The sequence below is a fragment of the Sminthopsis crassicaudata genome, chromosome 3 (assembly GCF_048593235.1).
Source record: "Sminthopsis crassicaudata isolate SCR6 chromosome 3, ASM4859323v1, whole genome shotgun sequence".
Lineage (NCBI taxonomy): Eukaryota > Metazoa > Chordata > Mammalia > Dasyuromorphia > Dasyuridae > Sminthopsis > Sminthopsis crassicaudata.
Window position 1 is genome coordinate 105206553 of NC_133619.1, and position 72089 is coordinate 105278641.

Here is a 72089-nt window from a genome sequence, read left to right on the forward strand (position 1 = left end):
TCATGATATTTCTTGGGGTTTCAATTTTGGGGTCTGTTTTAGGATGTGATCAGTGAATTCTTTCAATGGCTATTTTATCTTCCAATTCTAAGACAACAGGGTAGTTTTCCTTTATGATTTCCTGTTAGATAATTTCTAGGTTCTTTTTTCATTATGACTTTTAGGCAGTCCAATAATCTTTAGATAGTCTCTTCTAGATCTATATTCCAAGTCAGTTGTTTTTCCAAATAGATATTTTACATTTTCTTCCATTTTTTTTTTGTTTTGTCTTGTTTAACTGATTCCTGATATCTCATTGAATTATTCACTTCTATTTGTTCAGTTCTGATTTTTAGTGAATCTTTTTCTGCAGTTACCTTTTTTAGATCTTTTTGTAGTTGGCCAATTATACTTTTTTCTTCATTGCATTCTTTTTCCATTTCATAAATTTTGATTTTCAGTGAATTGGTATCTTTTTCATATCTCTTTTGTAGGGTATTATATGATTTTTCCATTTTTTATTTTAATGATCTCATTTCATTTCCCCATTTTTCTTCTAACTCTCATTTAATATCATTTGTGAAATATTCCCAAAAAAGCCTTGTGTAATGGGTACCATCTTATATCACTCTTTGGGGCTTCATCTGGAATTGATTTGCCTTTGGAACCTCAGGATTTGAGGACTGTTCTTCTCTCTATGCTATCTATAGTGAGAATTCTTTTTGATTTTTTTTTGCTCAATTTTTTAAGGCTTCAGGCCCACTCTTTTTTATATATAACTTTTTATTTACAAGATATATGCATCACTAATTTTTCAGGATTGACAATTGCAAAACCTTTTGTTCCAACTTTTCCCCTCCTTCCCCCCATCCCTTCCCCCAGATGGCAGGTTGACCAATACATGTTAAATATGTTAAAGTATAAGTTAAATACAATGTATGTATACATGTCCAAACAGTCATTTTGCTGTACACAAAGAGTCAGACTTTGAAATAGTGTACAATTAGCCTGTGAAGGAAATCAAAAATGCAGGCAGACAAAAATAGAGGGATTGAGAATTCTATGTAGTGGTTCATAGTAATCTCCCACAGTTCTTTCCATGGGTATAGCTGTTTCAGTTCATTACTGCTCTATTGGAACTGTTTGGTTCATCTCATTGTTGAAGGGGGCCACGTCCATCAGAATTGACTGTATTGTTGTTGAAGTATATATTGATCTTATGGTCCTGCTCATTTCACTCAGCATCAGTTTGTGTAAGACTCTCCAGACCTTTCTGAAATCATCCTGCTACAGGTCCACTCTTAATGAATGGAGAGACAGCTGCTTTAATTTGCCTTGGGGGAGTTCTGCTAATTGACTTTTGGTTTTAGATAATTGTGGCATTGTCCTGTGTTCTTCCAGGGCTCAGTGCTTTACAAATTGCCTTTTGTATCAAATGTGCCAAACCACCTGCTTGCAGCCAGGACAGAGTAGCCTAAGAGGCTCACAGAAGATTCCTAGGTGTGTGGAAACTGCAACCCCCTGATTCCCTACCCCAGTTCCTTGCTCCGGTCTCCCTATATTATGGTCTGGGCTTGGCAAACTGTCCCCCTGAACTCTGAAACAGATGTGTTCTGAAATTCTTCCATGGTATTTTCTTCTGAAAATGTATTGTACTCCAAAAATTTGTGGTTTTTTTGTTTGTTTGTTTTAACTCCAAAACCAGTTTAGATGCTTAATCTACTATTGGTTTGAGAGGTCAGAGGAGGTCACAGAAAGTAGTGTCTGCTCTCTGTCATCTTGGCTCCACCCCCTCAAATGATTTTTCTAAGATTGGATAATTTAAGTATTGCATTTCCTCTTCTGTTTATTTATAATTTTTGTAAATTTTTATGCATTTCATACAGATTCTCAGGTTTTTTTGGCACAAAATTAGGCAAAAGAACCTTTAATTATTGCTTTAACATTATCTTTTTTGATTATGCCTTCACTGTTTTCATTTTTCATACTGATAATTTTCTTCTTTAAATTAAATAAAATGGTTCATTTTATTGCTTTTCCTTAATAATACTAGTTTTTGGTTTTATTTATTAATTGTTTTTAAGTTCAATTTTATTAACCTCTTCCTTAATTTTCATATGTTTTTAGTTTTAAATGGGGATTTTTGTTAGTTGCATGTCCAAATTATTGATTTGCTCTTTCTCTTTTGCTGATGTAAATGAGAGTTTTCCATCTAACTAGGACTGTTCCATCTTTGTTATTGCATCATACAAGTCCCATATCCAATATTATTTCTGTTTCATCTTGCTACTGAGCAATTACCAAACCAGGGTCCATAGACCTCTCATTCTGTCTTCCTAAGATTGACTTATTACTGGTTATCTTACAGAGAATTCAATTTGACATATTTAAAAATAGTTGCTTGTAGGAATGTAATGGGAGGGCTCACCAAAATGTTTATATCCCTTGTCTCCATCTCTACAATAAGTATATATCTTGAATATAGGTCTTCCTAACTTTGAGATCAGTCTCTCAAGCCTGTTCTAAGGAGATAGTGATAAAATAATGAAAGTTAATTCAATTTTGCATTCCCCGAATGTTAACTGCTAAAACACATACACATTAAAATATAAGGCAGGTCCTCTGGTATTACATTTTTTTTTCTTTTTTTGCTTAAAGGTCTAGAATATTGATGGATCGTGTAGTGCTTGGATATTGTAAAAATAACAATATATCATCCTAAATTACCTGAAATTACCTGAAAGCAATTATACATAAACTGCTTTCAAAAATGCTGAAATGATCAATTATCAATTTATTAAGGACTGAATGCCAGATAATATACTGGGCCTTGAGAGAAGTCAGGACAAAAGTAAAAAATGTAACAAATTATTTAAAGTAGTTTAAATTTTAATGCAACTAATGTATATAGGTATATTCAAGAGTCATGAAAAGTAGATGTGTGTGTGTGTGTGTGTGTGTGTGTGTGTGTGTGTGTGTGTGTGTGAAGAGCTGAAAAAAACATCCAGCTGAAAGTATTATTTGCATTTAGACTTAAAGGAAGTCAGAATTGTTAGAGAGTTAAGGAAAGTGAATATTTTAGGCTTAGATGATAGCGACCACAAATTGCTATCTGATGTACTAAAAAAAAAAAAAAAAAAAAAAAATAGTAAGTGTTTTCAACTGCATTGTCGAATCAGTTCTACAAAGCTAAAGTCAAGAGCAAATCCAAGAATTATAAGAAGTGGATATAAATTTAGGTGCCATTGTGGACAGGTTACTGAGCCTGTCTGTAATCAAGAAATTTTATTATAACATCTGCCCTCATATGTTAATTGGTTGTACTATTCACTTAAATCTGGTTGCCTCAGTTTCTCATCTATAAAATGAACTGGAGAAGGAAGTGGTAAACCAATTCAGTATCTTTTTTTTCCCCACCTATACTTCCATGCCATCACCCAAAGAGAAACCCAAATAGGGACACAAAAAAAATTGAATGATTGAAAATTACTGATGAACTTAAAAACTAATCCTCACTAAATCTAGTTCCTCATCTTTAAAAAAGAGGAAACAATCATATTATATGATTTTTATAGTGCCTTCTAAATCTAAATCTTTGATCTTCTTATCATACTTAAACTGATCGAATACATAAAACTATAGTCTCCACCACATTTTTAATCTCTTAGATGGTTGAGGAAAAAGTGAGAGGCTTATTGTTGATATTGCTTGTCTTCTAAACAAAGAAAGAAAAAAAAACACAGCTTCTATGTTATTCTAAACACTTAGTCATAATAATTGTTATCTTTCATTTCATTTATTTTATAGGAGCATACATGAACTATTTAGTTAATTAGAGTCCTAAAGCAAAAAGGCATGATTAGAAATAAGTTTAAAAATTATGAAGCAATAAAACACATTCATTGAAAAACAAAATACACTAAAATTTTGGCACTTTCATTATATGTGACATAATTTTGATAATGATTAATATCTAATCTTTAGTTTTGCCATGGGGAATAAAATGCCTTTTAAAATACATTGATTTGAAAGGGAATATTCAGTTAAAAATTTAATAAAGTGAGATTCAATAAGAATAAGTTCATGTAGAAGTAATTCCATGTTTTCATTTTTTGCATTTAACAGATGCATCCACAGGCTCTGACTGAAAGTCTCAGAATGCTGTTTTGACATTAAAGAGCAACAGATTTATCTGTGAGGTGTTAATTTGTTTCCACAATTGCTTCTTTGTTGTTTGCCTAAAAACACAAAGATTGTCTGTGTCTAAACTTGTGAAATGACTTTAACAAGTTTTTTTTTTTCTTATATTTGTTAAGAGATTGACTTTTTGTTGTTATTAACATTAATGCATATTATTACTGACCCAGATTGCAGTGTAATTCATTTTTACATAGAGCAGTAAACTTTTGAAATATGGCGATTAGATCTAAAAGAAAACAGTAATGTCAATATCTGCCTGTATTATTCTAACAGCAGGAAGGGCATAATAAAATAGCAGGTGTCCCCAAATGTCTCACCCATCTTGAATTCCATGATGGTAACACAATAACTTATTGCCAATTAGTGGGGAACTTTATGCAAATGATATGTTTTCTTCATGCAACATTAAATTAAAAAAAAAGAAAGTTTGACATATTTTTTTTACTTTACAGCTCTATATTTATTTCCCAGTGGATTTCCTTTCTTGGAAAGCAATGCTTTTATAAAATAGAAAAATTATATTTTAGCAAAACAAAATGAATTTTCAAAAAAGTCAGAAATCACAGCCAAGATTACTCATTCTTCATCCCAAATTTTATGAAAATTGGGAAGTATTTTATCATATCTTCTTTTTGAGGCCATTCTTCTTTGGAATAATTTCACATAATTTCACATCATTCAATTGCAATTCATTAGTTATTGTTATTTTTTTGCTTTTGAATTATACTTATGTGATAATTGTGTATGTTGCTTCTGCTGATTTTACTTTTTATCAGTTCATGTATATCTTTATATATCTCCTTAATCAATGACTTAGAACACTCTTTTATGTGATCTTAATAATGATTTATCTTTAAAAATCTTTATTATGAATAATAGTCATTATTATTATTATCATTATATAGAAACTGAATTGATATCAAGTTTTAATCCTAGATTGTAAAATGTATCTGAACTATGAGAGGAGACTGCAAAAGGGGTGTGTAATTTCATGAGAAGTGCAAAATGACTTCTACTTAATGTTTCACTTAAAGAATCAGGTTGTACTAACTAATATACATATATACAGAAATATTTTGCTTTAATATACTAAAAACCTGAATTCATTTGTAGTCTCATGATTAGAAAGTGGATTCTGACATTGTAAAAAAGATCTACAGTGTTTATATCTTTAAAATGTAGATTGCTGTGTGATTTAATAGAGATAACAAAGCAAAATTGTATAAACATATTTATTAATAATAATAATTATAATAAAAGATTGGTTGTTTCTAACAGCAAACATGTTCCTGATTTGTGTATATACTGGGGTACATTTTTTACAGCATCTTACAATCCAAGAATTTTAGATAATTAATTCAGAGACAGAAAAATGGGTGTAGAGGATATAGAAAAAGCAACAGGATCATACTTTAGATATGAGAATTTTACATGACTCTGGATTTAAAACTGAAAGGAGTCAATTCAAGGCACATAGCCTAACATTTTATTTGACAGATGAGAAAATTGAGCACTAAAGAAATGAAATGAATAGACCATGTTTTAAAAGATAGCAAGATGGGAAGCTAATATTCAAAATCAAATCCTCTATTTCCAAATCTATCAATCTTTTGATTTCAATGTTTCAAAATGAATGTTTGCTATAATGACAAAGAAGCCTGTTGATTTCATTTTTAGACCATTGTTGTGAATTGAAGAATTCTATGAAAACCATCCTATGGTTTTCAGCAACCTATGCTCAGTGTGGAATAAAACCACTGCAAATATTGGTTTCTGATAAAACCCCCTTTGGATAGTAAATATATATTCCAGGTGTTCAGGAAATAAGATTTTCCTTCTTTAAAGGTATTTGTTTATTCCCAGGATCTGTTAGATTTTGTTTTGTTTTGTTTTGTTTTGTTTTGTTTTTTAACAGCCATTATTTTGAACCTATCAAGATAAATCTAAGATAGACCTACATGAAAACAATTACAAGACATTTTTTCATACAAATAAAATTAGATCTAAACAATTAGGAAAATATTAGTTGTATGGGATTGCCTGTCATCAAGGGGAGGGAGTAGAAGGAAGGAGGGGATAATGTGGAAAAATGAAGACAAGGGATAATGTTATAAAAAAATTACTCATGCATATATACTGTCAAAAATTTATAAATAAAATTTTAAAAAAGGAAAATATCAGTTGCTCATGGGCAGATCAAGACAAAATAATAAAAAATAAAAAATCTACCTAAATTAATTTACTTATTCAGTACTATATCAAACTGACAAAAATATTTGATAGAAAAAAGTAACAACAAATTCATCTGAATAAACAAAGGTCAAAAATGTCGACATTTAATGAAAAAATACAAAAGAAGGTTACCTAGCAATAGCATATCTCATACTATATTATAAAGCAGTAATCATCAAAACTACCTAGTATTAGGTAAAAAACGGAGTGGTGGGTTAGTGAAATAAGGTCCATAAGAAACAGTAATAAATGAGTCTAATAATCTAGTGTTTGATAAATTCAAAGATTCCAGTTTTTGGAATTAAAAAAAAAAAAAAAACATGACTTGGAAGACTATTAGAAAATAGGGCACAAAGTAAGTGTACATATCTCATACTTAATACCAAAATAAGATCAAAATATGCACATGATTTAGACATAAAAAGTGACAGCATAAACAAAATAAAAGGGGAAGCAATAATCTGTCAGATCTATGAAGGGAAAAATTCATGATGAAATATGAAATGGAAAATATGACAAAAATGTAAAAAATATAATTTAAATAATCTAAATTTATTTTTTTACAAACAAAAACAATGAAGCCAAGATTAGAAGGAAAGAGGAAAGCTAGAAAATGTCATTATAGAAAATTTCTCTAATAAAAGCTTCATTTCTAAAACATAGAAAACTGAGTCAAAATTACAACAGTGCAAGTGATTCTACAATATATAAATAACAAAAGATAAGATAGGAAGTTTTCAAATGAAATCAAAACTATGGACCTATAAAGAAGTGCTCTAACTCACTTTTAATTGGAGAAATAAAATTTCTGAAATCATTCAGCTGGTCATTTCTTACAGAACAATAATATTCCATAACATTCATATACCATCATTTACTCAGCCATTCTCCAATTGATGGACAACCACTCAGTTTCCAGTTTCTTGCCACTATGAAAAGGTCTGCCACAAACATTTTTGCACATACAGATCTCTTTCTCTTCATTAATATCTCTTTGGGATATAAGCCCAGTAGTAACACTGCTGGATCAAAGGATATGCAGAGTTTGATAACTTTTTGATTATAGTTCCAAATTGCTCTCCAGAATGAATGGATCCATTCACACCTCCACCAAAAATGTCTTAGTGTCTCAGTTTTCCCACAACTCCTCCAACATTCTTCAATATCTTTCCCTGTCATCTTAGCCAATGTGTAGTGCATTTCAGAGTTGTCTTAATTAGCATTTCTCTGATCAATAATGATTTGGAACACCTTTTCTATATGAGTAGAAATAGTTTTGATTTAGTCATCTGAAAATTGTTCATATCCTTTTACCATTTATCAATTGGAGAATGGCTTTATTTCTTATAAAATAGAGTCAAATTTTAATATGTTTTAGAAATGAGGCCTTTATCAGAACTTTCCACTGTAAAAATGTTTTCCCAGTTTCCTGCTTCCCTTCTAATCTTGTATGCATTAGTTTTGTTTGTACAAAAGCTTTTTAACTTGATATAATCAAAATTTTATATTTTGTGATCAATAATAACTATTTTTCTTTGGTAACAAATTCTTTCCTCCTTCACAAATCTGAGAAGTAGATTATCCTATATACTTCTAATTTATTTATAACTCATTCTTTATGCCTAAATCATGAAGCCATGGTGTACAGTAAGTGTGGGTCTATACATAGTTTTTTCCATACTAATTTTTAATTTTCCCATCAGTTTTTGTCAAATAGTGAATTCTTATCCCCAATGTTGGGATGTTTGGGTTTGTCAAAAATTAGATTGCTATAGTTATTAATTATTTTGTCCTGTGAACTTAACCTATTCCACTGATCAACTAGTCCATTTCTTAGCCAATATTGAATGCTTTTGGTGACTGCTGCTATATAATATAGTTTTAGATCAGGTACAGCTATGCTAATCTTTATTTGATTTTTTTTCATGAGTTCCCCTGAAATTATTGACCTTTTGTTCTTCCAGATGAATTTTATTGTTATTTTTTCTATGTCATTAAAATAGTTTCTTGGGAGCCTCATTGGTATAGCACTAAATAAATAGATTAGTTTAGTTAGTATTGCATCTTCATTATATTCACTTGGCCTATTCAAGAGCACTTAGTATTTTTCCAGTTGTTTAGATCTGACTTTATTTGTGCAGAAACTGTTTTATAGTTTTACTCATATTGTTCCTGACTTTCCTTTGGCAGAGAGATTCTCAAATATTTTATACAATTGATAGTTATTATACATGGGATTTCTCTTTGTATGTCTTGCTGCTGCATTTTGTTAGTGATGTATAAAAATGCTGAGGATTTATGTGGATTTACTTTGTATCCTGCAAATTTGCTATAAAGTTGATTTTTATTAGAATCTCTGGGGTTCTCTAAGTATACCATCATATCACCTGCAAAGAGTGATATTTTGTTTTCCTCATTACCTAATCTAATTCCTTTAATCACTTTTTCATCTCTTATTGCCAAAGCTGGCCTTTCTAATACAATATTGAGTAGTAATAGTGATAGTGGGCAACCTTATTTCACTCCTGATCTTATTGGGAATGGTTCCAATTTATCCCCATTACATATGATGCTTACTGACAGTTTTAAATAGATGCTACTAACTATTTTAGGAAAAATCCATTTATTTCTAATACTCTCTAATATTTTGAGTAGGAATGGGTGTTGGATTTTATCAAATTCTTTTTCTGAATCTATTGAGATAATCATATGGTTTTTATTATTTTTGTTATTGATATAGTCAATTGGGTTAATAGTTTTCCTAATATTGAACCAGCCCTGCATTCTTGGTAAAAAAAATCTATGGTTATGGTGTATTATCCTGGGGATGATTTTCTGTAATCTTTTTGCTAATATTTTATTTAAGATTTTTGCCTCAATGTTCATTAGGGAGATTGGTCTATAATTTTCTTTCTCTGTTTTCTTCTTACCTGTTTAAATATCAGTACCATGTCTCCGTCATAAAAGGAATTGGGAAGGACTCCTTCAATCCCTATTACTTCAACTAGTTTATATAGCATTAGAATTAATTGCTTTTTAAATGTTTGGTAGAATTTACATGTAAATCCATCTGGTCTTGGGGATTTTTTCTCAGGGAGATGATTAATAGCTTGTTCTTTTTCTTTTTCTAAAATGAGACTGTTTAACCAGTTTACTTTTTTCTCTGTTAATCTGGGCAAGCTATATTGTTGAAGATATTCTTCCATTTCATTTAATTTATTGAATTTATTGATATACAATTGGGCAAAGTAACTCCTAATTATTGCTCTAATATCCTCTTCATCAGTGGTGAATTCTCCCTTTTCATGTTGAGACTAACAATTTGATTTTCCTCATTCCTTTTTTTAATCAAATTTACTAAGGGTTTATCTATTGTGTGTGTGTGTGTGTGTGTGTGTGTGTGTGTGTTTTTCATAGAAGCAACTCAGTTTTATTTATTAGTAGCTTTTTTTTTTACTTTCAATTTTATTCATCTCTTCTATTATTTTTAGAATTTCAAATTTGTGTTACATTGAAGGTTTTTAATTTACTCTTTGTCTAGCTTTTTTTAGTTGCAAGCCTAATTCATTGATTTTCTCTTTCTCTATTTTATGCAAGTAAGCCTCTAGAGATATAAAATTTCCCCTTATTGCCACTTTGCCTGGATCCCACACATTTTGGTATGACATCTGATTTTTGTCATTCTCTTGGGTGAAATTATTAATTATGTCTATGATTTGTTTCACCAAATCATTCTTTAAGATGAGATTAGTGTCCAATTACTTTTTGGTCTATTTTCCCCTGGCTTTTTATTGAATGTAATTTTGATTGCATTGTGGTCTAAAAAGGATGCATTTACTATTTCTGTCTTTCTGTATTTTAATTTAAGCTCTTTATGTCCTAATATATGCTCAATTTTTTAAATAGATTCCATGAACTGCCAAAAAAAAATGTACTTCGTTCTGTCTTCATTTAGTTTTCTCCAAACATCTATCATACCTAACTTTTCTAGTATTCTATTTACTTATTTCACTTTTTTCTTATTTATTTTGTGTAATATTCTCTCTAAAATATAATGTTCTCTATTGAGGTTTTCTTGTGGTCTCTGCAGGGAATCTTCATTTCAGTTCAGTAATCACCACAAGAGCACAGCCAAGTTAAAGTACAAATCCTTTATTGTCTCCTTCAAAGTCTTATCTCCTTTACTTTGGGGCTTGGCTAGTTTTCTGGGAGCCTTCCAAAGCTAGGTTTCAGTGTAGAAGTGAAGGAGGAGAGCCTGCCACCAAGGTGGAGGGACACAAAGTGAATCAATCTAAGTTCAAGGGCTTGTTCTTCAGCCTCCAGTGACCACAAAGGTGGACGATGGAATGAATCTATCTCAGCCTCTAAGGGCTTCTCGTGTTTTTGTCTTTTCTGGCCCTGAGAGCTTCTCTCTTATGTGCTCCACACTGAGTATACACCAACCATTATATCACTAGGAAATCATTATTTGTTGTAGATTTATATCAATGCTAAGCTAGATTTAACTATTATCTCTTCAATTCCACTTAGTATCTTGTTTCAAGTTCTGGCCCATAACATTTCCTTATAGGATGAAGTCAGTCATACTGAACCATGCTAATTAGATAACTATTGTCTATGAATTCCACTGATTTAGTACCTTGTAAGAATCCTTTGTTTCAAGTTCAGAGTTCTGGCCTGTAACAATTTTGTGGTTTGATTTATCTAGTTCTGAGAGTGCAAGGTTGAAATCCCTCACTATTATAGTTCTTGCTCTTAATTTCTCATTTAGGAATTTAGATGCTACAACACTTGGTGCACATATATTTAATATTGATATTGCTTCATTATTTATATATATATATATATATATATATATATATATATATATATATATATATATATATATATATATATATATATATATATACTTGCCTTTCCTTATCTCTTTTAATTAGACCAATTTTTGCTTTTGATTGATCTGAGATTAGGATGGCTACCGCTCCTTTTTTGATTTCACCTGAAGCTTAATCAATTCTTCTCCAGCCTTTTACCTTTACTCTGTATATATCACTCTGCTTCAAGTGTATTTCCTGTAAACAACATATTGTAGGATTCTTACTTTTGAACTAGTCTGTATTCAGCCTCTGCTTTATGGGAGAGTTTACCCCATTCACATTTATGATTATAATTATTAAATCTGTACTTCCTGCCTTCTTGTTAATCCCAGATTATGCTTTCTCTTTCCCTTCCTCCTTTCCCCCTTTATAGTATTAAATTTGTGAGCACCATTTGTGTTACTTGGCCTTCCCTCTTTAAATAGGCCTCCCTACTCTTTCTTAGAATACCTCCCCTTTTTTTAAACCTTTCTCTTACACTTTCTCTATTCCCTCCTATTTTTTGCCTACGCCTTCCCTTTTGCTTTTCCTCTTTCATTTTTCAATGAAGTGGGAGATGTTTCTCTGTAAATCGGACATGTCTAACATTTTATCTTTGAGCCAATTCTCATGAGAGTAAAAGTCACACTATGTTCATTCTTCTCTCTTTTTTCCCTCAAATATAATAGGTTTCCTTTGCCTCTTTGTGATATGTAATACCTTCACTTTTACCTTTTTTTTTTTTAAGTACAATTTCCTTTCCACCTCTAGATTATTTTTAAAATTATAACAGTAAAACCAAATTATACATGTACTCTTTATGTATACTCATAACAGAAATATAGTTACCAAAATTTCTTTTTACCTTTTTATGTTTCTTTGAGTCCTATATTTGGAGGTTAAACTTTTTTTTTTTTTTTTCCCCCTTGGTTTTTTCATCTGAAATAGATGGAATTCACCTATTTCAATGAATGTCCACCTTCTTCCCTGGAAGAAAAGAAGAAAATTCTCCCTTTTGCTGAGTAAGTTATTCTTGGCTGCATATGAAGTTCCTTAGTCTTTCAGAATATCAGATTCCAGGCCCTTTGATCCTTTAATGTGGATGCTATTATATCCTGAATAATCCTTATTGTGAGTCCTCTGTATTTGATGTCTTTTTTTTTTTTTTTCTAGCAGCTTGTAATATTTTTTCCTTGGTCTGATAGTTCTAGAATTTAGCCACAATATTTCTTAAAGTTTTGATTTTGGGGTCTCAGTAGGTTATCAATGAATTCTTTCAATATCTATTTTACCTTCTGTTTCTATAACATCTGGCCAGTTCTTTTTGATGATTTCCTGAAAAATAGTGTCTAGATTCTTTTTTTCAGGAAGTCTAATAATCCTTAGATTATCTCTCCTAGATATGTTTTCCAGATCTGTTGTTTTCCCAAGTAGGTGTTTAACAATTTTTTTCTATTTTTTTTTTTTTTTTTAATTTTTTTTGGTTTTGCTTGACATATTCTTGGTGTCTCCTTGAGTCATTAATTTCCATTTGTTCAATTCTGATTTTTAATGAATTGTGTTATTCATTTATTTATTTATGTATTTTTGTAATTGTCCAATTGAGTTTTTAAATGAGTTGTTTTGTTCTATGGAGTTTTTTTTTTTCCCCCATTTCTTCATTTTTACTTTTTAGGGAACTATTTTCTTTTTTCCAATTTACTAATTCTGTTTTTCAGATATTTGATTTTTTTTATCCACTCAGTTTTTTTAATGAGTAACGTGCCTTAGCCAGACCCTCTTGCAAAGCTTTCCTTTCCCTATTTTTCTTCTAGATCTTTTTAAAGAGACCTTTCAATTTCTTCTATGAGAGCCTTGTGTGATGGGGGCCAAGTTATATCACCATTTGGTGCTTCATGTGGAGACAAGATGCTTTTAGTCTCCTCAGGGTTTGATGTCTGCTCTCTTTCCATATAGAAGCTATCTATAGTTAGACCTGCTTTGCCTTTTTTACTCATTTTAATAACAGCAACCAAAAAAGTAGCAATTTGTTTTTGGGACAGTGTGGTGTTACCAAGTTTCCTCAACAGACAAGAGGAAGCAATAGTGAAGCAGCAGTGGGACAGCAATGGGATCAACATCTGTACTGGGATAAGCCTCTGTGCTGTGTTCAGTGATCGTGTGCTGAGATCCTGCTGAGTCCCTCCTGTTGCTGGATGAGTGTGGCCAGGTCCAGAGAGACTCTAGCATTTTGGGGTTATATTCTTTACCCTTTGCGTTTATAGCTTTGCTACTGATCTACTGGCTTACTGCCAGAGTAGAGTAGTTGACACTGTGGTAAAGTTCTCTCTGCAAATTTTCAATGGGCTGACATCACACCCTACCTCCCTCCAGTCTGCTCAGCATTAGCCATTCTCTGTGTTCTCACTGTCTACTTGCTTGATGCTACACCTGACCTATCCTCCTCTGCCCACAAGCAAAAACAGACCTTTTCTGGTGTTTGAGATTATCTTCTGTTGGTAATTGTTGTACTCTCAATATTTGTGGTTATTGACAGTCAAGCATTAATTCCAAGGCTGTTTCATAAAAAGTTGTCTGAGGGTAAAGGAGAGCTTACATAGACACATGTGTCCTCTCTGCCATCTTGGATCCACACCACAAATGTGTCCACATTTTTTAAAATAAAAATATTAACACAAATTAAGAACTTTTAAATTATAAAATGTGCAAAAATATACAAAACAGTTATAATGTCTGGGGTAGCTCTCTGGAGGGTCTCAGGATCAGTCAGAGTCAGGATGCATCAAAGTCCTTGGTTTTTAGGAGGGGAAGTGAAAAAGGCAGGCAAGCTGACACATGGCTGGCCAAAGATGAATCCTGGTCTCTGGAGTCTGGAGCCTGAAGTCTCTCCCCCCCTGCTGCTGCTGCAGAGTGACTCTGACCTCTCACCCTCACCACCACACATTCAGCAAGCACCAATGGTGAGGAGAGCCATCACATCATCACCTCATCTAAATTTATGTATGTAGAATTATTATCTCACATCGAATAAGTAATTTGCCTTAAGTGCTCTGCTGTCTCAGATTCAAGTACATCTTTTCAGAGTTTCAGCCTTTTACAAACAATGTCTTAATTTGTGGAGTAAAAAATCCCCAAAATACTACAGAATTATTGTAGGATGTATTTTAATCCATAAGCTTAACTAAGAAGCAAAAATAAGAAAAGCAATTAGAAGAAGATAGCTGCATGGTGGCTGAAGAAGAAAGAAAAAAGGGAAGAAATAGAATAAGGGAAGGAGCATGAGAACTAAGAACTGAGAGAAGATGCTGAGGACGAAATTCAAAAGGCAGAGCCAAGACTTATGTCAAGAAAATTAAAGAACCATGTAAGGTCATTTAGTGCTGAGTGAGTAGGAGAAAGGTGATAATGAGATATTTAATGCCTTTCCTTTAACTAGCAGCAGATGGAATCAGCCTGAAGCAGTGAAAATAGCCTAGGGCAACCAAGAAGTGGGCAAAGGACAGCAAGGCATGGTTGGAGAAATATCTCATCATATTTAAGTTAGTAATAGGGTTAAAAAATACTGTTGTTTTTTTTTTAACTTTCCTAAACACTTGCATTTTTAAACACTTACACTTCTTTAAAAATTCATCATGTATTTATTTGTACATATTTATAATTAATGTATACATGCATATATATATAGTTTTTTTTTTTTTACCATGATTCATTTGGTTTTATCTGTTTACAATACTCTGATGAAGTAAAATTCTGAGAGATGCTTTTCTAGGTAATTAATAATCATTTTATTATTTTGGCTAGTAAATAATTAATACATATATATCCAGGTTTGAAATTTTTGTATAATTTATATCTCATGGCAAAAAATATCTAGAATATATATGTGTGTGTGTGTGTGTGTGTGTGTGTGTGTGTGTGTGTGTGTGTGTGTGTGTTCTCCTGGAGGAGACTTTATTAATAGATAGCTTTTATTTTCCTGATGATTCCATTTTTCGATGGGTATTTCAGAATTTAATTCTTTTCAAGATGAGCTTTTTATTTTTGTTCATTTCTATCTGTATTATATAGAATGCATACAATTAATGTCCAAATAAAATTGTGATAATAAAATTTTCTTTGTCAAATATAACTGCATTAACTTTGAACTAACCAAAATAAATGTTCATGAAAAATTACCAAATGAGAACAGAAACATATATTTCAGTTACACATACAAATCAGATAGATAGATAGATGAAAGATATCTACATTTATAGAAAAAATAAGAGGGTTAAGGATTAGTGAAAAGGAAATACAGAAGATTATATGGATTAAAATGGAAGGGAATAAAGTGTGTAGAGTAATAGGAATAGAATGAACAGGAAGATTTCTATATCTATATCTCTCTATATATATGTATATATTTGAAACATTGTAAAAGCATTCTAAAATCAGATAGAAACAAGAGGCCAGGGGGAAAATGTGGGAGGGGAGGATAAAGGATGTATCCCTGGAGGTAGGTAGGTTAAGTCATAGGAGGACAAAGTTTTGGGCATAAATAAAGTAGAAGAGATGGGAAGAATATATATGTATATGTGTATATGTATATGCATTAATATATGTGTGTGTGTGTGTGTGTGTGTGTGCATACTGTTCCTTCTTTAACTCATTTTTGATGGGATCACTCCCACCATGTAGGTTCTATTACTACATTTATTACCGCTAATTCTGTAAAAATTTTTCCTTTTATACTTCATTTGTATAATTACTCCTTTTTATCGTTCCCTGCACAGGTTGTTGTTTCAGAGATGCCCCATCATACTCAGCTCAGCCCAAGCTTTCTTTTAAACTATTCAAATAATGACAATCATAAGAGTGCTGCTTATATTTTCAAATAAAGTAAGAATTTTGATCTTATTGAATCCCTTTTAATAGTCTTTAATGTTTATCCTGTATTTCTCTTAGATGTCATATTTCCAATTTTGTCTTAAGGTTTTAAGGGTTTTGTCACAAAATTCTGAAAGTTTCATTTTGTTAAATATCCATTTATTTTCCATTAAAGATTATACTTAAATTAACCATGTAAGTTACCCTGGGTTTAAAACCTCAGCTTTTTTGCAATATGGAATATATTATTTCAACCTTATAAATATCTCAACATAGTACTTGTTAGTTCTTTATAATCTTTATTTTTTTTTCTCCAGTGAGTTTAAATTTTATTTGTTTATTTGTTTTCTTGTTATATTTGATATTTTCTTCTTACCTGGGGAGTTTTGAAATTTGACTATAATATTCCTTTGTTTTCTTTTTTTTTAATTTTTTATTATATATATATTTTTATAATATTATCCCTTGTATTCATTTTTCCAAATTATCCCCCCCTCCCTCTATACCTTCCCCCCGATGACAGGCAATCCCGTACATTTTACATGTGTTACAATATAGTCTAGGTACAATACATGTGTGTGAATATCATTTTCTTGTTGCACAATAAACATTAGAATCCGAAGGTACATGCAACCTGGGCAGACAGGTATTAGTGCTAACAATTTACATTCACTTCCCAGTGTTTCTTCTCTGGGTGTAGCTACCTCTGTCCATCATTGATCAACTGGAAGTGAGTTGGATCTTCTTTATGTTGAAGATTTCCACTTCCATCAGAATACATCCTCATACAGTATTGTTGTTGAAGTGTACAGTGATCTTCTGGTTCTGCTCATTTCACTCAGCATCAGTTGATTTAAGTCTCTCCAAGCCTCTCTGTATTCCTCCTACTGGTCATTTCTTACAGAGCAATAATATTCCATAACCTTCATATACCACAATTTACCCAACCATTCTCCAAATGATGGACATCCATTCATCTTCCAGTTTCTAGCTACAACAAAAAGAGCTGCCACAAACATTTTGGCACATATATGTCTCTTTCCGCTCTTTAGTATTTCTTTGGGATATAATCCCAGTAGTAGCACTGCTGGGTCAAAGGGTATGCACAGTTTGATAACTTTTTGGGCATAATTCCAGATTGCTCTCCAGAATGGCTGGATTCTTTCGCAACTCCACCAGCAATGTATTAGTGTCCCAGTTTCCCCACATCCCCTCCAACATTCATCATTATTTGTTCCTGTCATCTTAGCCAATCTGACAGGTGTGTAGTGGTATCTCAGAGTGGTCTTAATTTGCATTTCTCTGATCAGTAGTGATTTGGAACACTCTTTCATGTGAGTGGATATAGTTTCAATTTCTTCCTCTGAGAATTGTCTGTTCATATCCTTTGACCATTTATCAATTGGAGAATGGTTTGGTTTCTTATAAATTAGGGTCAGTTCTCTATATATTTTGGAAATGAGACCTTTGTCGGAACCTTTGTTTTTAAAAATATTTTCCCAATTTGTTACTTCCCTTCTAATCTTGTTTGCATTAGTATTATTTGTACAGAAACTTTTTTAGTTTGATGTAATCAAAATCTTCTATTTTGTGATCAATAATGATCTCTAGTTCTCCTCTGGTCATAAATTCCTTCCTCCTCCACAAGTCTGAGAGGTAGATTATCCTCTATTCCTCTAATCTATTTATTATCTCCCTCTTTATGCCTAAATCATGGACCCATTTTGCTCTTATCTTGGTATATGGTGTTAAGTGTGGATCCATATCTAATTTCTGCCATACTAATTTCCAGTTTTCCCAACAGTTTTTTTCCGAATAATGAATTTTTATCCCTAATGTTGGTATCTTTGGGTTTGTCAAAGATTAGGTTGCTGTATCCTTTTTTGTCCTTTGTATCTAATCTGTTCCACTGATCTACCGGTCTATTTCTTAGCCAATACCAAATGGTTTTGGTGACTGCTGCTATATAATATAGCTTTAGATCAGGTACACTTAGACCACCTTCCTCTGAGTTTTTTTTCATTAGATCCGTTGCAATTCTCGACCTTTTATTCTTCCATATGAATTTTGTTGTTATTTTTTCTAGGTCATTGAAGTAGTTTCTTGGGAGTCTGATTGGTATAGCACTAAATAAATAGATTAGTTTGGGGAGTATTGTCATCTTTATTATATTCGCTCGGCCTATCCAAGAGCACTGAATGTCTTTCCAATTATTTAAATCTGATTTTATTTTTGTGGCAAGTGTTTTGTAATTTTTCTCGTATAATTCCTGACTTTTCTTTGGTAGATGGATTCCCAAATACTTTATACTCTCAACATTTGTTTGGAATGGAATTTCTCTTTGTATCTCTTGCTGTTGCATTTTGTTAGTGATATATAAAAATGCCGAGGATTTATGTGGATTTATTTTGTATCCTGCCACTTTGCTGAAATTTTGAATTATTTCTAGTAGCTTTTTAGCAGAGTCTTTGGGGTTCTCTAAGTATACCATCATGTCATCTGCAAAAAGTGACAGTTTAATTTCCTCATTTCCTACTCTAATTCCTTGAATCTCTTTCTCGGCTCTTATTGCCGAGGCTAGCGTTTCTAGTACTATATTGAATAGTAATGGTGATAGTGGGCAACCTTGTTTCACTCCTGATCTTACTGGGAAAGGTTGCAGTTTATTTCTATTGCATATTATGCTTACTGAAGGTCTTAAATATATGCTCCTGATTATTCTAAGGAATAGTCCATTTATTCCTATACTCTCAAGAGTTTTTATTAGGAATGGATGTTGGATTTTGTCAAATGCTTTTTCTGCATCTATTGAGATGATCATATGATTCTTATTAATTTGATTATTAATATGGTCAATTATATTAATAGTTATCCTAATATTAAACCAGCCCTGCATTCCTGGAATAAATCCTACTTGATCATAGTGTATTATCCTGGAGATGATTTTCTGAAGTCTTTTTGCTAATATCTTATTTAAGATTTTAGCATCAATATTCATTAAGGAGATTGGTCTATAATTTTCTTTCTCAGTTTTCAATCTACCTGGTTTAGGTATCAGTACCATGTCTGTGTCATAAAAGGAGTTTGGTAGGACTCCTTCATCCCCTATTTTTTCAAATAATTTATATAACATTGGGACTAATTGTTCTTTAAATGTTTGGTAGAATTCACATGTGAATCCATCTGGCCCTGGGGATTTTTTCCTGGGGAGTTGATTAATAGCTTGTTCTATTTCTTTTTCTGAAATGGGACTATTTAAGCAATTTATCTCCTCCTCTGTTAATCTAGGGAGCCTATATTTTTGGAGGAAGTCATCCATTTCACTTAAATTATCAAATTTATTGGCATAAAGTTGGGCAAAGTAACTCCTTATTATTTCTCTAATTTCCTCTTCATTGGTGGAAAGATCCCCCTTTTCATTTGTAAGACTATCAATTTGATTTTCCTCTTTCTTTTTTTTTGATCAAATTTACCAAAGGTTTATCTATTTTATTGGCTTTTTCATGAAACCAACTCTTGGTTTTATTTATTAATTCAATAGTTTTTTTTACTTTCAATATTATTGATTTCTCCTTTTAATTTTTGTATTTCAAGTTTAATTTTTGGTTGGGGGTTTATAATTTGGTCTTTTTCTAGCCTTTTGAGTTGTAAGCCCAATTTGTTAATCTTCTCTTTCTTTATTTTCTTCAGATAAGCCTCTAAAGATATAAAATTTCCCCTTATTACTGCTTTAGCTGCATCCCAAAGATTTTGATATGATGTCTCATCATTGTCATTATCTTGGGTGAAATTGTTAATTGTTTCTATAATTTGCTCTTTCACCCAGTCATTCTTTAAGATGAGATTATTCAGTTTCCAATTACTTTTTGGTCTATTTACCCCTAACTTTTTTACTGAATGTAGCTTTTATTGCATTGTGATCTGAGAAGAAGGCATTTATTATTTCTGCCTTCCTACATTTAATTTTGAGATCTTTATGTCCTAATATATGGTCTATTTTTGTATAGGATCCCTGAACTGCTGAGAAGAAAGTATATTCCTTTCTATTGCCATTCAGTTTTCTCCAAAGGTCTATCATACCTAGTTTTTCTAATGTTCTATTTACTTTTTTAATTTCTTTCTTGTTTGTTTTGTGGTTTGATTTGTCTAAATCTGAGAGTGCAAGGTTGAGATCTCCCACTATTATAGTTTTACTGTCTATTTCTTCTTGCAGTTCTCTTAACTTTTCCTTTAGAAAGTTAGATGCTATACCACTTGGTGCATATATGTTTAGTATTGATATGGCTTCATTATTTATGCTACCTTTTAGCAGGATATAGTTGCCTTCCTTATCTTTTTTGACGAGTTCTACTTCTGCTTTTGCTTGATCTGAGATAAGGATAGCTACCCCTGCTTTTTTGGCTTTACCTGAAGCGTAATAGGCTCTGTTCCAACCTTTTACCTTTACTCTGTATGTATCTCCCTGCTTTAAGTGTGTTTCCTGTAGACAACATATTGTAGGGTTCTGCTTTTTGATCCAATCTGCTATCCGTCTCCGTTTGATGGGATCGTTCATCCCATTTACATTTACAGTTAAAATTACTAATTCTGTATTTCCTGCCATCATATTATTCCACAGATTATGCTTTTTCCCTTGACCCCCCTGATCCCCCTCCCCTATATTTAATTTACAGACCCCCCCTTGTGACGCGCAACCCTCCCTCTTTTTTTTTTTTTAGGATCCCTCCCCCTCCCTCCAAGTCCCTTCACTTATTCTCCTTTTCCTTTTACCTTTTCCTCTCCCCCCTTTTAATGAGGTGAGAGAAAATTCTCTGAAAAACAAATATGTTAATTATTTACTCTTTGAGCCTCTCCTGATGAGAGTAAGATTCACACAATGATTCTCCCCCTCACTAAGTTCCTTCAGATATGGTGTATTTTCTATGCCTCTTCCTGGTATGTAGTTTCCCTCTTTTTATCATTCTTTCCCCTTTTTCTGAACCGACCTCCTTCCCTTTACTACACCCCCCTTTTTTTCTTTTATATCAGTAAAATCAAATTATCCTTGAGTACTTTTTATATACCCACAACAGAGTTACAGTTCTCAAGGTTTCTGTGTACCTTTTTCTGTTTCTCTTCAGTCTTGTGGATGTAGATCAAATTTTTTGTTTAAGTCTGGTTTTTTTCTTAGAAACATATAGAATTCCTCTGTTTCATTGAATGACCATCTTCTTCCATGGAAAAAGATGCTAAACGTAGCTGGGTAGTTCATTCGTGGTTGCAGTCCTTGATCTTTTGCCCTACGGAATATCAGGTTCCAGGCCCTTCTATCTTTTAATGTGGAGGCAGCCAGATCTTGGGTGACCCTTATTGTGGCACCTTGGTATTTAAATTGTTTTTTTCTAGCTGCTTGCAGGATTTTCTCCTTTGTGTGGTAATTCTGCAGCTTAGCCACTATATTCCGTGGTGTTCTTTTTTTAGGGTCTATTTCAGAAGGAGTTCGATGAATTCTTTCCACATCTACTTTCCCTTCTGTTTCTATTATCTCTGGACAGTTCTCTTTGATAATTTCCTGTAAAATAGAATCTAGGCTCTTTTTTTGGTCATAGTTTTCTGGAAGTCCAATAATCCACAGATTATCTCTCCTAGATCTATTTTCCAGGTCTATAGATTTTCCCAGTAAGTATTTGACGTTGTTCTCCAGCTTCTCATTTTTTTTGTTTTGTTTGACTGATTCTTGGGTTTTCTGTGAATCATTCATTTCTATTTGTTCCATCCTGACTTTTAAGGAGTTATTTTTTTCTTTCACAGTTTTTAGTTCTTTTTGTAAATGCCCAATTTCGTTTTTAAATGAATTATTTTGCTCTATTGAATTTTTTTCCATTTCCCTAATTTTTTTTTTGAGAATTATTTTCTTTTTCCAATTCAGAAATCCTACTTTCCTGTGTTTTTTTAACCTTTTCTAATTCACTAATTTTGTTTCCCTGTATCTCCTGTGAATTCTTTATTTTTTCCAACTCCAATTTCAGGACGTTGTTATTTTCTATCATAGCTTCCCTTTCCTTTCCCCATTTTTCTTCTATCTCCCTCAATTTTTTAAGAGCTTCTTCTAGGAGAGAGTTATGTGATAGGGGGCAGGAATCGTTCCCCTTTAGGTTGTTATCTGCTGTCTCTCTGCAGTTAACTTCCTCGGGGTTAGATATCCGCTCTTTCTCTGTGTAGAAGGAATCTATAGTTTTTTTGGCTTTTTTGCTCATACTTAAAAAAATCTTTTGGGGTCTGTCCCTGGGGTAGGAAATTATTTATTTACTTCTTTACTAGCTTCCTCCCAGACTGGATGGATGCAGCGGCCCCTGCTCCTGAGCTAAGATAGAGCTCTGGGAGAGAGTTCCCCACCCCCTCCCTGGAAGCGCCCCAGAGGTGACCAGCACTGCTGTGCCGAGGGCGCTGTGTTTTAGAGGCTTCCCTGAGATTTGAGACTGAACAGTGAAGGCAGCACAAAGCCTAGTCTATGTGTCCGGGTGGGGAGTGGGTGTCTGCAGCAGGTGACATGAAAAGCCCCTGTGCTCAAACTGGAAGTGTCTGACAGAAACCGCGGTCCCTAGTTCAAAGGTTCTGCTTCTCTGGGACTTCCTGGAACTGAGTTCCACTCCCTCCAGCTAAACCAGGCAGTGTGTGTTGCCCTGGGCCGTATCCACCCACTTGTCAATCTCTTAACTATTCTCAGGTGCTAGCTGAGGCCTCGCCCCCTGGTGCCTAGATCTGCTGAGTCACCTCCAGGATGGGGGGGGGGGGGAATCTAATCTGAATTTTAAAATATTTTGGCTTTCTCTTCTGAACTGCTAAATAATTAGCAGAGAAGAGCTAACGGCCTGTGCCAGATTCCTTTACCTCAGTGGCTTCTCTGATCCCAGAGCCCTTCCCAGCTCAATGGGCGCAGTGTGCCACTACCCCACCGTCTGTGCTGGTCTCTCTTCTTCCTCCCCTGAGAACTGACCTTCTCTGTTGAAACTCCAGATTCTCTTCAGCTGGTAAGTCGTGCTTCCAGTCCTTGTGGTATCTACCAGTCCTGGGCTAATTCTGAGACTTAATTTATCTAATTGGTTGCGAGGGAGTGAGGACGTTCACTGAGTCGTGTGTTTCTTCTCCGCCATCTTGGCTCTGCCCCCCCTTTGTTTTCTTGTTCTAGAAATTCAGGGCAACTTTTCTTGGTAATTTCTTGTAATTTCATATCAAGATTATTTTATTTTTTCATATTTTTAGTCAGATCATTCTTGTATTATTTCTTTTTTGATCTGTCAGCTAGGTAGATTATTTTTCTCATAAGATGTTTCACTTTGTTTTCTATTTTATCATTATTTTGATTTTGTTTTACTATTTCTTGGTGTGTTAGAATATCATTAGCTTCCTCTTTACCAATTCTAGTTTTCAAGGAATTATTTTCTTCCTTAAGTTTTTCATTCTCTATTTCAAACTTGTTGACCTTCTTTTCATGAGATTTTTCTGGAATTACTCTTATTTTTTGTAATTTTTCCTCACTCTCATATTTTTTTCTAAATTTTTTTCTAAGTTTTTCCAAGAATTTTTTTGTTGTTGTTGTTGTTGTTGTTGTTGTTGTTGTTTTTGTTTGTTTGTTTGTTTGATTTTTCCTGCTGGGGCAATTTGTCATTTCTAACTAAAAAAGGAGTGGCTTTTTTTAACTTCCTTATCTTCCTTTGAATATGATCCCAAGACCTTCTCTATTCCAAAATAACTAATCTATAATTTGATTTATTCTCCTTCACTTATTCATTTTTTATTTTTTAAGAAACTGCTAGTGTAACCAAGTATAGTCCTAAGATATGAGGAATAATGCCACAATTTTTAAAGTTATTTTTATTTTTATTTTCTGAGGTCTGTTTCAGGACACAAACTTGACCTCTGTTCTGAGTCACAGGTAGGTTCCTCAGATACACTATCCCACATAGTATATAGCTTCCTTTGGTCACTTTGATGGTTATAAGCTTCAGTTGTCTTCTCTAGCCTGGAATTGAAACCTGGGACTCTGTTCTCCTAAAAGTATCCTCAATCCACAATGTACCTCACCCTTGCTAGTCTACTCACTGAATGTATGCTGCTGACCCTTCAACTCTGGAGGTTTGGCCATTTCTGTGTTCTTCTCAAAATGTCAAAATGTCTTAGAACAACATTTTTACTCCAAGTTCAATCTTTTTTTTTTTTTTTGAAGGATATTTGTAGAGCCAAAAGCTTTCTGACCTGTTCTACCATCTTCTTAATATTTTCTTTGTATTTCATTCTAATGCATATGATTTGCCTTATTATAATAATATAAAAATGATATATTCCATGGGTGGATCTAAGATGGTGGTGTGAAGCCAGGAAGCTGCTCAAACTATCTCAGTTTCCTGTGAAAATCACATGAAACCAAGCCTCTGAATGGAGTCTGATGGAATAAAATTACTCTCCAGTTCACATAGATTGAAAAAACTTCAAGAAAGGTCAGAGTCACTGGGATGAAAAATATTTTCAGCCCAACTAAGACAGACTCTGGAAAAGTGAGTGAGGAGGTCTTAACCCCAGAAAATCATAACTGAGACCCTCAGTCCTGACTCAGTAGAGAAGGAGATCAATGGGGCAACCTCCAGTCCCAGCTTAGAAGACAAATTCTTGGAAACCAGACTTTTTTTTTTTTTTTTTTTTCCCTGAAAATAGCAGGAAAAGCTACTTACTGCAAACAGTGTTATAAGACAAGGCTCAGAGCTACACAAGGAACCTGGGACTTTCTCTTTACCTCAGGAGCAGAGCTCACCAAAAAAGAAAGGAAAAAAAGAGGAGATACCAAAAGAAAAAGAAAGAGAACTATGCTCAAAAAGTTGTCAAACTATGCATACCCATTGATCCAGCAGTGTTTCTACTGGGGTTATATAGCAAAGAGATCTTAAAAGAGGAAAAGGGAGCCACATGTCCAAAAATGTTTATGATAGCCCTTTTTATAGTGGCCAGAAACTGGAAACTGAGTGGATGCCCATCAATTGGAGAATGGCCGAATAAATTATTGTATATGAATGTTATGGAATATTTTTGTTCGATAAGAAAAAACCACCAGGATAATTTTAGAGAGGCTTGGAGAGACTTATGTGATTTGATGCTAAGTGAAGTGAGCAGAACCAGGAGATCATTATAGACCTCAGCACAATACCATATGATGATCAATTCTGATGGGCGTGGCTCACTTCAACAATGAGATAATTTAAACCACTTTCCATTTGTTTAGTAATGAATAGAGCTATCATCTACACCAAGAGAGAGCACTATGGGAACTGAGTGTGGACCCACAATATGGCATTCTCGATCTCTCTGTTGCTTACATTTTGTTTTTTTCAGTTTTTTTTTCTTGATGTGATTTTTCTTGTGCAGCAAAATAATTGTAAATATGTATACATATATTGGAGTTAACATATATTTTAACATTTTTACATGTATTGGACTACTTGCCAGCTAGGGGAGGGGGTGGGGGAAGGAGGGGAAAATTTGAACAAAAGGTTTTGCAAGGATCAATGTTGAAAAATTACCCATGCATATGTTTTGTAAATAAAATAAAAAGCTTTAGTTAAAAAGAGAGGGAGAGAGAGGGAAAGAGAGAGAGAGAGAGAGAGAGAGAGAGAGAGAGAGAGAGAGAGAGAGAGAGAGAGAGAGAGAGAGAGAGATGCTTCTGGAAGTGCTCATAAAAGATTTTTAAAAACAAAAATGAGAGGTAGAAGAAAATATTCTTGAAAAATTGGGGGATATACTCCATGAAAGAATCACCTTTAGAAAGAGATAGTAAAAGGAAAACTCCAAGGAACATTTTTTTCAAAATTTCAGAACTAGAATTGTAAGAAAAAATTACTGCAAGCTGCCAGACAAAACAATTCATATATAAAGGACCAACACTAAGGATTGTTCAAGATGTGGTAGCTTCTACAGTAAAGGACTGGAGTGTCTGGAATATCATATTCTGTTAGACAAAGGACCTAGGTTTACAACAAAGTAAAACTGAGAAACATCTTTCAGGAGAGTAGATGGATCTTCAATGAAATAAGAGGCATTTAATCATTTCTATTGAAAACATGAGAACTAAATTGAAAATATAATCTACAAAAACAGGACTCAAAAGAGACATAGAAAGGTCAAGAGGGTAAAAGACATATTATTTGAATGTTAAACTAAATATATTTGTAACTCTTGAGAACTGTATCTGATACTGAGGTAGACAGAAGGGAGCATTACATGGCTGAAGAAAGTGGTGGTGAATGGACTCTGATTTAATGATGTCAAAGAAAATAATCTTAAGGATGGAAAAAGGTCTTTATTGGAAGAAGAGGAAGGAGGAAGGTATAATAGGACAAATTAGATCACACAACAAGGCACAAAAGATCTGTTATTACAGAGGGAAACAAGAGTGGGGGATGAGCATTGTCTTAAGTTTACTCTCATCAATTTTGGTTCTAAGAGCAAATAACTTAATCATTCAGTTGGGTATAAAATTTATCTAACCCTATAAAAAAGCAGGAAGATAAAGTTAAGAAAAGGGGAAGGGCTCTATAGAAGGGAGGACAGAAACACTAGGAAATAAAGTAAGAGATGGGGGGATGGGTAATAGAAGGTTAGGTAGTAGATATGATGAGTCAAAAAAGATACTACTAAGAGCAGCATGGAAAGACAGGACAATTGGAGAAAATAGGATGGTTGGAAATACAGAGCTGGTAAACAAATCTATGAATGTTAAAGAGATGGACTATCCTATGAAACAGAAGTGAATAGCAGAGTGAATTAAAAAACAGAATTCTACAATATATTGTTTACAAGAAACACATTTGACACAGAGAGACATATACAGAGAAAGGGTAAAAGGCTGGAGCAAAATTTGTTATGCTTCAGCTAAAATAAAAGCATGAGTAACAATTCTGATCTGAGATAAAGCAAAATTTAAAGAAAGATCTAATTAAAAGAGATAAGGAAGGGAATTACATCTTGATAAAGAGTACCGCAAATAATGAAAGAGTAATAATATTAATATATATGTACCAAGTGGTAGAGCATACAAATGCCTAGAAAATTGAGAAAATCCAGATGTAGGGCAGAACCAAGATAGTTGAGAGGACATACAGTTTCTTCTGACCTCTTCCTACAAACCTTGAACTAAGTACCAAATCCAGCCTCTGAATTAGTTCTGAACTAGTAGAACCCACAAATATTGGGAGTTTAACAAATTACCAGCAGAAGATAATTTCAAAGATCTCCAGAAAAGGTCTGTTTCAATCAGGCATAGAGGGAAGTAGACCAAGTGCAAGCAGGCCAAGCACAGACCTGGGGTGGTGCAGGCTTGGGGCACCAGAGAATATAGGGGGATGAATCTACAGAAGTATTGGATACTTTGCCCTGGTTGCAAGTCAGTAGATCAGCAGAGAAGTTATAAAACATCCAACACAAACACAAAAGATTAATAGTGAACCCAAAACACCAGAATTTCATGAGACCTAGCCATGCCCACTCAGCAACAGAATTCAGTCGGCATAGCCATTGCTGCTTGTAGAAGAAGCTTGAACAATCTCCCTTGGCCTGAAAGCAAAGCTCAATTTAAAAAAAAAGCGTAAAAAAGCAAAAGAATTCTGTCTAATATGTAGTTGTTATGGTGAAAGAGAAAAACAGATTTCAAAAACTGAGGAGACTAAAAGCATATTGTCTTCAGATAAAGTCCTAAAAGGTGATATAAATTGGTCCCAATCACACAAGACTCTCTTAAAAGAAATTTAAAATGGTCTTTAAAAAGAGCTATAAGAAAAATGGGAAAAGGAAATTATAATTTTGCAAGGAGGTTTGGAAAAACCAAACAGAAATTATCTGGAGAAAATTAATTACAAAATAGACTTATTGAAATGTAAAGAGCATATAACTCCTTATAAACAGATTTAACAAAATAGAAAAAGAAAACAACTACCTGAAAAACAGAATTTGTGAAATGGGAAAAAAATAACTACTTAACAAAAAGAATTTGTGAAGTAGAAGAAAAATCCATAGAACAAAAATACTTGTTTTAATATAATTTTATTCAATAATTCAATAAATACTCAAAATGCAATAAAAATGGAACTTTAAAAATTCAATTCAGAAAATATAAAAAGAAGTAAAAAAAAAGTAAAAGAAGAAAATATTTCACTAAAAACTAGAACTGAACAAAAATGAAAATGAATAATCCAATGAGATATCAGTAATCAGTAAAGCAAAACCAAAAACTTGAAAAGAAAAAAAAAAAAAAAAATAGAAGAAAACATAAAATACCTACTTGAGAAAACAACCGAACTGGAAAATATATCTAGGAGAGACAATCTAAGGGTAATTGAACTCCCTGAAATTCATGATGAAAAAAGAACCTAGACACTATTTTTTATGAAATCATAAAAGAGAACAGTTTGGATATCATAGAATCAGAAAGTAAAATGACTACATCTCCTGATAAAAACCCCAAAATTAAAACCCCAAGGAATATCATGGCTGTTTCAGAACTATCAGACCAAGGAAAAATATTACAAGCAACCAGAAAGAAACAAGAGCACAATAAGGATTACTCAGGACTTAGCAGCTTCCATTTATTTTTTTATAAATTTTTATAATTATAACATTTTCTTTGACAGTATATATGCATAGGCAATTTTTTTTTTACAACATTATCCCTTTTACTCCCTTCTGTTCCGAGTTTTTCCCTCCTTCCCTCCACCACCTCCCCTAGATGGCAGGCATTCCCATACATATTAAATATCTTATAGTATATCCTAGGTACAATATATATGTGAAGAACCGAATTTTGTTGTTGTTGTTGCAAAAGAAGGATTGTATTCACAAGGTAAAAATAATCTGGGAAGAGAAACAAAACAAAACAAAACAAAAACATAGCAATGCTCACAGTTTACACTCATTTCCCAGTGTTCCTTTTCTGGATGTAGCTGATTCTGTCCATCATTGATCAATTGGAATTGGATTAGCTCTTCCCTATGTTGAAGATATCCACTTCCATCAGAACACATCCTCATACAGTATCATTGTTGAAGTGCATAATGATTCCCTAGTTCTACTCGTTTCACTCGGCATCAGTTGATATAAGTCTCTCCAAGCCTCTCTGTATTCCTCCAGTTGGTCATTTCTTACAGAACAATAATATCCCATAACATTCATATACCATAATTTACCCAACCATTCTCCAATTGATGGACATCCATTCATTTTCCAGTTTCTAGCCACTATGAAAAGGGCTGCCACAAACATTTTGGCACATACAGGTCCCTTTCCCTTCTTTAGTATTTCCTTGGGGTATAAGCCCAGTAGTAGCACTGCTGGGTCAAATGGTATGCACATTTTGAAACTTTTTGGGCATAATTCCAGATTGCTCTACAGAATGGTTGGATTCTTTCACAACTCCACCAACAATGCATCAGTGTCCCAGTTTCCTCACAGTCCCTCCGACATTCATCATTATTTGTTCCTGTCATCTTAGCCAATCTAACAGGTGTGTAGTGGTATCTCAGAGTTGTCTTAATTTGCATTTCTCTGATCAATATTGATTGGAACACTCTTTCATATGAGTGGAAATAGTTTTACTTTCATCATTTGAAAATTATCTGTTCATATCTTTTGACCATTTAACAATTGGAGAATGGCTTGGTTTCTTATAAATTAAAGTCAATTCTCTATATATTTTGGAGATGAGGCCTTTATCAGAACCTTTAACTGTAAAAATGTTTTCCCAATTTGTTACTTCCCTTCTAATCTTGCTTGCATGAGTTTTGTTTGTGCAGAAACTTTTTAATTTGGTGTAATCAACATTTTCTATTTTGTGATCAACAATGGTCTCTAGTTCTCCCTTGGACACAAACTCCTTCCTCCTCCACAGATCTGAGAGGTAAACCATCCCATGTTCTTCAGATTTATTGATGATTTCGTTCTTTATGCTTAATCTTGGACCCATTTTGATCTTATCTTAGTATGTGGTATTAAATGTGGGTCCATGCTTAGTTTCTGCCATAGGAATTTCCAGTTTTCCCAGCAGTTTTTCTCAAATAATGAATTCTTATCCGAAAATTTGGGATCTTTGGGTTTATCAAATGCTAGATTGCTATTTTTATTCACTATCTTGCCCTGTGAACCTAACCTATGCCACTGATCAACTAGTCTATTTCTTAGCCAATACTGCTACTTTATAATATAGTTCTAGATCAGGTACAGCAAGACCACCTTCATTTAAATTTTTTTTTTATTACTTCTCTTTAAATTCTTGACCTTTTGTTGTGCCATATGAATTCTGTTGTTATTTTTTTCTAGGTCATTAAAATAGTTTCTTGGGAGTCTGATTGGTATGGCACTAAATAAAAAGATTAGTTTAGGGAGTATTGTCATTTAATTATATTTGCTCGGCCTATGCAAGTGCACTGAATATCTTTCCAATTATTTAAATCTGACTTTATTTTTGTGGCAAGTGTTTTGTAATTTTGCTCATGTAATTCCTGACTCTCCTTTGGTAGATATATTCCCAAATATTTTATACTATCGACCGTTATTTTGAATGGGATTTCTCTTTGTATCTCTTGCTGTTGGATTTTGTTGGTAAAGTATAAAAATGCTGAGGATATATGTGGATTTATTTTGTATCCTGCAACTTTGCTAAAATTCTGAATTATTTCTAATAGCTTTTTAAGCAGAGTCTTTGGGGTTCTCTAAGTATACCATCATGTCATCTGCAAAGAGTGATAATTTGATTTCCTCATTTCCTACTCTAATTCCTTGAATCTCTTTCTCAGCTCTTATTGCCAAGGCTAGAGTTTCTAGTACTACATTGAATAGTAATGGTGATAGTGGGCAACCTTGTTTCACTCCTGATCTTATAGGGAAAGGTTCTAGTTTATTGCCATTACAAATGATGTTTACTGAAGGTTTTAAATATATGCTTATTATTATTTTAAGAAATAGTCCATTTATTCCTATACTCTCAAGCGTTTTTAGTAGGAATGGATGTTGGATTTCATCAAATGCTTTTTCTGCATCTATTGAGATGATAATATGAATTTTATTAATTTGCTTATTAATATGGTCAATTATACTAATAGTTTTCCTAACATTAAACCAGCCCTACATTCCTGGTATAAATACCACTTGGTCATAGTGTATTATCCTGGGGATAATTTTCTGAAGTCTTTTTGCAAATATCTTATTTAAAATTTTAGCATCAGTATTCATTAAGGAAATTGGTCTATAGTTTTATTTCTCAGTTTTCTATCTACCTGGTTTAGGTATCAGTACCATGTCTGTGTCATAAAAGGAATTTGGTAGGTCTCCTTCAATCCCTATTTTTTCAAATAGTTTATATAGCATTGGAGTTAGTTGTTCTTTAAATGTTTGGTAGAATCCACATGTAAATCCACCTGGTCCTGGGGATTCATTCTTAGGAAGTTGATTAATGGCTTGTTTTATTTCTTTTTCTGAAATGGGACTATTTAGACTACTTCTTCCTCTGTTAATTTGGGCAAGGTATATTTTTGAAGGTATTCTTCCATTTCATTTAAGTTATCTAATTTATTGGCATAAAGTTGAGCAAAATAGCTCCAAACTATTGTTCTAATTTCCTCTTGATTAGTGGTGAGTTCTCCCTTTTCATTTTCAAGAGTAACAATTTGCTTTTTCTTTCCTTTTTTTTTAGGAAAACTAGGGGGGCGGAGCCAAGATGGCGGAGAAGATTCAAGCGACTGTGTAAACTCCTTTCTTCCCTCACAATCAACTAAATTTGATCAGCCTCAGAAATAGCATTGGACTGATAGAATCCACAAGGACAAGGACTGGAAGCAAGACTTACCAGATGAAGAGAATCTGGAGTTTCAACAGGAAAGGTCAGCTCCCAGGGGAGGAAGAAGAGAGGCCAGCACAGATGGTGGGGTAGTGGCGCACTGCCACTACTGCCACTAGGAACATGGATTAATAGCTTCATTTATATTGTATGTGCCCTGGTTGCTGATCTCTACAAATATGCACTACTGTAAGGAAAGTCCAGTAATCTTAACATGCTCATTGTTTGCTTTTGGTGGAAGTTCTAAGGAATATGATGATCATAAGTCCTATTTAAATAAAATGATTTTCCTCTAATCAGCTCCATACCGCTTATGAACACATAAACTTTAAGATAATTACCTTCCTTAAGGCTATGTTATATACATAAAATGTTTTTATGAAAACAAAACAAAAGAAAAACAACTATAGAGATATTTTTGAAAATCTTTTTTTTTTAATTTTCCAAAGACATTTTAAAAATGAGAATTTTGATGAGGTTATTAGAAAATAATTTGATTAAAAATTATCACTCTTTGCAGATAATATGATGGTATACTTAGAGAACCCCAGAAATTCTACTAAAAAGCTATTAGAAATAATCCACAACTTTAGCAAAGTTGCAGAATACAAAATAAATCCATATAATTCTTCAGCATTTTCATACATCACTAACAAAATACAACAGAGATACAAAGAGAAATTCCATTTAAAAAAAATCAAATGAGAGTGTCCAAGCTGTACCTGATCTAAAATATATATTATAAAGCAGTGGTCACCAAAATCATTTGGTATTGGTTAAGAAATAGATTAGTTAATCAGTGGAATAGGTTAGGTTCACAGGAAAAAATAGTCAATAATTATAGCAATCTAGTTTTAGACAAATCCAAAGATGTATCTTTTGGGATAAGAATATACTATGCAGAAAGATGGAGAAAAAGCATTTGATAAAATCCAACATCCATTCCTATTAAAAACACTTGAGAGTATAGGAATAAATGGACTTTTCCTTAAGATAATCAGTAGCATCTATTTAAAACCATCAATAAGCATCATATGTAATGGAGAAAGATTGCAACCATTCCCATTAAGATCATGGGTGAAACAAGGTTGTCCACTATCACCATTACTATTCAATATTGTATTAGAAATGCTAGCTTTGGCAATGATAGTGGAGAAAAAGTAGGTAGAGTAGGTAATGAGGAAACCAAATTATTACTCTTTGTGGATGATATGATGGTATATATAGAGAACCCCAAAGATTCAACTAAAAAGCTATTAGAAATAATCCATATATTTAGCAAAGTTGCAGGATACAAAATAAATCCACATAAATCATCAGCATTCTTATATGTCACTAACAAAGTCCAACAGTTAGAGTCACAGAGAGAAATTCCATTTAAAGTAACTACTGATAGTATAAAATATTTAGGAATCTATCTGCCAAGGGAAAATCAGAAACTATATGAGCAAAACTACAAAAGAGTTTCCACACAAATTAAGTCCTATCTAACCAATTGGAACAGTATTAAATGTTTTTGGTAGGGCAAGCAAATATAATAAAGATGACAATACCTAAACTAATCTATTTATTTAGCACTATACCAATCAGACTCCCAAAAAACTATTTTAATGATTTAGAAAAAATAACAACAAACTTCATATGGAAAAAAAAAAAAAAAACAAAAGGTCAAGAATTTCAAGAGAATTAATGAAAAAAAAAATCAAATGAAAGTGGCCTAGCTGTACCAGATCTAAAATTATATTATAAAGCAGCAGTTACCAAAACCATTTGGTATTGGCTACGAAATAGACTAGTTGATCAGTGGAATAGATTAGGTCCAAAGGACAAAATAATTAATAACTCTAACAACCTAGTGTTTGACAGACCCAAGGACCCTAGCCTTTGGGATAAGAAATCAATGTTTGACAAAAATTGCTGGAAAAATTGGAAATTAATATGGCAGAAACTAGGCATTGATCCACAATTAACACCATACACCAAGGTCAGGTCAAAATGAGTTCATGACGTAGGATTAAACAATGAGATTATAAATAAATTAGAGGAACATAGGATAGTTTATCTCTCAGACCTATGGCAGAGGAATGAATTTATGTCCAAAGAAGAATTAGAGATGATTATTGATCACAAAGTAGAAAACTTTGATTATATCAAAATGAAAAGTTTTTGTCCAAACAAAATCAATGCAGGTAAGATTAGAAGGGAAACAATAAACTGGGAAAACATTTATGGTCAAAGGTTCAGATAAAGGCTTCAGTTCCAAAATATATAGAGAATTGACTCTAATATATAAGAAATCAAGGCAATCTCCAATTGATAAATGGTTAAAGGATATGAACAGATAATTCTTGGATAAAAAATTGAAACCATTTCTAGTCATATGAAAAGATGCTCCAAATCATTAATAATCAGAGAAATGCAAATTAAGACAACTCTGAGATACCATTACACACCTGTCAGATTGGCTAGAATGACAGGGAAATGTAATGCAGAAAGTTGGAGGGGATGTGGGAAAACAGGGACACTGATACATTGTTGGTGGAACTGTGAATACATCCAGCCATTCTGGAGAGCAATGTGGAACTATGCTCAAAAAGCTATATATAACTGTGCCTACCCTTTGATCCAGCAGCATTGCTACTGGGTTTGTATTCCAAAGAGATCTTAAAGAAGGGAAAGGGACCTGTTTGTGCAAGAATGTTTGTGGAATCCCTCTTTGTGGTGGCCAGAAACTGGAAACTATGTGGATGCCCATCAAATGTAGATGGGCTGAATAAATTGTGGTATATGAATATTATGGAATATCATTGTTCTGTAAGAAATGACCAACAGGATCATTTAAGAAAGGCCTGGAGACACTTACATGAACTGATGCTGAGTGAAATGAGCATCATTTCATTATATACTTCAACAACAATACTGTATGATGATCAATTCTGATGGACGTGTCCCTCTCCAACAATGAGATGAACCAAATTAGTTCCAATAGAGCAGTAATGAACTGAACCAGCTACACTCAGGAAAGAACTCTGGGAGATGATTATGAACCACTACATAGAATTTGCAGTCCTTCTAATTTTGTCCGCCTGCATTTTGGATTTCCTTCACAGGCTAAATGTACACTATTTCAAAGTCCGATTCTTTTTGTTCAGCAAAACAACTGTTTGGTCATGTATGTATATATACATACATACATATATATATAATACATACATACATACATATATATATTACATACACATATATATATATATATATATATATATATATTATTTAATTTATACTCTAACACATTTAACATGTATTGGTCGACCTGCCATCTGGGGGAGGGGGGAAGAAGGGGAAAAATTGGAATAAATGGTTTGGCAATTGTCAGTGCTGTAAAATTACCCATGCAAATATCTGGTAAATAAAAACTATTAAAAAAAAAGAATCTACTATTTGACAAAAACTCTGGGGAAATTGGAAATTATTATGGCAGAAATTAGTATTGATCCACATTTAACTCGATGCACCAAGATAAGATCAAAATGGGTTCATGATCTAGTCATTAAGAATGAGATTATAAATACATTAAAACAACATAGAATAGTTTACATCTGATAAAGGCCTCATTTCCAAAATATATAGAGAATTGACTCAAATTTATAAGAAATCAAGCCATTCTCCAATTGAATGGTCTAAGGAAAAGAACAGACAATTTTCAGATGATGAAATTGAAACTATTTCTACCATATGAAAAGGTGTTCCAAATCATTATTGATCAGAAAAATGCAAATTAAGACAACTCTGTGATACCAGTATATGCCTCTCAGATAGGCTAAGATGAGAGGAAAAGATAATGAAGAATGCTAGAGGGGATGTGAGGAAACTGGGACACTGATTCATTGTTAGTGGAACTGTGAATGGATGCAGCCATTCTGGAGAGCAATTTGGCACTATAATCAAAAAGTTGTCAAACTATACATACCTTTTGATCCAGCAGTGTTACTACTGGGCTTATATCCCAAAGAGATATTAAAGAAGGGAAAGAGACCTCTATTGCCAAAATGTTTGGGCAGACCATTTTGTATGGATGGCCATCAATTGGAGAATGGTTGGGCAAACTGTGGTATATGAATGTTATGGAATATTATTGTTCTGTAAGAAATGACCAGCAGGATGAATACAGAGAGGCTTGGAAAAACTTATATAAACTGATGTTAAGTGAAATGAGCAGAGATCATTATACATTTCAACAACAGTACTATATGAGGATCAGTTCTGATGGAAGTGGCTATCTTCATCAATGTGAGGATACAAATCAGTTCCAATTGATCAGTAATGAAAAGAACCAGCAACACCCAGTGAAAAAATATTGGGAAATGAGTGTGGACCACAACATAGCATTTACACTCTTTCTGTTATTGTTTGCTTGCATTTTTTTCTGTTCTTCCCAGGTTATTTTTATCTTCTTTCTAAATCTGATTTTTTCTTGTATAGCAAGACAACTGTATAAATATGTATACATATATTGTATTTAACATACACTCTAACATATGTAACATCTATGGGACTATCTGCCACCTAGGGAAGGGAATGGAGGAAAAGAGGTGAAAAGTTGGAACAGAAATTTTTGCAAAAGTAAGTATTGAAAAATTACCCATGCATATATTTTGTCAATTAAAAAGCTATAAAAGAAACAAAGGAAATAGTTTGTTTATATTGACATAGTTCTAGACATTACAATTTTTATTATCATAGACTCACAGATAAGAAAACTTAATCACTCACACTATACCTATAAACAATTTTCTTAACCACAACCATATTAGTAAATTAAAAAAAAATAAAAATCATCTTTTCTTGCTATTATCTTATATCTCTTTTCCTTTGTATGGGTAAATTCCTGAAGAAGGTTATCTACTAGTGCAGATTAAAGACAAGAACTAACATGAGCTCTTTTCCAAATTTCTCCAAATATCTTTAAATTATGTCTCTAAACAAATTTTAGATCATCAAAATCCACAAAAAAGATAGAGGGGAACAATTTTACAGTCAAAGACAACTCAGGAAGCTGCAGAAAAGGTCTAATGCACCAGGATGGAACAAGAGGTAAATTCCTGCACAAACTATGCCAGCATAATCCTGGCCCCAATAAACCAGAAGTGATCATAGAGTTTTCTGAAATAGTGGCAGCAGCAATGATTTTCAGACCTCTTGGTCCACAAATACCAAAGACCTAATAAAAGTCCACAAGAAAGGATTGTCTCACTGGGATAAAAGGACTTTGGAAACCATAAAAACAGGATCATGCTTTCACTAAATAAGCAGTGATATGATTGATGGCAACTGTGGCAATTTCTAGAGATCTAAACCCACAGAAGATAAGGCATTAAAACTGTGGTCAGAAGGAGGTCTCTTCTTAGTAGCACTGAGTCAGGATGATGTTGCTTTGTCCATACTCAAACATAGGAAACAAACTTGGATCACAATCCAAATTCACAGTGTAAGTAAGAGCACTGGCACAGTAGAATTTATATCCAGAATGTATCAGGAACCCTCCTTACAATTCTAATGCAGAAAATGTGCATGTAGTCACTCAGAAACCAGAGAATAGGTCAGAATAGTAGCAAACACAGTTTTTCTTGGATCAAACCAAATTGGAAGAACTGAAAACTTACAGATCCCTAGAAGGACCTGTATAAACAGCTGGACAAAAACACTCTACCCTGGAAACAGAGTCCTACTTTAAAAAAGAGATAACAGCCAAATAACAGGGTGGGGAAATTATCAAACAACAAAATTCCAAGTATGAAAATTATTTTGCTAACAAAGAAGATCAAATCACAGACTCAGAAGAAGGCAACAAAGTCAAAACTCCTACATCTAAAACCTCCATGACAAATAAGAATTGGTCTCAGGTCTTGGAAGAGCTGAAAAGGGATGTTTGAAAATCAAATTAGAGTAAGTAGAATCATTAGGAAAAGTAATGAGAGGTGCAAAAGGAAGTACACGAAGCTAAAGAAGAGAAGAATGCATTAAAATAAAAAAAATTAAGCAAAATGGTAAAGGAAGTAAAGAAGGTCACTGAGGAAAGTTTCTTAGAACATAGAATTGAGTAAATAGAAGCTAGTGAATTTTTAAGAAATCCAGAAACAAACAAAACCAAAAGAATGAAAAAATAAAATAAACTGATATTCTAAAAAAAATCCTGATGTTCTAGAACCATAGGATAAAATAGAAATTGAAAGAATCCATCAATCATCTCTTGAAAGAGATCACAATATGAAAATTCCCAGGAATATTAGAGCCAAATTCTCAAACTACTAGGTCAAGTAAAAATATTGCAAATATTCATAAAGAAACAAATCAAGTATGGTGCTTAGGAAAGCACAAGATTTAGCAGTTTCCACATTACAATGTCAGTGTGTTTAGAATATAATATTCTAGTGAGCAAAGGAAGTGAGATTGCCACTAAAGATCACCTATTCAGCAAAACTGAGCTTAATCCTTCAGTTGAAAAGATGACTATGCAATAGAGAACTTTCAGGCATTCATGATGAAAAGACTACACCTGAATAGAAAAGTTGACTTCCAAATACAGATCTCATGAGAAGCATAAGAGATGATAAGGAAAGGGAAATCATAAGGGATTTACTAATGTTAATTTGTTTATATTCCTGCATGGAAGGTTTAATTTATAAGACTTCCTCATATTAGATGAATTAGAAGTAGTATATATTGAGAGAAAGTGCAAATGCCAGTTGATTATAAAGGGACAGTAGTTAAAAATAACATAAAATCAAAGGCTGAGAGATGAATGCAATGGGCAAACAGGAAAAGGAAGGCTGGAATAGTACAAATTATCTGCCTTACAAGAGGCAAGAAATAGTGTTTTAAATTGGAAAACAAGAGAGGGAGGGGAGAGGGAATGTGTGAAACTTATTGCCATGAGAATTAGCTCAAACAGGATATAACATATACACTCAATATGGAGATATAAATCTATCTTATCCAGCAGCAAAGTTGGGGAGAGTGAATGAAATAAGGAGATAGGGGATGAGATAGAATGGAGAGTGTATTAGGGGAGAGAGTTGTTAGAAGAAAAACACTTTTGAGGAATTACAAATTGAAAGGACAGGAATAGAATGAACAGAGGGAAATATAGTTATCAATAGTTTTGAGAAAAGAATTTTGTAGGATATTTCTCTGATGAAGGCCTCATTTTGCAAATATACAGAGAAGTGAGTCAAATTTATAAAAAAAGACATTTCCCAAGTGATTGATCAAAAAAAATGAACAGTTTTCAGATGAATTAACCACTATATCTAACCCTATAGAAAAAATACTCTAATTCACTACTGATGGAAATGGAAATTTTCAAATCTACTACCTCATCCTATTAGATTGGCTAATAGACTAGAAAAGAAAAATGACAAATATTTGAGGGAATATAGGAAAAATGAGAAATTGATTTATTTTTGGTGGAATTGTGAAGTGATTCAACCATTCTTTAGACCAATTTGGAGCTATGCCCAAAGGGTAATAAAATCATGTATATTCTTTGACCTATTACTGTAGGTAGTATGTTTGCACTACTAGATATGTACTTAAAAAGACATTTAAAAATGGAAAAAGATGTATATGTACAAAATATTTAAATAAGCTCTTTTCTCAGTGCTAATAATTGGAAATTGAGGGGATGCCAATCAGTTGGGGAATAGCTAAATAAACTGTGGTATATGATTATGAAGACATGATAAGAGAGGATAATAAGCAGGATGCTCTCAGAAAAAACTCCATGAACTCATGCAAAGTGAAATGTATTGTGTACAAAGTAATAATGATGTTGTTGAATGATTAGTTACAAATGCCTTTGCTATTCTCAACAATGAAATTACTGAAAACTACTCTGAAGTACTTATGATGAAAAATGTTATTCATTTCCAGAGAAAACTGATTATATCTGAATACAGATCTGAATACAAACACTTGTTTTTTGTTTCTTTGTTTGTTTGTTTGTTTTTTTACTTTATTTTCTCAAGATTTTTTTTTGGGGGGGGTGAGGTAAATCTATGTGTTCTTTCCTAACATGACTACATATGCCTTCATATGTGCTTTCTCAATGTGGGAGTAGAGAGGTAATAAGGAACCCACCATTTTTAAAACAAATTTAAAAATTATTTTACATGTAACTGGGAAAAATAAAATGCCAAAATAATGTGGGGGAAAAAGTTGTCTACTCTCACAGCTTCTATTGCTTTCAAAATCCTCATTCTCTACAACTGACTTTTAACATTATCAATCACCTGAAATTACATTCATAGAAGTTGCCAATGATGCTAATTAAAAGTAACCTTTTCTCAATCTTTATCTTTGTTGATCTCTCTGCACCTTTGTCATTGTTAATTACATTTTGATTGTTGCTCACTTTTCTTTGGGTTTTCATGACATTGTTCTTTGTTGGTTTTTCTCAAACTTGCTTGTCTTCTCTGTTTTGCTGAACTTATATCCTCTAAGTGAGAACATCATACAGAAGGTTCTGTCCTTGACCTTCTTTTCTCCCTCTATATTTTTGCACCTTGTGATTTTATCATCTCTCATGGATTCAAAACTCATTCATCTGCAGAGTCTCTGATTGAATTCTACAGCCCTAATTCCTCTCCTTATCTTCAGGCTCACATCTCCATATGTCCATAGGACATTTAAAAATGGATGCTTTCTGTGCATTTCAACCTCAATATATCGAAATTTAAACAATATTTTCCTCCCAAACCTCCTCTTTCTGAATTTCCTCATTGCTGTTAAAACTACCACAATCCTCTTAGGTACCTAAGATTGTGATCTTGTTATCATCATCATCATCATCATCATTTCTCTTTATCTGTTCCTCCCTCCTTCTCTAATAAGACTTCTCCTTATCTAATAAGACTCACTATAAACAAAACTACTACTCTTATGTCAGTTTGAACAGCAACTCAGAGTGAAGCACCAACTTGAGAACATGTGCATTTTCTTTTAAAACTCTCAGGTGCCAGAAAGAAGTATTTGTCAATGATTCCAGAAAAAGCATACTAATAACTTAATAACTATAATTAATAAAAAGCTTTCCTAAATTATAAACAATGAATATTAATCACGATAGTCGTGACTTTTGTGAATGTAATCACAATAGTGGACATATTACTGTAATAAAACTTTTTACTCAAAATATTTACAGATCAAGCCTCAGGGGTCAATTAAAATAAATTCACTACTGCTCCCTGGTATATCACTAAGATATGTTTTGACTTGTCTCTCTTAGATGGATGTTGAGTGAGATTCTTATCTATAAATCACGTATGTTGGCAGTCCATTTAGACAAAAATTCTGCTTAAATATACCCCAGAGTCATCATAAACATATTAAGCTCAGTTAAGCACTTAGTAAGAAAAGGTCTCCTGTAAGAAGGAGAATGATTTCCTCTTGTATCCCAAGCGACAGATATCTAGGTACTACTTACATGGCAAGTATTCATTGTCACCTTAGTGCTCTTAGAAAAGCAGCCCCATTTGCAATTTCCAATGTTCTTTCTGGGCATCTTATCAAGCTCTTGTCTTTATACATGGTGAAAAATGTTTGTCCAGGTGACTGCTATCAGTGGCCCCTAAAGGTTAACACCATTCTTGTCCAAATATGAACTGAATGAGATTCAATGGAACATATTGGGCAAGAATGATGATTGGAGAAAACATTTTTGAGTAGACACAAGATGTTCCCTGGAGTACACTATTACAATGGCAGTCAGTTGGACACTGATGAATAAATCTTGGAAAAATGAATGCCTTTTGATGGGTTTTTAAATAGAAATATTTTTCTCAGTGCTTGGACAAATGAGAGGTGGAAGACTCTCCAATTCCAATCTGCAGTCCCTGCAGTCAACTGAGAACTGTTTGATTTCAACTGGCCATTTGAAGAAAGATGTTGGATCTTTTTTTTTTTTTTTTTTTTTTTTTTTTTTTATGTTGCATCCCAGATTATTGAGGTATAGGAATAGAGGGCTGTAATTATAATTAGATAAACATGAATCTTTACTGGTAACAAGAAAAAAAATATTGACAAAGTTTTCTTTAAAGCAAGCAGGTTTGTGGCTCAGTGAAATTCACCAATAAGTGAAGTAAAAAAAATGAGTTTATACTTTTTAATTGATATGGAATGTTATCACTTTCTCTAAATTGTAGAGGTCAAAATGAATGTCTCAGATAAATTTCACTATAAGATAGAGTGGCAAAAATATTTGACTCCTATAACCAAGAATCATGAAAACAAATCATTCAAATCATTTATGTCCATAATTCAAAAGCTATTTAGCAAAGACCTTATGACTGAAAGAAAAAATCAGATACATTTCACACTGATAAAATGAGCTTTAGAACAATGTGCCTAAGAAACAGTAACTCTGCATGTATCTCACATGGTCAAATGGAAATGGCAATGAATATTTCTTGAATATCTATTCTTATATGGCACTTGAAAAATCCCATCTCCCTAAATATCCTTCCCCAACAATTCAGTTATGATTCCTCCAATTCCAATATAAGAAATAAATTATTTTTGTAATTAATACAAAAGTTTCCTGTAAGGACAAAACACAGTTAGTCATGCTAGATGCTAATTAATTTTTAGTGCTAAAAGGAACCTTAGAAATTATCTATTATCTTCTTACTTTTCCTATGAGCCTTAAGGCCCAAAGAATTAAAATGATTTATTAAAAGTTATCTACAGTTGTACATATAGCACCAGAATTACTCATTAATTTTCTCTGTACCCTGATCAGTTTAAAAGTGAAACAAAATCTGTTTTACACCTTAGTTTGAAATATTTTCTTTGGTTGTTTCCAATGTGGCAGAATGCTGTTAAGAAGATAGTGTGGGAAAGGGACAGCTACAACAGATCTAAATAGTATCTGATCTATAACCCTATCAATTCAAAGCTCAGGAAAATAAGGCAAATTCAATGATCACCACGAATTCCCACAGCCAATGTCAGGTTGACATTTATATTTTTCTAATTCATTGCCCGAAGGTAATTCCAGTTTACTACTTTATATTGCTTTTGTATGTTTTTTTATGTCAAATTACTTATTTAATTAGGAATAGAAATAGTTACTTTTTTTGTCCAACAATCTCACCTAAAATCATAATCTGACCAACCTTTTCTATTAAAGTTCTTCTCTGATTGCTTCTTTACTAGTGCTACTAGTAAATTATTTACAAAAGATAGCAACAGCAGCATAAAAGACCCTAAAGCAAATGCATTTAAATGGAAAGAGTCTGGGAGTCTCCTAAAAGTGATTTATCATAGAACTTAAGGAATCACAACATAAAAACTCAGGTAATTCCTAATAATTATTGCAAAAATAGCTTTAATGCTTTTTACACCACGTAAAATTTTATTCACCTTAATTTCTTTGTGTTCTATCTAGACTGCTAAAGAAAAAATATCTGTGGTTCTTTCCATTGTTTTTCCAGTCTTTCTGTCATCCTTTGAAAATGCTCAAGTTGTCAATCATAGGCATTTTGTTCAAGCCTTGAGCTCTGGAATCAGTGTTACTCAGTGCACACCAATGGACTGCTACCAAACAGAATGTGAGTTGCTTTTCAGTGACTGATTTTTTGGTCTCCCTTTGTCACTTTCTTTTCTATATATATCATCACCGTCTAAGTCAATTGGTTAGTGACTATAGCTGGCATTCTGAATGACATTGAGGGGAATATATTTGAAGGCAGTTTAAAAAAAAAAGTTGCTTGGGCTGTAAAGAATGAAATTTATCTGCTCCTCTATTATTTAGTGAAAAAACTCAATTGCATGTATTTAAAAAAATTAAATCAGAGTGAAATGTGAAATCCTTTCCATTGAGTCAAAGATCATTAATTCCCAAGCTGAGGGAGTATTTCTTTAGAGCATTTTTATAATATTTCAATAAAATTTACATAAGAGTTTATTTTTCAAAAATTTCATTATAAAAATGTTTTCCTAATCATTTGATCCTTTTCACTTTGCTCCCACTTTCTCTTAGCTACTCAAGTATTTAGTTAGATGCTTATGCATTTAAGTTAAACCACACAAGCTTTATTGTACATTTTAAAAAATTTTTTCTTAAGTACAATAACTTCCTCATTTCTTTCAATTATCCTTCATAGTTTTTATTTTCTTTTTTCCCTTACAAATTTTCATATTTTGCATGAATTCTGTCCTTTAATTTATGTTGGGATCATTATTATACATTTTAATTGGTTTGGAATAATTATATTTCTTGTCAGTTTAAGAAAGTCCCCTTTTTATTTCTTCTGGATTGATTTGTTTATTGAAAAGCAAAGAGAATATTATTTTTCTTAACAGATTAATGTATATATCTACTTAACAAATAATATGCAAACTTACATTTTTATTATCATATGTAATGAACAATAAAGTTAGTTCTAGAGAAATAGGTAAGATTATTGAAATTATAAGTTGATGTAAGATACATTTTAACCATTTTCTTATTGTCTTTTAGAATAAAATAGCTATTTGAAACATAAAACAGATTTGGGAGTCAGAAAGAATATGGATTTACCTAGAGTATGTCTTCTATCTTAAAATGTTGCAATTTAGGAGGATCCTGTGAAGAGTGGGATAGGTCAGAAAATTCTTAGATCTCTACATTCCCTCCATAAACAAAACAAAATCATTCCTCAGAGTGAATACAAAATGGCGAAACAAAGACAAAAACAAAACAACAAAAAACAACATCAACAAAAAATGAATTTAGGCAGAACCCTGGTTTTCCTGGAACCATCAGGGAAGAGCTGAATAAAGAACCTAAGATTGAAATTTGACCAGTATGAAGTGTAAAAGCCTCCAGGCTACTAGCTTTGCAAGCAAGCTGAGAGCCCTAGACAAAGCTGGGTTTGGAAGTAGCCTCAGCCCCAACTACAAGAACTTTCACTGATGGAACAATTTTGAGGGGTGGGAGGGCAAGGTCTGGGAAGGTTGAGGGAACCTCACCTTAATGAGGGAAAGGAAAGGGGAAACCCCGTTTGTTGGTGCATAGATAGCCCCATGAGGTGCAATGTCCCTTATAAATGAATTTACAGGCCCGAAAAACTAGATTGATAAATAAAAGGTTTATAGTAAAAATTTGGAAGTAAAGTTCAGTTAGAAAGACGCCAGGGCCAAAGGTGGCCACTGAGTGGGCAGGAACCCTTATATAGCTGGAAGGATACCATGTGCTGGTGAGGAGGGTTCCTGCAAAGAGAGTGCTCCAGCTTGTTTCTTTTATACCTAGAAGATGATGGGTGGTACCCCCAAGTTCTTGGTGGGGTTTTCAGTTAGCTCAGATCAGGTGAGGGCTGGGGGAAGCTGAGCTGATAATGGGGGCTGGGCCCGGATATTCAAAGGGTGCTTTTGATCAGGATTTGTGAATCAAGGTCAGCCAGAGAGGAATCTTAAAGGGACCTCAACCCCCATCAACCTCATAAGAGATACCAGGCTAAACTGTGCAATGGAGGTGGGACCTTGGGAGAGAAGGAAACAGCACATGCTAGGTGAGTGCAGAAGCAGTAAAGCAGGGAAGCTACTACCTAAAGACATGTAAAGGAGGGTAGAGTTCTTGTTCTTGGATTCCAGGACAGAGGAGAAAACAGAAGCTTCAAATCCCTCTCCCAATAGAAGTAAATACACTAAAAATAATTTGTTTTTAAAAATGAGCAGGCAAAGGGAAAATAACCCAACTTCAGAAAGTTACTATGGGAATAGAGAAAATAATAGTTAATCTTCAGAAGAAAATAGTGAAGTAAAATGAAAAATAAATAAATAAAAAAAAACTGTTTTTTTTCTACCCCAAAGTAGAATTGGTCACCTGGCTAAAAAGAATTTATAAAATTTCAAAAAAAATATTTAAAAATTAAATGAAAAAGTTTGAGGAAAGACTAAAAAACAAATCAAGTAAAATAAGATTAGGAAAATAAAGCTAACTAACTGTAATAGGAGATGTAGAGTCTTAAGGAAGAATTAGGTAAGGGGAAGTGAGTGAAATTATAAGGCACCAAGTAATAATAAAACAAAGTATAAAGAATGAAAAAATATAATAAAATATTACATATATTATAAAAATATAGCTAGAGAACAGATGAAGGGAGATATAAAGATAAATGAACAACCCTGAAAACTAGGATTAAAAAAATAAACTTGATACAATAATACAATAAATAATTATATAAAATAGTTCTGACATATTAGACAAGAGGGGGAAAAAAAATCTCTATCACTACCTGAAAGAGATCCTACAAGCAAAATGTGCAGGAACATTATTGGTAAATTTGGAAACACCTAGATCAAGAAGAAAAGTTCACAGGCAAAAACAGTAAGAACAACAAAAGGAACAACAAAAACTATTTTCTGATGAAAAGAAATGAGCTGAACAAAAAATTTGATATCCAAATAAAGTACTGAAGAGAAATATTAAAAAGGTAAAAATGAAAGAACTCTTGAGAACTATAATTCTGTTATGGGTATACTTAAAGAGTATGGGTATAATTTGATTTTATTATGATAATATGAAAAAAAAAAGTACAAGAGGTAGAAAGGGGATTGTACTGGAAAAAGAGGAAAATGGAGGTAAAATGAGGGAATTTCTATCTCATAAAGAGGCAAAGAAGAACCATTGTGATTGAGGGAAAGAAGGGAAAGGGATGAGCATTGTATGAATCTTGCTCTCATCAGATTTGGCTCAAAGAAAAAATATTTGGTTTCACAAAGAAAATTGTCTCATCTTGTAGGGAAGTGGGAGGGGGCAGAGGAAAGGAAAGAAGAGTCTAATAGTAGGAAAAACAGAAATAATAGATGAAAGGTTTAAGAAAAGGGAGGGGCTCTAAGAAGGGGAGGAGTGTCTGAGGGAGGTGGAGGTCAGAAGCAAAATGCTGGGGAGAAAGGAAAGAGGAAGGGAAAGAGAAAAGCAAAAGTTGGGGTAAAGAAGATGGCAGGAGATAGAGAATTAGTCATTTTAACTATCAATGGGAATGGGATGAACACTCCTATAAAACAGAAACAGATAGCAGGATGGATTAAAAGCCAGAATTCTACAATATATTGCTTACAAGAAACACATTTAAAGCAGAATGATACATACAGAGTGAAGGTAAAAGACTGGCACAGAATTTATTATGCTTCAGGTGAAGTAAAAAAAAAGCAGGGGTAGTTATCCTGATCTCAGATCAAGGAAAACAAAAATAGATCCAATTAAAAGAGATAAAGAAAGAAACTATATCTTGCTAAAGGGTACAATAGATAATGAAGCAATTATCAATACTAAACATATATGCACTAAATGCATATCATCCAAATTCTTAGAGAAGTTAAAAGAGCTGCAAAAAAAAAAATAAATAGCAAAACTATACTAGCAAGGGATTTCAACCTTGCTCTCTCAGAATTAGACAAATGAATTCGGAAAAAACTGTTGGGAAAACTGGAAATTAGTATGGCAGAAATTAGATATGGATCCACACTTAACACCATATACCAAGATAATCAAATGGGTCCATGATTTAGGCAAAAGAGGGAGATAATAAATAGATTAGAGGAACAGAGGATAATCTACCTCTCAGACTTGTGGAGGAGGAAGGAATTTATGACAAGGAGAACTAGAGATCATTATTGATCACAAAATAGAAGATTTTGATTACATCAAACTAAAAAGTTTCTGTACAAATAATACTAATGCAAACAAGATTAGAAGGGAAGTAACAAATTGGGAAAATATTTTTAAAAACAAAGGTTCTGACAAAGGTCTCATTTCCAAAATATATAGAGAACTGACCATAATTTATAAGAAACCAAACCATTCTCCAATTGATAAATGGTCAAAGGATATGAACAGACAATTCTCAGAGGAAGAAATTGAAACTATATCCACTCACATGAAAGAGTGTTCCAAATCACTACTGATCAGAGAAATGCAAATTAAGACCACTCTGAGATACCACTACACACCTGTCAGATTGGCTAAGATGACAGGAACAAATAATGACAAATGTTGGAGGGGATGTGGGGAAATTGGGACACTAATACATTGCTGGTGGAGTTGTGAAAGAATCCAGCCATTCTGGAGAGCAATCTGGAATTATGCCCAAAAAGTTATCAAACTGTGCATACCCTTTGACCCAGCAGCGCTACTATTGGGATTATATTCCAAAGAAATACTAAAGAGCGGAAAGAGACATATATGTGCCAAAATGTTTGTGGCAGCTCTTTTTGTTGTAGCTAGAAACTGGAAGATGAATGGATGTCCATCAGTTGGAGAATGGTTGGGTAAATTGTGGTATATGAAAGTTATGGAATATTATTGCTCAGTAAGAAATGACCAGCAGGAGGAATACAGAGAGGGTTGGAGAGACTTAAATCAACTGATGCTGAGTGAAATGAGCAGAACCAGAAGATCACTGTACACTTCAACAACAATACTGTATGGGGATGTATTCTGATGGAAGTGGAAATCTTCAACATAAAGAAGATCCAACTCACTTCCAGTTGATCAATGATGGACAGAGGTAGCTGCACCCAGAGAAGAAACACTGGGAGGGGAATGTAAATTGTTAGCACTAATATCTGTCTGCCCAGGTTGCATGTACCTTCGGATTCTAATGTTTGTTGTGCAACAAGAAAATGATATTCACACACATGTATTGTACTTAGACTATATTGTAACACATGTAAAATGTATGGTATTGCCTGTCGTCGGGGGGAGGGAATAAGGGAGGGGGGGTAATTTGGAAAAATGAATACAAGGGATAATATTATAAAATATATATATATATATATAATAAAAAAAATTAAAAAAAAAAAAAAAAAAAAAAAAAAAAAAGAATTAGACAAATGAAACCACAAAATAAATAAGGAAAATGTTAAGGAGGTAAACAGAATTTTAGAAAGGTTAGATATGATAAATCTTTATAAAAAATTGAAAGGAGAAATAAAGGAGTATATATATATTTTTTTTTTCGGCAGTTCATGGAACCTATACAAAAACTCACCATGTGTTAGGACATAAAAACCTCAAAATAAAAAGCAGAATGGAAGAAATAGTAAATGCATTTTTTTCAGATCATGATTCAATAAAAATCACATGCAATAAAAAGCCAGGGGAAAATAGACCAAAAATTATTTGGAAACTGTATAATCTTATCCTAAAGATTGAATTGGTGATAAAACAAATCATAGACACAATAAATAATTTCATCTAAGAGAATGACAATAATGAGACAATATATCAGAATTTGTGGGATGCAGCCAAAGCAGTTCTTAGGGGAAGTTTTATAACTCTAGATTCTTACTTGCACAAAATAGAGAAAAAGATCAATGAATTGGGCTTATAACTAAAAAAGCTAGAAAAAGAACATATTAAAACACCAAATTAAATACCAAATTTGAAATTCTGAAAATAAAAAGGAAGATTAATAAAATTGAAAGTATGAAAATGAAAGTAAAAGTTGGTTTTATTTAAAAGAATACATAAGCCTTTAGTTAATTTCATTAGAAAAAGGAAAGAAGAAAATCAAATTGTTAGTCTCAAAAATAAAAAGGAAAAATTTCCATAATGAAGAGAAAATTAGAGTAATAATTAAGAGTTATTTTGCCCACCTATATGTCAGTAAAGTTTTGAAAACCTAAGTGAAATGGAGGAATATCTAAAAAAAAATATTAGTTGCCCAGGTTAACAGAAGTGTAAATAAATAATTTAAATAGTCCCATTTGAGAAAAAGGAACAGACCAAGGTATTAATCATATCTCTAAGAAAAAATATCCAAGCCCTTGGTTCTTAGAAGAAGAAGAACTAAATATAGATAACTGGAAGCTAGTGGGACTTCAACTGAAATAATTTTATGCAAAAAATGGGCCTTGTTCAATTTCCGCAGAGGTATTTTATATATACAACATAGTTCATTTAGACCTAACCTATTGAGCAAGTTGTAGAAGGACAAGTTTTAAAAATGAACAGAAGAGGAAGTGTGAGGTAAAAAAAAAAAAAAAAAGATAGAAGATAAGCAATCTCAAGATATTGCCCGAGGGCAAGGGGATTCAAATAAGGAATTAGGGTGTGATCATTCTGATTCCCTTGAGGAAGCTTCAACCATGCCTAGAGAGCAGATTATTGACCAGCCCATATCAACTCCACCTTCAGGGACTGAGGGAGTAGCAGTAGTGGGAGGGGCAGAAATATAATCAGCACATCCCCCCCCAGCAATCACCAATTCCTGTAACTAGATTACAAAAAGGGATTGTTGAAGCTACTAAAGATGGAAAAAAAATAGATAATGATTTCAAACTTCAAATTTTTCCAGTGATTCAACAGTATCATTCTGCAGGCCAAGAAAGTAGAAGATACACTCTTTTAATATGGACATCCTTAAAAACCTGAAAAAAGCTTGCACTCTTTATGGGGCTAAATCAGCTTATGTTAAGATGTTACTACAGAATTTGCCTTATGCAGTCTTAACCCCTTGTGACTGGAAAGACATTACAAGGGTGTGCTTAGAGCCTGGACAAAACTTGTTGTGGCTTCTGAATATAGTGAGCTCTATAGGATTCAATCCCAACAAAATAGTCAAATTGGAGTTAATACTTCAATCACCTGTGACCTATTAATAGGTGTAGGATCTTATGCAGAAGCTTCAGTACAGATTAATTACTCCATAACAGCATTTGAGCAAATTGCTGCTGCTGCTATCAAAGCATGGGCTTCTGTCCCCAGTAAAAATGACAATAGTGAGACCTTCACAAAAATTGTACAAGGACCAAATGAACTCTTTGCTGATTTTGTGACATGTTTGCAGGTAGCTGTCATATGGACTAATGGTGAAAATATAGTAACAGACACTTTGGTAAAGCAACTTGCTAAAGAAAATGCCAATGAGGTTTGTAGAAGGATTATACTTGGACCACATAGGGATGCTCCTTTAGGGGACAGGCTATGGTGCAGACTTCCCAAGATCCCAACATAGGAAGACAGGGTCCCTTTTAGCAAGGGACTTCCAGAGAGACTCGTCAATGCTTTCAATGCTGTTAAAATAGGCCATCTAAAAGCTCAATATTGGCAGAGAGACAGAGTGAGAAAACAGGTTGGGAGAACAAGACCCAAAACCCCATGTCCAAAATGCAAAAGACGGTGGCATTAGAGTGTAGATGGATTCAGGGAAACGGGATGAGGGGCCCAGCTCCAGGGCCCCAGGCAAAAAACACTTGGGGCATGATGGCAGCTGATGCCATACTCAGAGAGTGCCCACAAGTCCAATACCCAGACATGACCAATCAGCCAGGAAGCCATCTGATGGGAGAAAGGGATTACACAGTCAGCCAGGAAGCAACATGATGGGAGAAAGGGACTACAATTAGGGAGGACAGAGTTGTATGCAGTTGGGACAACTGAGATACCCCCTGGAGAGGTAAATTTTATCACTACCTAAGGGCCACTGCTCTATCCACACTGGTGTATCAGTTTTCCATTGGATAGGAACAGGTGAACATGGTGGCAGACCTTCAACAGCAGCCCTGCCTAAAAAACAGAAGTACTCATTTTTAACCCTAATTGTTGCAAAATGTCTCTTCCCCACAGATTGATAGGGATTTTTTTCAACTATAAAAGGAGTAAAAACTCCTATTTCCCCTTCAAATATCTATTTTAAAAGGGAGCACTAACTTCAGCTGCTATTGATCCTCCTACCCCAGACATGTAGGTGTCTGCCTTAGTCTTTGGCCAGTGACTGGGCCAGTTGGCACCTCTAATGACTGCAATTTACACCTGTGTCCACCAGTCCTTCTAATGGTATGCCATTTATATAGATGGTGAGCACAGGTTGGTCAGCTGTCACAGCTGCTGTGCAGTATATTCCTGGGTTTTTCTGCTTTGAGTCAGAACGTGGGTGACTGTCATCACCAGATTATTTATTAGGGGTCTTTATCAATAAACCCCATGCTACTATTTCTCCTGGTTTATAAGTCACACATTATCTACCTGTGTTAGTGACTGAGATATTATGTACACATTCTTTAGTTTCCCATATCATTGTATGAATGGACACTGTTTTGTAAGTACTCTCAGGAGGTGAAATGGTCAAGCCTACTGTGCCTGGAGGCCAATAGTTTGAATCACTCCTCCTAATAGAGAGCAGGTCTCAAGTAATACCTGTATTGGATTCTTGTTGTTCATGGATTTATTCAATGCTGGCCCTGGATCAGTAAAAATATCAGTAAAAGAGCATGTCAGTGGGGAAGTTTTCAGTTCCAGCTCAGAATGCAAATTCTGATAAATCAAATTTCCAGTAAAGAGCAGGAAAAGCTAACCCTTGCAAACACATCCCTGTGCTCTAAGCCAAGGCTACATAGGAAGCTTGGGACAGAACCCCCATTACTCCAGGCACAGAACTCAACAAATAAGAAAAGAAAAGAGGAAATACCAAAAGAAAAGGAAAGAAAATAAACACAAAAGAGAAAAGAACCTTGACCATAGAAAGCTACTATGGTGACAGGGAAGACCCAAACTCCAACTCAGATAAGGACAAAATGTCCCCAGAGGAAATATCTAAGCATGATGGGAACTGATCTTAAGACCATTGAAACTGCTTGGAAGTTCGTAAAAAGATTCACAAAAGGCTTTAAAAGTAGAGACAGAAGAAAAAACAAGAAAAGAACTGAGAGGTATGTAAGAGAGAGTTGATAGCTTGAAAAAGTTCATAATTATCAAATCAAATTGAAACTATTTTAAGCAGCCAGAAAGAAACAATTCAAATACCAAGAAGCCACAATAAGGATTACCCAAAACCTAGTAGCTTCCACTTTAAAGGATCAAAGAGCCTGGCATCTGATATTCCAAAAGCAAAGGAACTTGGAATGCAACCAAGAATCCACTATACAGCAAAATTAAGGATCATCATTCAGGAGAAAAGATGGTCATTTAATTACACAGGTAAATTTAAGTTATTTCTGATGAAAAGAGCAGACCTGAATATAAAATTTTATGTTCAAATACATAACTCAAGAGAAGAATAAAAAGGTAATAAGGAAAGAAAAAATAACTTTTTTAAAGTTAAAAAGCTTATATCCCTATAGGGGAAGATGGTATGTTTAACTCAAGATGTGGGTGAGTAATAAATTGTTGGTAGGGTTGTGAACTCAACCAACCACTCTGGTGAACAATTTGGAACTATGCCCAAAGGCTATCAAAATGTGCATACCTTTTGATCCAGCAGTGTTTCTACTGGGCTTATATCCCAAAGAGATCATAAAGGAGAGAAAGGGTCCCACATATGCAGAAATGTTTGTATCAGCCTTTTTTATAGTGGTAAGAAAATAGAAACTGAGTGGATGCCCATTAATTAGAGATCACAAAATGCTGTGCTACAGTGGGCTTAATAGTGATAAAATTCAGGCCTTCTTAGACATAGTACAGGAACAACTCGACCAAGGACAATTACAACCTTCTCTAAAATTCCCCAGTATTTGCTGTAAAAAAGAAATCTGGAAAATGGAGGATGTTGACTGATTTAAGAAAGGTAAATGAACAGATGGAAACTATGGGAACTCTTCAACCTGGACTTCCATCTCCTACTCAATTGCCTAGAGAAAGGCCTCTGTGGATTATAGACATTAAGGATTATTTCTATTCTATTGCTCTAGAGAAGGAGAATATGAAAAGATTTGCCTTTTCAGTGTCCAGCATTAACTTAGCTGAGCATTATAAAAGATATGAATGGACAGTTTTGCCACAGGGAATGAAAAACAGCCCTACTATGTTGCTGATGTATGTTGCTGCGCTTACTCCAGTAAGAAAAGCATTTCCAAAAATAATGTTATTACATTACATGGATGATATATTGGGATGTGCACCTGAGGAACAAATGTTAGAAGCATGTCTACAAAAAAACATAGAAACACTAAGGAATTATAAATTGTACATAGCTTCAGAAAAGATTCAAATATTTAGGATATGAAGTATATCCTAAGGTGCTTACAGTACAGAAACTCTCCTTAAGAACAAAGAAGCTAACCACCTTAAATGACTTCCAGAAATTGATAGGAGATATCCAATGGATGCGTCCCATGCTAGGCTTGACTACCTGTCAATTGCAACCATTATATGACATTTTAAGGGGAGACAGTACTTTAAATTCACCATGCCAGCTTACAAAAGAAGCTCAAGAGACTTTGAGACAAGTTGAACTGGCTTTATCCAATGTGGTTGAAAGAGTCACTCAAAAACCCTTGGAAATATCAGTTTTTGCTACACAAGAGGCACCCACAGCAGTCTTTCATCAAGGAGACAATTTGATAGAGTGGGTGAAACTCCCAGCACAACCAGAACAAAGCCTTATTCCTTACCCAGTGCTTGTGGCTAGAATTTTATTAAAAACCATTAAACGAGTAGTACAATTATCTGGGATAAGACCTGACAAGATATATACCTTTTATACTAATGCACAAGTTAATTTGTGCTGTGAAACCATCCCAGAGTGGCAAATTTTATTAGCCATGGCTTCAAAATTTACACACAGGTCTCCATTAAAGATAACCAGACTGTTACATAATTGGTGATGGATTCTTGAAAGAAAAGTTTCTAAAGTTCCTCTTAAAGGTACAACTATCTTTACAGATGCATCCAAACATAATATTTGTGCAGTATACTCTCATGACTTAACTATAAAGAGAGTAATCAGAACTCCTTTTCAGTCCACTCAGCAGAATAAATTGTATGTAATCATTCTAGCTCTTGCTTTTTATCTGGGAGACATAAATATAATATCTGATTCAGCCTATTCAGTAGGTGTGGTACAAAGAATTGCCACAGCCCAAATAAAATTTGTAGCCTCCAATATATATCAGCTCTTTAAGGAACTTCAAGTGAGAAAACATACAGGTAAGATTTATATTTTGCATGTCCACTCCCATACTGGACTTCCAGGTCCTATTTTTGATGGTAATTCAAAAGCAGATATCCTTCTAACCATGTTGACCAATACTCCTTTATTTCAAGAAGCCCAAGAATCTCATTCTAAATATCATCAGGCTGCCCGAGCTTTACTTTTACAATTTGGAATAACAAGAGAAGAAGCTAGGAGCATAGTAAAAGCCTGTACAGCTTGCCTTCCTTTCCATGCTCCTACACTCCATCCAGGGAAGAACTCTCATGGTTTGAGACCTAATGAAATTTGGCAAATGGATGTGACCCATTATACATATTTTGGTCTTCTATCTTTTATTCACATCATGGTAGACACCTTTTCAGGATTCACCTTTGAAGTGCCAACAGCAAAAGAGACAGCCCGAGTGGTCACTGAATTCCTTATATAAACATTTGCAATTATGGGTGTGCCACAAGCAATAAAAACAGACAATGGGCCTGCATATATGTCTAAAAATTTTGCACACTTTTGTGTACAGTATAAGATTTTACATATTACTGGCATACCCTTTAATCCTCAAGGGCAGGCAATAGGAGCAAGAAGGAACAGAGATACTAAGACACTCCTCCAAAAACAAAAGAAAGGGGGAGCCATGGATAACCCTAGAGAACTTCTAAATTTAGTTCTCTATACCATTAATTTTTTAATATTTGACAAAGATGCACTGGCTCCAGCAGACAAGTTTTATAACCCACCAGAAGGACAGTGTCCAGTGTGAGCAGTTCCATTGTCTTTAGATAATCACCAGGTGATGTGGAGAGACCCAGAAAGTGGTGAATGGAAGGGAGCAGATAGGTTAACTGCTTGGGGGAGAGGGTTTGCTTGTATCTCTACAGATGGAGAAGGAATCAGATGGGTGCCAACGAGCCGTATTCACCTTGTCCATTGGAGAGAGACAGAGCAGACCCTTGAAACAACGGAGAAGACCCAAGATACATCGGGTGGTTCCATTGTTGACTGTGCCCACCACTGAAAGAACCTGGCAGTTATGGTGGTTGACTCATGGACATCAAAAATTGTTAGTCTTGAAAATCCTCAGGAATCATTGGATTCTTTGAGACATGATAAGACTATTGTAGGACTGGAAGTCCTCAGGAATCATTGGATTCTCTGAGGCATCATAAGACTGTTGCAGGACTTCAAAACCTGTAGGGATCATTGGATTCCCTAACATGTGAAGCAATGGACAATAGATTGGTTTTGGATTATCTCTTGGTTGCTGAAGAAGACGTATGTGTGACTGATATTTACATACCTTCCTTCTAAGACTTCTGGAAATCTTTTACAAAACCTTGTTGATTTATATTGTTTGTTATTATATATATATATATACATATATATATATATATATATATATATATATATATATATATATATATATATATATATATATATATATGTATATATGTAATTGTACTTGTATGTACAATTCATGTTTGTTACATCACATCAAGCCTGCACTGACTGTGGGGAGAGTCATCACTAATAGCCTCTGCGTTATTGCTATGTGTTTGTGTAATTACTCCCATGATGATGGGTTTGTGCATACTTGTCTCTAATAAGACCCTTCAACCCAGAAACCCCCTAGCAATCCCCACTTCCCTTTGTGCTTTTCATCTCCCTTCTTTAGATGTCAGGGAGGGCATGATTATCTCCTTTTTAGTGCTTTCATCTCCCCTCCTGAGAAGTCAGGGGGGGGCATGATAACCTCCTTTTGGGGGTGTGACTATCTGTGTTCTAAAACAAAAGAAAGTGAGAGATGTAAAGGGCTAGAACTGAGCAAATGCACTTGGATAATGGAGCACATGAGACTAATTGCCAGATGGACGGTTCTCTATTAACTTGTTTTAAGGTTGACCTCCCCAGATGTTCTGTGCTGACTTGATTGGTCGGACAAAGAGCGGGTAGTGATGTGTGTGGGGAGAGTAGTAGGAGGAAATTGGGGCATTCTCTCTTGTGGTGGTTGAGAGAAGAGGGTGGTGTGGAGATTACTAGATCTAATCCCCTGAAGGTGACCTCAAGAGACCAAAAATAAAGACTTTTGATTATTGTGACTCCAGCTGGTTTCTGGGAAGACAGAGTTCCAGCAGTTAACACTCTGTGTGGGGTCTGCCCTTTGGTTAGGAAATTTATCAGCTTCCTCCCAGATGGGGATAGGTTGCCGTTATCCTGTATCTGGAGTAAGAGAGAGCTCTGGGAGAGAGTTCCCCTCCCCCCTCCCCCCCCCCCCCCTGGAAGTGACTTAGAGATGGTTAGCATGGCTGCGTTGCAAGGAGTGCCCAGTGAAGGACCCTTGTTGTATGGCCAAGCAACTGCTTTGAGACTAGAGGCTGAACAGTAAAAGCGTCACAAACCCAGCCAAGTCCCTGTGCTAAAACTGGAAGTGTCTGCCCGGAAAGCACAGTCCCTGCTAAGAAGGATCTGCTGTTATGGGAGTTCTGCTGCTGCTGGAATTTCGCTAGAGGGAGAATTCCGCTGCCTCAGGCTGAGCCCCTCACTATGTGGATTAGAGACTGCTCTGAACTGTGTCCCCCTGCTGTTCAGGTTCTTAACTGCCCCAAGGAAAATCCCTGGACAGCAACAGGGGGCTCCACAGCTGTGCCAAGATCTGTTAGGTTGCTTCCGGTTTGGGGTGATTATATTTTCTGGCTATTGCTTTAAGGTGGCTTTGATTTCTCTTCTGATCTGTTATTTTATAAGCAGAGTAGAGCTATCAGCCTATGCTAGATTCTTCTATTTCAGAGTTCTCCCCAGCCCATTTGGCACAGTGTGCTAGCTCCAATCCAACACTTTCTGTGCTGATCTTTTTTTTCCTTCCCTTGGAACCAACCTTTTCTGTTGAAATTCCTGAATCTCTTTGGCTTGTAAGTTGTGTTTCTAATCCTTGTGGTTTTTATCAGTCCAGCGTTATTTTTGAGGCTGATTTAACTAGTTGGTATTGAGGGAAGAAAAGAGCTTAGAAATTCGCATATATCTTCTCCGCCATCTTGGCTCCACCCTCCAATTCTTCCTACTCCTAATAATGTCAAGATAAATAAGACTAATTCCTCTGCCATATGATAGCAGTTGAAATTTTTTTTAAAGTTGTCACCTTCCCTAAATGTTCTTATTTTGAGGTTAAAAATTCCTATTTACAGAAAATGTGACATAAAATGACCATGTATGGCATATGACCATATATCATCGTCTTAATTGCTAGTGAATGAAGCTGTAAGAAAGCCAGAAGGCAGGCTGACTGAGTCCAAATATGAACATGTAATATTATTATATGTTGTATAATACTAAAATGTTGTACATTATAGAAGACTTTCTTCCTACTCCTCCCTAATTAATTCTCTATCATATTAGCTTCAGCAATGTTCATAATATTTGTTGTTTTTTTCTCCTTCTAAAACATTCATATCTGAGGAGCATCTGATATGAGAACTTTACCAAATTCTTAAGGCACAAAGTCATAGACATCTGTCATGAACTTACTCATCTTTCCATTTACACATGTTTAACCCACATGCCCCATATCACCACCTACTATCTTATTCTGTGTTCCAAGCTCTGATGAAAAGGTGACCTTTCTGATTTCCAGTGTACTTATTGAATTTTCCTGACAAGAAAATAAATGTATCTGAATGTAAAAAGAAAAAAAATTAATGACAGTTGTATCTTGGAAGGTTAATGGTTTGAGTTAACCTATAAAAATCAAGCAAACATTACAGAAACAAAAACATTAATTATAGCATATAATAAGTCAAAATTCTAATGCTTCAATTTATTTCAAAAATAAAATCATGACTAATATTTGTTACTTATATGTAAAGTTAGTTTCAAATGAATTACATTGTAATTATAACATGATTAAAGGAATCATTAATAATGAAAACGTAATTCTAGATTTTGATGGCTTTGTTTTATCACTAGTGTGCCTCTTCAAATATGCAGAATGTTACCGAAACATGCATTTGTGTATGAGGAAACTCTTGTCTATATTCTCCCTTATACTCTTTAGAGGATATTTCCTCTCATCTTCTTATATTGATGGAACAAATGGACTATCCATTGTGCATCTTTCACTATTTTCACATAATTGGTCTACAATTTTTGCTTCTCAATGTATATACATATTTGTGACACATCTTTGGCTTAATTTTTGATTGACATTATAGTTCAGCCTAATCATATTCATTATGCACTTTCCATTGCTCATTAAATTTAGATAGCCCACAACTTTCATTCTTTAAGGACTATTATATTTCATGTCACAGTACCAATAGAACACCATTGCCTTTATTTCAGGGGAAGATTAGAATAAATAAAAACATTGCAAAATTTCCAAATCAACCCACGTAAGTATTTCTCTTGTTCAATTTTGAATAATGTTCATTGTTTTGATTAATTTATATCCTTGGATATATGAACAGTGTTTCTTTGAGACATAAGGAATTAAAATAAGTCTACTATTTTCTGTCTTCCTTAATTTTTCCCCAAATGAATTTTTAAGATTTTGTTTTGTTTTGTTTTGTTTTTGTTTTTGTTTTTGTTTTTGTTTTTGTTTTTTTTTGAAAAGTAAAAAAGGTGTCTCAGGTACTTGAATAGGACAAGTTATAAACGCCTTTCATGTACTTACTTGATTGATCCTGATTATATTGAGGAAATTTTCTGGTCAGTTAAAGGCTTAAAATACCCAACTCTAAGATATCTTGTTTTTTCCAGTTTCATTGGATGTCTAGAATACCCAAACAGAAGCTGAATATAATCAATGTAAGTGCTCCAGTGTTCTTATGGAATATCATTTCTATAGCATATTTAATATATAAAGTTTTTTTTTTTTTTTAACTATCAATTCAACCTCATTCCACATCAAACCTAAACCAACAAAGGACAGTTTAATCCTATCAGTCTATTACAAGAATAATAGATAGATTTATTAGTGCTTTACTAATCTAGAGAATGAGTTGTTTTCTTACACATAGGTTTCCTAGTATAAAGAATGAAGTCAAACATATTTGGGCCATTTTGCAGTTCTCCTAGCAGTCTGTTGTACTCTAGTGTTTGAAAGGTAAGTGCAATGAAATCTACAAGAAAGTTTACATGATTATAGATATGGACTAGAAATAACAAAATATTTTATCTGGTTGATTCTTCTTATTTGGTAGATATGGGAAAGGAGGGACATGGAGATTAAATGACTTTCCCTGGTTCACTAAAGTAATGTCATAGTGAAATTTGATTTCACATTCAAAAACTGATTGTCATTCCAAGTTAGTCCTAGTTTTGCCATAATGCCTTTTTTAAATAAATAGGTAAAGGAAAAATTAATAAATTTAGTAATAAATAATCAAGTAAGATTGAATCATTAGAGAATTTTTTTATGATGATGATAAGATTCAGGATAAGGATTATGATTGTTCAGTTCATACTCTCCATGACTTTGGAAACCATTTTTGTCAAGTATATATCTTCTTTTTTATGTTTCTGTTGTATGTTATCAAATACTCATTGGAAAAAATGACTATATCTTTCAAGGAATTTATTATAATTTTAACACAGAGAAGGAAGTCACATTGTTGAAACAAACCTTTTAAGGTATGGCATTTTACTGAGCCAATTTTTTTTCTATAGTAAATAAACAACAAACACTTCATGTTCTTACACTTTTCTGAAATTAACTAACAATAAAGATGCCGTCTATTACAGAATAATTATCTGTAAAATTCTGATTTTTATATTGCAGTATTTCATTAATGTAAATACAACTAATGGCAGTGAAACTTAAATTTTAAAATAAGTCAATTATTTAAAAATATAAATAAAAAAGAACCTTAATAGTGAGACATATTAAGACACCCAATTGTCATTCTGTGGACTAGGTGGTGAAATTTTTGGGAAAGAAAGTAATTTAGAAGCCAATAGATAAATCAGTGATAAATAAATGTCTATTATGTATCCCAAACAGTGTTCCATTTCATAAGTTTCTAGACAGAATGGAGGGTACACTAAAAAACAAGAAGTGAATAAGCTGTGATGTCACAGTGAAAGGGGAAATGGAAGAAAAAATATACTAAATTCACCTCCAGGTTTTATGTGTAAAATAATGTGAAAGAAGAAGCCTATTTAGGATGTTATAGCAAAATGCAACCTATCTTTAGGATAAATCTGTGTTTTAATAAGGATCAGAAAATGATATGACAGAAAGGGGTCTAAGAAGAAGCAAGGGGTTTCTAAAATACAGTAATGTTCCAGTAGACATTAAAAAAAAAAAAAAGAACCAGTGGGGATAATGGATGGGAAGGCCTGAGGCAGAATTGGAATTGGATGACGGTGTTGGAGAGGAAGCCAGGAAAAATTATTTTTACCTAGACAGAAGTTAGTTATGAGTCATTGTAATTATAGAAGCCAAAAGTGGGGATTTGATAGCTATAATACATAAATAGTTATAAGTAAAGAAAGTAAATTGATTGTAAAGTTTTAATCAGAATAAAGTAAAAACACCTGAAAATTCTGATTTTAAGATGGAATTTCCATGCCAAATTGCAATGGGGGAGATTTCAGGGTATAGATTATTTGACAAAAAATAAGAAACAAATAACATCATAATGTTTGATGGATAGACATTGAAAGCAACTTGATTCTATTCCTAGCATTGTTCTAGATGCTAGGAAAAGAAGGGGAAGTTATAGCCAAATGTTCATTAAGTCATCTGAGAATTGAAACTTTTTGCAAATTCTATTTTTTTTCTGATTCAACCCACACACTCTGACATCTCAAACTGACCACAATATGCTTCATAGGAAAGCAAGCTAATGAGGTGACGGTGCAAAAAAGATGTGATTGACAGGCAAACCTTTGGTTAGGAGGGGAATTTAATATTACTCAAAATGAATAAATACTGAGATAATGTATTGTGTAATCTTTGCTGACCTAAGAGAATGATAGAAACACATTTAAAAAGATAATTTAAGAGAGTAAAAATGATGAAATAATGAAGTGAATTTTTTTAGGTTGCTTTTCCCCTTTTAGAGAAAGTGAAACAATTCAAACCTCATCTTTTATCCCCATATCTCTATACAAATACAATCAAACATTAGCTACTTCATTGAATTAGGATATTGGAAGCTTTGTTACTTTCAGAAGAAAGGAAAGAAGGAAAGGGTAAAAATTTTTTAAAAGGGATGAATAGGAAAAAAGTTTGTTTTTTTTCACTTTCATGGTCAAGACACATACTTGTATCTCTAAAGAGATCCATATTACTAAGTGTATGATCTAATAACTTCATTTTGGGGAGATTCCTTTTCTTGGAATCCTCCAAGGAGTGAGCACATGATAACTCTAAACTAAGTTATTCATCTTTGGGGTAGTGAAAGTCAAAAAAGCCACAATCAGAACTCATCTTTTCTCCTATAAACAAAATAATTAAGATGTGAGAGAGCATACCCACATCCTTGTTTCACTTTGGAGACTGAGAAAACTCAAGATCATTGTTCATATTAAGAACCAGGCAAGCAGACCATATAAAATTGAGATATTATATTGCTGAACTTCTCTGGGCAACTGAATTTTACTTAATTTCCCATAGTTATGCTTTTTTCACATTTTTTTTTTTTGTAAAGTAACATGGCATCAAATTCTATTATCTCACTAAAGATAAATTTTTTTAGCTTGAAAAAGGCTACAAAGCAAAACTAAAGTGGATGGAGTTATTGTTACATGAATTTTTGTTTGCAGATAATTACTCACTTAATCTCAGTGCAGCCTCTGAAGCTGAAATGCAACAAAATATGGCTTAATTCTCTACTGCTTGCGCTATTTTATTCTAGCACTTAACACCAAGAAACATAGATCCTCCATCTGTCAGTACTATAGTATCCTTATGTGGAACCATTGTCAACAACTAGTGAAGTTTTAAACATTGTGGATAAGTTCACTTATGTTAGCAGTATATTTTCCAGGGATGTACATATTGATAATGAGGTAGACACATGCATTGCTAGAGCTAACAAAGTTCTCAGGAGACTTCAAAGGAAATGTGTGAAAGAGGAGAGATATTAGACAATCAAACTGAAGATCTGAAAAGCTGTTGTACTGATCTCATTGTTGTATGAGTGTGAAACCTGGACAGTATATCAATGCCATGCCAGGAAACTAAATTGCTTTCACTTGACTTATTTTAGGGAGATTTTGAAGATCACCAATGCAACATTGAGGTCTTTTCTCAAATTCAACTGCCAGCCTAGCATTCAAACTTTGCTACAGAGAAAACAATTCCATTAGACTGATGACATTGTTTGAAAGCCAAATGTACTCTTTCCAAAAATATTTTTTTAATGGAGAACACATATAGTTTAATTATTCAGAATGTGGTCAGAAAAAATGATAAAAGAACACTCTCAAATTCTATCTAAGAATATTGGAATTGATTGTATAACAAGGGAGACTTTGGGAATTGCCCAACATAGCTAGCCCTCATCAGAGAAAGTGCTATGCTGTATGAAGAAAGCAGAATTGAATTAGCTAAGAAGAAATGTAAGATGTGTAGTTAGAGAATTCACCCCAAATGTTCATAGACACCATCTACATCCAATCCATAAACATAATTCAAATTAGCCATGTATTTATTATATAAATTTTATCTGGTCATGGTATATAATCATATAATATATTGGTGTAGACCCTTTGCTAGCTTTTTTTTTTCAAGTTTTTGCATCAACATTCTTTAAGGAAATAAGTCTATAAGCTCAGAAATGTGTTTTTTTTTTCCTATGCCCAGTAAGATAATAAAATTATATTTATTTTATAGAAGGAATTAGGTAGGACTCCTTATTTATCTGTATCTTAATTTATGAAATTATTCTTTAAATGTTTAGTAAAAACTTGCAAAAACACCTAACTTTGGCTATTTCCCACAAAGGCATCTCATTAATAGCTTGCCCAATTTCTTTGGTCTTATTCAAATGATCTGTTTCCTCTTAGGTTGATCTTGTCAGTTTATATATTTCTAAATATTCATATACTTTATTTAGATGGTTAGTTCTATTAACATAAAGATGGACCAAAAACTCTTAATAGTTGTTTTGATACTCTTGATTTGATTTTCTTCTCTTTACAAATTAATCAATACTTTGTCTAGTCTATGTTTTTCTTCATACAGACTTATTTTTATTAGTCCAAATTTTCATCTTTCAATTTTAGTCCTTTATCCTATGAATTCTCTGTTTTATTAATTTCTATTTCTGTATTTAATTCAGGATTTTAAAGATTCTTTTATAGGACCAATTTGTTGATTTGTTCTTTCTCCCTTTTATTTAAAGATATAAATTTTCCTTTACTTGCTGCTTCAGCTACATCCCACAAATTTTAATAGTCATCTCATTCTCATTATTTTTAATGCAATTATTATTTTTGTAATTTGTTCTTTTATCCACTCATTGTTATGATAAGTTATTATCCAAATAATTTCAATATGTGCTATTTTGTCTCTTTGTTTAATGTATTTTGTTTTGATGTGGTCAGAAAAAAAAAAGTACATTTAATATTACTTCTTTTCTGACTTTGTAAAGTTTTCATCTCTAATACATGGTGATTTTTGGTAGAGTGACATGAATAGATAAGAAATAGGTACACAAGGGCAACTAGATGGTGCAGTGGATAGAGCACTAGACCTGGAGTCAAGAGGATATGAGTTCATATCTGGCCTAAGGTACTAGATGTGTGACCCTAAACAAGTCACTTAATTACCATTTCTTCTCAAAAAAAGAAAAAGAAAACAATGAAAGAAATAGATGTGCTTTCGTTATTAGGTCGATAGTCCAAAGAGAAAATTACCCACATGCACAAAAATGTTTATTTACAGAAGCACTTTTTGTAGTGGAAAGGAATTGGAAATTGACTGGATGCCTGTCCTTTAGGGAATGACTAAATAAGTTATAGTATATGAATGTAATGGAATAACATTTTTTTTTAATAAGAAATGATGAGAAGGCTGATTTCAGAAAAATCTGAAAAGACTTATGTGAACTATAGATGTGTGAATTGAGCAGAGCCAAAAGAACATTGTACACAGTAACAAGGAGATTATGTGATGTCAACTGTGACAATTAGGTGACTCAAGACAGTTCCAAGGTACCTATAATGGAAAGTGTCACCTGAACCAGTAAGTTGACTCTGGAGGTTGAATATAGATCAAAGCATAGTATTTTTACCTTTTGTTGTTGTTTCTTTGTTTTTTCTTTCTCATGCACCCCCCCTTCCAATTTGGTCTGATTTTTCTTGTACAATATGACAAATATGGAAACAGGTTGAAAAGGATTGAACATTTTAAACCAATATCAGATTACTTGGTATCTTAGAGAGTGAGAATATAAGAGAAGGAAGGAGAAAATTTTAAATATTATGTCTTACAAAAATAATTGTTGAAGACAACCTTTATATGTAATTTGAAAAATACCTTTGGGGAAAAAAAAAAGAAATACTATGCTTTTTTCTATTACCTTTAAGCATTATGTGTTATGTCTATCTTATCTAACTTTTCTAGAATTCTATTCATATTAACTCCTTTCTTAATTATTTTATATTTAGACTTCTTGAAGTATGAGAAGGAGAAGGGTAATTTTAAGAGAAATTTAAATTTACCTGATCATGCCATTAAATGAAATATTTTTGCTTTTGCTTTGCTGATATCTTGATTGTTACTACTCCCTTTTTTACTTTAATTGATGGAGGGTGGATATTATTCTAGTATTTTATTTTAACCAGATAATTTTTTTCATGTATCAAGGATGTCTTTTGAAATATTATATTTTGGATATTGGTTTATCTGCTATCCTCTTCTAATTTATTTATGAGTTCTCCATGTTTATATTTACAGCTATATTTGCATATTCCCCATTGTATTTTCTATTTTTTTTACTGTCTCCTGTCTCATCCTTTAAAGTCTTGCTTTAAAAAAAGAAAAAATGACCACTGTTTCTATTAATCTGTTATTCCTTTTATAAACACTACTACTTTCTCTTAGTTTTTTTATCCTCCTATTTCCTTGCTTTATAAAATGTAAGCCTTTCTCCAATTTGGTGAGCATATATAGTTTTCTTTCTTTGAACCACTCCAGATGAGAGTGAGATTTAGCTGTTGTATGTTCTTTCTCTTTTATTTGCACTCCACTGTAAAAACTCTTCCTTGCTCTTCTCTGGGTACATTCCTTCTTAACCCCAGTCTTTAATTTTTCCTTTGAAATCATTCCAGCAGAATATATTAACTACTATATAAGTAGACACCTGTTAACTTCCTTAATGATGGCAAAGTTCTTCAATGTTTTAAATTTTACATTCCAAAATGGGAATGACACAGATTATCTTTTTAAAATATTATGTTTTTAATCATCTTTACTCTTTTATGTTCTCTATAATTTTGTTTTTAATGACAAATTCTCAAGTTTTTTTTTTTTTTCCCTTGAAAGATGCTTACAATTTTTACAATTATTAAATAGGTGCACTCTGTTCTGTGCCCAGTTAAGGCTCCTTCTTCCTTTTGACTATAACTGTTCCCCTTTTCTTTAGGGAAAGTTGAATTGAAACTACTTGGAACTGGGTAAAGGACAGTAGTAGCCAATTGTGCCTAGTTTTACTCTATGTTAAAATCCCCGCCCTCAATTCACAATTGCTGTTTTGTTTCTACTAATTAGTTCCACTCTAGCATTGTTTTGAGTGATCTTCTTTCCCTAGTATCTACAAATCTCTTTTATTGTTTTCCTACATTTCCTTGAATTTGAAAAAAAAATATTCATTGTGACTTTTTTTTGGCCTGGCAACTCAGAATTCTCTTTGGTGTTTTCTACGATTGTTTTTTAGAAAAATTGTTTTTGTAGAACAACTTTGTCAGTTGTGATCTTTTATTCTGTCCCTCACTATATTCTTGAGATTAGGCAATTGAAAGAATATTTTTGAAATTAAATTTCTAATCCATAAAAATGAAATTATTGACTCATCTATAAGTTCAGTTCATTTTAGTCCTCAAATCAATGCTCTTATGAATATATCAAATTGATCTAACCCTTTCTTTTCTAATAGAGTGAATGAGTATGTAGAATAACCAATGTGACAATGAATTTGAATTTTGAAGAAACTGAGTGAAATACTTAAAACAATTCTTCAATTTTGTTTTTATCCTCCTATAACTTCTATTGAAAAAGCACTTACTATAAATACAATTCTACTTTGGTTATGGTAAAAATTGTCTGAGGCAAAGGAAGAATTGGAGATTTGTAACATCTGAAATTGCACTCATTCCTTCATTTTGTGAAAAACTTGAATTGTCAAAGTTCTTTGGAGTAATGCAGCAAATTGGAATATTTTATAAAGATTTCATATTAAAGATTATTATTCAAGTTTTCTTCATACAATTGGGAAATGACTACAAACTGAAAGATTTCTGCAATTATTCTTCATTCTTTTTAATTGTCTTATTTTACAGAGGAAAAACAAAGCCCAGAAATTATTTATAAACCCATCACTACCATATTTGACTGATAAAATGCCAGATGAATTCAGAGTTGCCTTTTCAGAGTCTAATTCTCTATGCTTCCCTTTTTAAAATGACATATAGAAACAAAAATAAATCCATTTGCTTAAAAATTAATGACTTCTTAAATATATGGTAAATATAATACTTGTTTTATATATATATAGTATATATGTATGTATATATATGTATATATATATATATTTTTTTTTTTTTGCTTTTTCACATTGCCAATGTAGAACAATATGCACTTAAAAGACAATGACTCACTGAGTTATTTGTGAGCTCTCTTGATCATTTAATATCCATGATTAACTACTATCTATAAGCCTATGTCTATTGATCATTTGGGGTTTGTTCTAAGTGGGCTTGATGAGGTAATAGGGAACCTCAAAATGATGAGGTAACTTGAACCAAATCATGAGGTAAATACCTAATAATGAGGTATATACCTCAATAGGATTAAGTGAGGTCTAGTGGCAGGATTCAGGGTACAGGAAGTCATATGGAGCTCCCCTGCATCCCCCTTAGGATTTGGCACAAGGATACAAAGTTAAGTCAGGTCTAGTGGCGGTGAGAGTCCCCTGTAAATGAATTTACAGGCCAAAAACCTAGATGGGTAAAGGATGTTTATTGCCAGGTTTGGAAGCAAGGTTAAGGTTTGGTTAGTAAAAGGCATTAGATAGAGGAAGATATACACCTGAAAGCGGCGGGGACAGAGAATTTCTGATGCAAACATCTTAGCTGGCATCTTTCAAATCTCTGAACCAAAGATGATTCTAGCTTTGCTCTTTTTATCTGCTTGAAGAAGTAATGGGAGCTCAGGTTAATTACTTGAAGGCCAGATTTTTAGCGGGCTTTATCCAAGCCAGCTCAGATCCAGTGGTGGGGCTGGATACAGCCCAAACTAGTTCTGACCAGATCTTGTATCAAAGGGGGCTGAAAACCCAAACCAATTAGGGGCTGGGTACAACCCAAACTGGATCAGATACAGATCTTTTCCCTTAGGAATATCTTGTCCCAAAGGTAGATCAGACAAGGAATCTTAAAGGGGCTACGCCCACTACAGGCTGACAAGCATTATGGGAAATATGTTGAATTCAAAATGAATTCCAAATCATGAGAATGAATATGTTGCTGACTCAACTTCAATAGATTATTTTAGAGACTCATAAATAATGGTTATCTTGCTGCCACTATAGCTTCAGATGGAAATTTCCTCCCCTTTCCAACAGTGCTTCAGAGTACATTTACTATCAATCTCATATTTTTACCTTTCTTCTTAGGTCATCATCTTATTAAAAACATAATGGCAAAACCCTTGATAATAAACAGAATGCAACAATTTATGGAAAATTTTACTGAAATTAAGTTTTTTTTTTTAATATTTCCCTCTAAATTACATTTTATTTATTAGGGGAACATTTGAGGGAGTAAACTCGGTATGTTTAACATAACCAGTAAATTAAAAATACTGGGTGCTTGGTACCTTAGGGAATTTTAGTCAATTAAATATTTATGTAAATATTAGGTTAAATTTTTAACATGTTGTGTACTATTTTGAAGAGATCATCAAATATGGAAAAGAACCCACATGTGCAAACTTTTTGTAATGGCAAGGAACTGGAAACTGAGTTGTTGCCCACCATTGGGGTATGGCTGAATGAGTTATGTTATGTGAATAGAATGGAATATTATTTTTCTATAAGAAATGATGAGCACACAGATTTCAGAAGAGCCTGGAAAGACTAATATGAATTCATGGTGATTCAAGGCAATTCTAATAGACTCCTGATTTAAGGAGCCATCCACTTCCACAGAGAGAATGATGAAGGTGGGTCAAAGCATAATATTTTTACCATGTTATTGTTTTCTTGTTATTTTTTTTTCTTCTCATGTCTCTTCCCTCCCCTCATTTTGAGCTGATTTTTCTTGTGCAGCATGACAATTATGGAAATATGCTTATAATTGCACAAACTTAACCTATATTTGATTATTTGTTGTCTAGGACAGGGGGGAGGAAAGGAGAAAAAAATTTAAATGCAAGGCTTTGGAAAGGTGAATGTTGAAAACTCTCTTTGCATATATTTGGGAAAATAAAAATATAAAATATTTTAAAATAAGAAAAAATTATGTAACAAATATTTTTGTTGCCTATGAAAATATTTGTTTATGGCAAGCTTTTAATCAGTAGTATTAATGAGGGGAGTAAGAAAAAATGTCCTTTTAATTCTTTTTGTACATCTTTATTATATTCTTTACCACCACCCTGACTTTGCCTCCTTCATATAAAGCAAACCTAATACATGGTAAATCAAGATTTAATATTAGAGAAACTATCTTGATAATCTTGATTAGATGAGATACTTTTAATCATAAGACAATTTCACTTGAGTGGAACTATACAGCATCTGACACCCACATTACATGGATCTCTTTCTTGTCCTTTGCACATCTGTAGTATAGTTGAGGTAGCAATATGCTTGATACAGATCATATCAGCTGTTAAAACCCCAATAGTTTAATTTTCAATGTGAGATTTTACAACTCAGAAACACAGAAATTCCATGTACCAGGGACAATTATGTGGTATAGTGGAGAGAGTTCCCAACCTGAGGTCATAAAGACTTGTATTCCTGAGTTCAAATCTGGCCACAGAGACTTACCAACTACATGACCCTAAGCAGAGAAGAAAAGATTGAGAAAGATTGTTCTGCTTGCTCAATAAATTTAACTATCTTATAGCTTAATATCTTAAATATCTTAAAATAAATATGTTTAAAATATATTAAACAATAGTGTTTAATTTCTACAAATATTGACTCTCTCCAAAGATACCCAGAACTTTGATGCCAGAAATCATGTGACAATTTTTTTTCTCTTTTCTTTCCATGTGGTCCTTAGTACAGTTTTAGAGATATTTTAGATTTCTAATGAATTGTTATTGAATTAAAGTTACATATTGGGATATTATTGTTTTAATTAAAAAGTAATTAGGACCTATGTCTCCTGGCTCCTAATACAGTCCTATTTCTATGCCATCTCCCAGTGTGAGTAGATCATTAAAACTCCATTGTGTTCAAACTAGGGAAAGCTTCCAAATGGAAATGGCAACTATCTTGCCATTCTCTTCATTTGTGTTAAAGTTGATCCAACTCTGTTCCATTACCATAGCCAATCAAAAATAACAATTTATTATATTTTACTTATTGTGTATGAGGTTATACTGTATGAGAAGGTAACCTAAATTACATGGAGATTATAATGTAGAAATAATTCATATTCATAAAACTAGAAGTTAATTATATTATTATTCCCTTAGAATATTATATGAATCAACATGGTGGCCAAAACAGGTTAAGTAGTTGGTAGGAAAAAAATGTAGATATAATATATTTGAGCCCCAAATAAAAAAAAAATACACATTTGCATGTTTAGATTAGTTGCTTTATGAATTGTCCACCTTCAGTGGAGTTTTCTATTTATGTTTTAATTGTAGTACATAGTGACAGTTTTGCCAAAGACCCATAGAAGTCCATTTCAAGTAAATGTAATTATCCAAAGCCTATTATATTAAAGTGAATAGGACTGTGATAAAGAAGAAAGAAAGCTTGGCAGGAATTACATTCTACTCCATGCAAGAGAAAGTTAAGTGAGATTAAATATAGTTTGGCATTAAAATATTCTGGGATCATTCTATAACACGATTCCATAGAGTGAAAATCAGCATGAATAATTTGGGTTTGATCCAAAAAAGACTTAATTACTAACACATGAAAAGTACTTAACTATTAAGGCAGTTTCATCTAGGAGACTTGGATCATGAGGTCAGCCATATAAAGCCCTGATTTAGTTTTTGAATATTTGTTTTTTCTAAGAATGTGTTAGCTACAAAACCTTTATGCACATCAACCCGAGTCATAATTAAATTCAACATGATACAACAAATATTTCTTAATCATCCACTTAGTATAAAGCAAATTGATAGCCATTTGAAATACAAAACAAAAAAATGAGAAATTGCTATTGCTACACTCCACTGGACATATTCATCTGAGAGGAGAGAAAGATCACTAATAAGTTGGGGCATCAGAAAGATTTTCTTAAAAAATCTAGAATCCAAGGTGTGCCATGAAAGAAGATAAGGTTTCAAACAAGTAGACGTGAGGAGGGAAAGCTTGAGAGCAGCATAAAAATGCCAATTTGTATTTTAAGTTAGCATTTATGTACAATGATCTATAGATTACAAATTATTTTTCCTTTCCTAGCAAAGGCAGACAGTTGTGTTAAGTCCAAGAAATGTAGGATGATCTAAGTGAACAATAAAAATAATTTTTTTTGTGTTTTGTGTTTTAATGCTAATGCTGAAAACTGTGAATTTATGAGATGATTACAAATCATTTAACATGTCTGGGTCAAATTCCTCATTTGTAATGTAAGGATAACATCAATTATATTTCATATCTTACTTAATTTTTCTTACCTTATGTCATTTCACCTCACCTCACCTCATTTCACCTCACCTCACCTCATCTCATTTCATTTCATCTTTTATCTAACAAATGAAAACTGGTAGAGTTTGACGATTAGCATAGATAAAACTATTGCACATAAACTCCAGGACTTATCAAGAACATTAAAAAT